General features: G+C 49.9%; 1 protein-coding gene across 1 annotated transcript; it reads left to right on the forward strand.

The window, feature by feature from the left end:
* The first annotated feature begins 18,739 nt into the window (after positions 1-18,739).
* Positions 18,740-60,648, forward strand: USP10 (ubiquitin specific peptidase 10). The gene is made up of 14 exons (XM_049622390.1): positions 18,740-18,760; positions 21,351-21,419; positions 28,714-28,774; positions 33,097-34,137; positions 43,763-43,854; positions 44,385-44,494; positions 44,908-44,963; positions 45,199-45,302; positions 47,907-48,006; positions 48,795-48,972; positions 52,025-52,190; positions 55,201-55,345; positions 56,468-56,533; positions 59,615-60,648. Exons 1-14 carry the CDS (start codon positions 18,740-18,742, stop codon positions 59,800-59,802), a joined length of 2,397 nt encoding a protein of 798 aa, XP_049478347.1. The 3' UTR covers positions 59,803-60,648.
* The last annotated feature ends 300 nt before the right edge of the window (positions 60,649-60,948 follow it).

Genomic DNA, 60,948 nt, shown 5'->3' on the forward strand with positions numbered 1-60,948 from the left:
ATGCTTTTCTTCAGTCCTTTTTTTTTTTTTAATGTTTTTATTCTTGAGAAGGAGCGTGCGCGTGCGAGTGGGGAGGGGCAGAGAAAGGACAGAGGATCCCAAGGTGGCTCCGTGCTGACAGCAGCGAGTCTGACACTCACCGACTGTGAGGTCATGACCGGAGCTGAAGTTGGACACTCAACCGACTGAGCTGCCCAGGTGCCCCTCTTCAGTCTTTTTTATAGGAGATTTTAGAAATTTGGAATCATTTTATATGATAGTATTTTTTTCTTTCGTGTTAACATTTACTTATATTTGAGAGAGAGAGAGACAGAGTGTGGGCAAAGGAGGGGCAGAGACAGGGAGTCACAGAATCAGAAGCAGGCTCCAGGCTCCAGGCTCCAGGCTCCAGGCTCCAGGCTCCGAGCTGTCAGCACAGAGCCCGACGCGGGGCACAAACTCACGAACCCCGAGATAATGACCCGAGCAGAAGTCGGATGCCTAACTGAGCCACCCAGGCGCCCCTATAGGATAGTATTTCTTAGGTTGGGACCCTTGGTCCTAGTCTTCTGTCAGAATCACCTGATGGCCATCCAGACCTACTTGCTGGGGCTCCTTGTGGGCAGGCCCCTAAATCTGGGTTTAGGACAGCTCCCCCCAGGGTATCGCAGCAGCTCGGCTCAGGTTTCAGAGCCTCCACATGGCTTTGTTTCCAGTTTGTTTCACGTAACCCATCGAGCACGTTGCCATGAATAGGATTAGCTAAATCATATTTTGGATAAAATAATTTATCCAGTCTAGGTTGAGTGTGAACAACAACCAAAATACATGTATGTACCACTGTGAGAGGTGCTAAGATCTAATTTTAGCACTGAGTAGAATGGATTGTGGGGACAGAATCAGCACGAGACGCCTGAAAATTTTGCCACTTTGAAGATCTGTCCCATTGGGTCTTCAGAATGAGATTCCTGATTCGTTCCTTTTCAGCATTTATCCAGCTCTTGCTGTGTGCCAGGACCTGGATGGGGTGTGTTAGTTGCAAAACACAGTTACGGAGAAGTAATCTGAGTACAAATACACTCTCCAAAGCCATAGAGGCACACCGCTGCTGACCCCTGTGCTCTGCATTGTGGATGGGATGTAGGGGACGGGGTGGAAGCGGCCCAGACTCCACCACGGCTCATTTCAGCCGTGACCATCTGATGTCCCAGTGAATTGGGATGAACTTTCTCATTTGTTCTCAGGTCTGGTCGTAGTCAAATTTTGTCTGAGGCTGTGTGTACAGCATTAAGCCAGTCTGCCATCAGAAATTCTTGCCATCCTTTTTGCTGCCGGTCATGGATTTGTCCGTTGAGGAAATTCTTGCCTCCATTTTTCCACAGACGTGCGAGCATAATTACTGCTCCTTCCCTCTCCTTATCGAACTCCTGCCTTTTACGTGCCACGGCTATGTGGTATGAGTTGAGGGTCAGGAACGTACATTTACTTTTCTGGGACTAGAGGTAAGTGAGAAGGAGATAAGAGGTAGGAGATAGCTTTTATATTTATATACACACACACATATATATATGTATATATATGTGTATATATGTATATGTATACATATATGTATATATATGTGTGTGTGTGTGTGTGTGTATATATATATATATATATATATATATATATATATAATTCGCAGTAGTCTCTGCAGTAGTTTTGGCTGGAAGCTTAGCTGACTCCACACCGTGACACTGTAGCAATATCGTAGCATTGACTAGTTTTGGAAACAATTACCACAGCTGAGTTTGGAGTTTGCCTCTTAGCCTCTGGCACAAGTTGAACAGATGGACTTCTTTTCTTTTTAAGGTGGACAGAAAGTAAAGTACACTATCATTTTGTTTCTTGGACGTTGATTTCTTTTTGGGTGGGAACATAGGGTTGAGTTAGCTTCGTCAGTCCTTCAGTTTCCTATGAAAAAGGAAAGGGCTGCCTTGCATGCAGTGTGCCTGGTGAGCTTTGAGGCCCCCGTGGACTTTGGTTCTGTAGATGCCCTGTCTTTCCCCCGAGGGTCATTCAGCTGTTCGTGGAGGCCTGTAGCCTTCCGGGCCCCGTGTGGGCCCCGTGCCCAGACGGGGCCCTGCCTGGCAGAGGAGAACAGCACAGGTCGGTTGTCTAACTCGAACTCTCTCAGGTGCTCTGAAGTAAGAGTAAGGATCCCGGGAGTGACCTGGTGGCACAGGAAGGCCTTTTTGAGGTCTGGTTCTCCTCCAGCACCTCCACTGCCAGTACGGGGTCTTGCCTTTGTGGTGTGTGCAGTGGGTAAGTTACTTGACAGAGGGGCCACTTGGAGGAAATGACCGGTACGTTCAGTACATTCAAGACTGCGTATGGGTTTGTTGTGGGGTCTCTCGTTCTGGGCATGAAGATTAGCACTGCAGCGTGCAGAACGGCGAGGGACAAATTCGTCCTTGGTGGAAATACCTTTTAGTGCCAGTCCTGAATAGAAGGATGGGCTGCTCATGAAGTGTTCTGATCGGTTGTAATTTTTGCATTAAAAATGAGTGGGCGGGGTGCCTGGCTGGCTCCATCAGTGAACATGTGACTCTTGGTCTTGGGGTGTGAGTTCAAGCCCCTCGTTGGGTGTAGACTTTGCTTAAAAAAAAAAAAATATGCACAGGCGACCTGAGCTTCTTTTAAGGGACTTCATGGCTTTCTTTATCTCTGTTGTGTAGTTCCTTGAATCCAGGCGACTGATCTGTATATCAGATCATAAGGTATTTTGTTTAATTCTCTGGGTTGTTTCTCAGTAAATGTAGTCCTGAGATAGATCAAAAGGCAGTTACTGATGCAAATACAGTGTTTTTGGCACAGCTTTCCCATGCCCTGTTCGTAGGCCGTGGCAGTGATCCTCTGATCCCGTCAGAGCCAGTGCCGTTAACTCTCCCAATTCGAGAGCCACAGAGCCAACAGCTTCCCAGGTGGAGAGCCTAACTGTATGTCAGAGCTGAGCATAAGTTTCATGAGGGCAGAGATTTGTTTGTTTTGTTCATTGATACATCTCCAGGGCTTAGAACATGATCAGTGCTCAGTGAGTATATATTGATATACAAATTAATGAGAGATGTAGCCCAGTCCATATGTTGAGGAAGTTCACAGTTGCATGTAAGATAGAGGCTAATCAGCTGTTACAATCAAGAGTGTGTAACTCAGCAGGTTTTTCGGGAAAATAGTTGGTAAAGCTGAGACTCTGGAACGGTGTTCTATGATGTGAGAAGTCATCCAGGCCAGAGAAGGCCCCGGATGCGAGAGGCCCAGCATGCACAGCAGCGTGCACGGAGAGAACTGCCGTGCTGGGCTGTGGGGAGCCTTGGCCCGTGAGTCTGGGAAGGTAGATGAGTGCCAGGCGCTGAGCTCTTACGTGCTCTGCTGGGGCTTTTTGTCCTGAACGGTTGTGATAGGCTGCTCCTGGGGACCAAAATCAGATTCCCATTTTGGAGAAAGTGCCGTGGTGGCCACATGTGGTTTGGAGGCTGAGCCTGGAGGCAGGAAGGGGCAGTTGGGTGCTCCCATGACCAGCTGAGCAGCACAAAAGGCCCTGGGGGCCGAATAAGGCTTTGGGTGACCAGTTGAAATGGGATGCAGAGGGAACCAGGCAGCTTTGTTGCAACATATGTAATAATAATAATGCACTTTCTTCTTTAATGAAATAGGATTATACTATATGTTGTTGAGTGAAGGTTTTTTTTTTCTCCCCCACTTGTGAGTATTCTCCATTATTAAACTTTTTCCTCAATGTTATTTTTAAGTACTGTGGTGTATTCACAAATTATATTTTACACATACTAAAAACAGTGATGGGCATTTTTTGGATACATTTTTTAGCTGTGTCTTGTTGTGAATTACCTTATTTCCCAGAACTAATTAAAGCATTAAAGTAAACTGAAAGATACATTTAATTCATTGGTTATTTGGGGGGTAGAGGAGAAGATATATTTTGCTAAGTAATATTAAGTAATTAGTGGGAATTTAAAACATGAAGGGCTTTTTTTTCAAAATTTTATTTTTAAGTGATCTCTACACCCAACATGGGGCTCAAACTCACGACCCTGAGATTAAGAATGTCATGCTGTAGTGACTGCGCCAGCCAGGTGCCCTGAAAATAAGAAGTTTTTTATTATATTTTTATTTTTATGAGAGAGAGAGACAGAGAACACGTGTGTGCGAGCAGGGGTAGAGGGGCAGAGGGAGAGAGAGAGAGAATCCCAAGCAGCCTTCGCACTCTGCGTGGAGCCCAGTGTGGGGCTCTATTCCATGATCACAACCTGAGCTGAAATCCGGAGTTGGACACTCTGTTGACCGAACCACCTGGGCGCCCCAAACATGAAGTTTTTTCATGTTTGGATTTTTAAACTTTGTACCAGTTTGATCAGAAGCCAGGTCTATGTGTGAACTACTTGGGAAAGATTGAGAAAGATCTTTTCATAAAGTATTTGTCAATCAGCTGATTAATGTTTGGTGAAGGCCAACTATTTTAGCTGTTGCTACAGATGTTCAGGAAGATAACTGGCGTTCTTACCCTGTGTAGGTAGTGGGTGACTAAGCCTGTAACCGAGGTGTGGGAAACTGCCAGGCACGTCCTGAGCCGTGTACTTACGTGCTCAGTGCTTGGGAGGCGCACGTGCGAGGCTCTGCAGCAGTAATTCAGAGGGTGAGGGAAGGGAGGGATGAACAGCCTTGACAGTGAAATAGGATTTTGGCAAATGGGGAGGCAGGCGGAGGGCATCCTGTGGGCAGACAGTAGGGCCTGCGTTTCTGAGCAACCTGATTTTGGCTTTTAGAGTGACCTTACTTTCTCTGAGTCCCTTGGTTGCTGCCACTGAACTTGGAACAAGCCTTTTTATGTCCTTTATTGTGCGCTTCATTCCTGTCTTAGGTAGGATGCTTTTGAGAACAAGTCAAAGAAAGGCCAGTTCTAATTGGCTTACAGCATAAACTAGAGATTTATTGGCTCATGGAACCAGAAATCCCAGAGGTAGGTCACGCTTCAAGGTTGGTTGATTAATCAATTCAGTGATATCTTTGAGGACCTGGTTTCTTTTCACTTCTGTTGTGTCAGCATTTTCCTAAGACTAGTTTTCCTCCGAATGAGAAAATAGTCACAGCGGTTGTAGGCTTCCTATGTATGTCCAGCCTATTCCACATCAACCAGAACACGAGAGTGGACGTGTGATCCAGAATTCTTGGCTGTGTCTTGGGGTTTGTGCCTTCTGGGTCACCCTTGAACCGGGTGCTGTGGGCAGGGAGGGTGGGTGGCATGCCAGGTCAGGCTCCCGTCTAGAGCTGGGAGTGGGTGTGTATCAGCCTTCTGGACTGGGTGACCACTAAGCAGCAGGGGAGGAGGACAATGGACATTTGGAGGATGGCTGCAAAGTCCGTTACAGTCCCATCCGGGAGCACCACTCCTTCCTCCTCTCCTGTTCCAGGTCTGTCACTTCCTCCGTGTGTGCATTCTTCAGGGAGTGGACTGTGTTCTCAGGGGGTCTACTCCCCCCAAATAACAGTTAGAAATCCCTGTCCTTAAGAAAGAGTGTAATGATAAAGTGACATCTGTGTATCAATTATTTTTAATGTTCACTTTCGAGAGAGAGACAGAGTACAAGCGGGGGAGGGGCAGAGAGAGAGGGAGACACAGAATCGGAAACAGGCTCCAGGCTCCGAGCTGGAAGCACAGAGCCCGATGCAGGGCTCGAACCCACGAACCGTGAGATCATGCCCTGAGCCGAAGTCAGATGCTCAACCGACTGAGCCCCCCAGGTGCCCCATAATCTTATTATTGAGGTGCGGTGTATGTTCAGAAAGGTGCTACTCCTGCCTTTGATTCATGGAGATCCTGTTCTCTGGGTCTCAGTCGTGGGATGTCGATAGGGGTCAGTTAATCAGAATACTTCTTTCTCTTCATGTAGTTGCCCTTGTTCTTGCCAGATAAAGCTTTCTGAACATTTTGATACTTTGTTGAGATTGTCCCAGAAATTTGGGATGGAAAGGTACATAATTTAAGATAATCTTCAAGGTTTCTCTTCTGGGAGGTTGGCAGAACCATGAAGTCTGCCGTTGGCGTTCGTGTAGGAGCTGGTTTTGAGAAAATAACGGGCCTTTGGCATTGAAGGCGAAACCAGAGCTTGGAAGTAGAAACCAGAGCTTGAAAGAAGGGCCGGCAGCCTGGGAAGTGGGCCTGGAGCTTGACCGAGCGGCCGGGAGAGGATGGGAGTCGGGGCTTCACCAGCACGGTTCGAGGCGGGGAACAGAGCTGCCTGCGGGACGGGGACAGGCGTGGATAGGCCGGGGGTGGGGAGGAGGGGGGCCGGAGCCGAGTCCGGACCTGCAGGGGGCGGGAGCCACCCGCGGAAAGAGTGTGTGTGTGAGAGAGAGCTCCCAGTGTTGACACGTCGGGTGCGTGATGGAGAGACAGACTAGCTGGAGGGTGTGAAAGGGTGCTGGATGGGAGGTCGTTTCTGAAAAAGCAGAGTGTTGGAGGTGAGTGTTAGATTTCAGTTAAGAGCAAATGGGAAATGAGCTCAGTTATAAAAGAATGGTCTTTGTGGAAAAGACGGGTCGAAAAGTTACCTGGGAATGGAATTTTTTTATCAAATTGTTTCCAGTTTACTTGCATGACAGTTTCTCTTCTGATTGACATTTAGTTTTGTGGTTTGCCGGTAAGTTGTTAGTGATCAGTAAACCCTTGAAAGCACTAAGAGTTCCCGTTTTAAAAACAGATGCTCTGCGTGTTGTTGGTCAAGCAGAGGGTCCTTTCACAAAGTGATCACTTCAGCTGGTTTCCTGGTTGCTTCTGTCTGGTTTGGGGGCATAACTGAGTGGCGAGGTAGCTGTGCTCGCCTGGCCTTCCCTCGTGCTGTCTTAGTTTCCCCGACTCCTCGGCTGCCTGGAGTGGCCGTGGGAGCGCCCTCCACGGCGGTCCAGAACCCTAACTGCACGTCACGAGGACACAAAGCGTTTAGCATGTTGAGTGAAGCCTGGGCTCCCTGCTTGCCCCCACTGAACCCTGGAGTTTTGCAGGGAAGGCCCGAGGGTCCTCAGACGATTCTAGGGGTAGCTTGGGGCTGAGAACCACTTCCGCAGGCCTTTGTCCTGCACAGCTGACCCCGCTCCCCTGCCAGGTGAGCCCCACCAGTGGTTGGTGTTCTGCACGGAAAACAGCATTGTGAGCCAGTTGGGTGAAATACTTTTCCAGGAGATTCAAGTTTCGAGCTGCACATCTTTACTATAGGGCAGACTTCACGAAGTCTCAGGTTTTGTTTTTTTCTAATAAAAGATTTTTAATCATAACAGCCAACTTACAAACGTAATTCAGGAATGGAGCGCAATCTGTTATTTTGGCTGGTAAAGGAAGCTGCTTCTGCATAGTTGCGGTCTTTGTTTTCGGCAGATCATTAGGTGAAAGTGAAGCCGAAAAAGCGAGCAGCGGACTGCTTCCTCAGTGGGCTCGGCCCGGCCTTAGCTGTCAGCACCCGGTTTTGCTTTCTCTTGTTTTCAGCAGATCGTAATTTTGCAGCTTTTACTGCTTGGACCGACTCTTCTAAGTAACTTTGGTTTTCATTAACAAGCAGAGCGACTCCTGAAGGGGAGCGTTCTAAACTTGCTCCCTGTGGGTGTGTGGGCTGCGGGGTGTAAGTTAGGCAGCTCTGGATCTTGCAAGGTATTTAGGAAACCATTGGCAGTGGGCAGCAGATTAGAAGAAAATTGTTTATGTAGTCACACTGCTTTTTTCCAAATGTGTTTTAACTTAAAGTTCTGGTTTAGTGATGCACGCTCCTTTTTGGCAGGTGGCCTTCGGTAGCTGAGCCTCTGTTGGTTTGGTTCCAGCATGTTCCATTAAGTGAAAAACCCTGTAGAACAGATGCGTGTGCAAGTTTCTGCCCGTGTAGCACTCTGTTTAATGAAACACCCAAGGTCTGATTCAGTGTTACTGGCAGCAACTGCCTGTGTGTGGCGTGGGGTTTGAGTAGGCGGTTGGGGGATCTAGGCAGTTAGAAAGGCCGTGCCGGGCTGGAACAGTCTCTGGTCTAGTGCTTGGGCAACTCCGGGAGTGGGCACCCTTATGGCGACACCAGGCAGCAGGTTACAGGTGTCATGCCCAGGATCGTAGGTGGTGCTGGGCACTACTGGTAAGAGTCTTGGGACCCAGGAACACGAAATCTTAAAGCACGTCTCAGCGTGTGGATGTTAGCAGAGTATTTAAGAATCTGCTTAATGTAAGTGAAGGATTACTACTGTGGTCCTTGGTCTTCAAGAGCTGCTTTTACTTATTTGATTCTGGTTTAGTGTTTTAAAAGTTTATTTTGAGAGAGAGAGGGAAAGAGAGAGCACGCACGAGCAAGAGGTGGGGGCAGAGAGAGAGAATCCCAAGCAGGGTAGAGCCCAGTGCAGGGCTTGAACTCACGAACTGTGAGACCATGACCCGAGCCGAAATCAGGAGTCAGACGCTCAAGCGACTGAGCCCCGCCAGGCGCTCCAAGAGTTGCTTCTGCAGTGCAGCTGCCTCATCCACCTCATTTGTAGACGGGCGTTGGTTAATTCTGCACCAATTTTAAAACATTAACCATTTTGGGGTGTAATTTCATAGAATACATGTACCGATTTTAAATTTTCAGATTGAGGTCTGACACGTCTATGCCAGGGTAACTGTTACCACAGTCCATCTGTTGTCCAAAAAGTTCCCTCATGCCCCTTTGCCATGAGTCTCTGCCCCACAGTGGGTGACTGCTGATGTGCTTTCTGTCACTCTGGGCATATCCCCTTTTGTAGGATTTTGTTTCTGTGGAATTACACGGAGTGTGCTCCTCTCTCTGGCTTCTTTCGTTCTACACAGCACTTTCAGATTCATCCGTACTGTGGGTAAGAGTCCGCCCCTTTTCAGTGCTGAGTGGTATTTCATTATGGAAGTAACACAGTTCCTCTCTTTACCTTTTTTTTTTTTTTTAACGTAAGTATTTATTTATTTTGAGAGAGAGAGTGAGCGAGCAGGGGAAGGGCAGAGAGAGGGGGAGAGAAAGAACCCCCAGCAGGCTCGCCACTCAGCTCAGGGTGGAGCCCGATGTGGGGCTCCATCCCACGACCCTGGGATCATGACCTGAGCTGAGATCAAGAGTCGGACGCTTAACCGACTGAGCCCCCCAGGCGCCCCTCTCTCTTCACCTCTTGGTGCACGGTTTTGTTCCAGTGTTTGTTAGGAACGAAGCTAGGGTATGCGCTTATGTGCAAGTCTTTGGTGGACGTAGATTTTCACTTTTGTGAGTAAAATACCTAGAAGTGGAATTGTTGGGTCACGTGGTCAGCGGTGTGTTTTGTTTTATAGAAAACGGCCAGCCTCTCCAAAGTAGCTGTGTCATTTTCTGTCTCCACCAGCAACCGTGAGGATCCCCCTTCTTCCGGAGCCTCACCAGCACTTGGTATTCTCAGTTGTGTTAACTTTCTTGTGTATCAGTTTAAAAGGAAAGAATTTTTTATGCACAAGAACATGAGTCGTATTTATGACAGAGAAGTGGGTCTGACTGCAAATAGGTGGTTCTTAGTAAAATATGTTTTAAAAAAAAAAGTTTAAGCCAAAAATAGAGGGGGACAGTAAAGACTAGGAGAGTGCCCTCTCCACACTGGACACAGGTGACTTTCTTGGTAGGCAAGGATAGTAGGGGGGTGGTAGGGAATGAAAATGGAGTTTTAAAAGGTTGACCTGCCCCGATACTTTCTAATCACACTCATGGTTTTTTCTACTCCCCTTTTTCCCTTCTAGATTTAAAATGTGAAAGTCGGTTTTTCTTTAGTTTGGGAGACCATGTGGTAATTGTGAATGATTTTCCTCTAGGCCAAAACAAGTATGCTCTTAATAAGTTTTCTGTAAAGCTTAATTCAGATTGTCTTGATTATGTTTAACTATATATTTAAAAATGAAAGGTTATATCTTGGTTATATTTAAAGATTATGTTTATTTAGCTTTTAAAGTTTATTTATTTTGAAAGAGAGAGGGCGAGTGAGCTGGTGAGGGGCAGAGATAGAGGGGGAGAGAGAATCCCAAGCAGGCTCCTTGCTGACAGTGCAGGGCCCAACGTGGGACTTGATCCCACGAACTGTGAGATCATGACCTGAGCTGAAACCAAGAGTCTGCTCAACTGACTAAACCACCTAGGTATCCCTCAAGATTACATTTAAAGTGTGTGTGTGTGTGTGTGTGTGTGTGTGTGTGTGTGTATTTCTTTTGTATGTGTGTGGGGGGATCCCAAGCAGGCTCTGTGCTGTCAGTGCAGAGCCTGACATGGGGCTTGAACCCAGAAACCTTGAGATCATGACCTGAGCTGAAATCGAAAGTTGGATGCTCAACCGCCTGAGTCACCCAGACGCCGCCCCCCTAAAGATTATATTTAAACGTGAAAATTGTGCTTCTGGCTGGAACATCTCTTGTGATCTTAAGAACCGAAGAATAAAAACCAGTCAGAGCAAACGGGGTGATTTGGTGGCACTGACATGTGGGAAGTTTCCTGTTGTTGTGGAGGTTGGAGAGGCTGTCATTCCTTATCCCAAGAACTTAAATTGGGGTGGGAGAGTGGGGATCTCTTCTTCCTCCTCTTGAAATGATTTGTTCAGCAAAGCTTTTTTGAGCACCTACTGTATGCCAGGTACTGCATTGACTGCCGGCAATACGAAGATGAGTTTAACTTGGCTCCTGTTCATTAAAAAAAAACCTTTATGGGGGCATAATTTATGTGCAGGGAATGTCACCCATTTAAAGTATACATGATGAGTCTCAACAAATGTGCCCACTTAACGTAATCACGTCAACAGTTAAGGTACTTTTCTGCCCTTGCAGTGGCTCCCCAGACCTCCCCTCCCTGCAGCCTGTCCGCACTCACCCTTGGCCCCAGCAGAGGGAGCACTGCTGTTCTGGTGTCTTGTTTGTTGGTGTTTTGCTTGTTTTCCCTTTTCTTCTCTGTTCTCTCTTTTTTGTTCTCTGTTCTCTCTTCCTCCCTGCCTTGTGTCTCCCCACCAACCCTGTTCCTTCCTCCCTAGATTAGCAGCTAGGTGATGGTAATGAGAATGAAAATGGTGGAATCTTGAACTTTTCTACTGGAGCTAAATTCACCCCCTAATAATCTATCAGCTTTTTTTCCATGTGATAAAAATTCTAGGTAGAAGTTACTGTATAATGAGGGCTCTTTTATCTTGCTGTTTAGTATTAGTTTAGAGCAAAGTAAGTTAAAATTTAACTGCCATTGTGTAAAGCACCTAATGCAGATGTAGGACTGGGAAGTTGGTACGAAATAGATTTCTGTTAGATGAATCATATTTTCTAATTTTGGAAATAGATTTGGTGGGAACAAGTTTTAGCTCAGAATCTCCATGAAAGCTCTGAAGGAATACGCGGCCAGCCCGTCACAGATCCTGCTTTGGAAGGTGCACGGTGATCTTCTGATGGACTTTAGTAGTCACGTGAAACACACAAACCATGTGAAACTGACACGATATTGCAGCATTTGGATGCTAGAATCCTAGGAAGAGGGCACCGCCCATGGGAGTGGCTTTGTAACAGTTTGTCCTTTTGTCCCCTTCTCGGGATCCCTCGGCCCCAAGAAGGTAAAGCAGGGTTCTGCTGCAGCCCAGTGCTTTGGGCAGCAAGGCCTTCTCTGCCTCCCTCTTTGTCTGCTTTTGCCCTCCGTAGCTCTCAGTGCAGCTTGCAGTTCACTTGTGCTGTGACAGAACTGTAAATGTGGTGCTGTCCTGAACCCTGTGTCTGTCTTACTCAGTTTATTCTGATCTGACACAGCTCTGTGTAGGTAGTTGGTCCTCAGTGCATATGGTTAAGTCAACGAAATTCCCGTTGTGCCTCGACGGCCCGAACAGTGTCCTCTCTGCTCACCACTTTGTAGAGTTGAAAGTGTGCTGTGACTGTTCAGTAGCTGTCACTGAGCCTCCGTCACCTAGCAGGCCTGATCAGTATAGTTTAGTGAAGAAATTAGAGTCTTTTAGGCAGGCACTGACGTTCTTTTTTACTTTGTTCAGATCTAATTCACATCCCATAGAATTCACCCATTTCAATACGAGTACATTTCAGTGGTTTTTGGTGTGTGCCTGGAGTTGTGCAACCATCAACACAGTCCATGTCAGAGCATTTCACCACTCCAGAAAGAAACCCCGGATCCATTAGCAGCGACTTCTCATTTCCCGTTCCCCTGAACCCTTGGCAATCACAGTCTGCTTTCTGTCTCTAGAGATTGGCCTCTTCTAGACATTTCACAGGAGTGGAATCATACAGCACGTGGCCCTTCGTGCCTGACTTTTACTCAGCATGGTTTTCAGGGTTCATCCATGTGGTCGCAATGATTAGCCTGGGGACATTTCCACACCCCTGCTGCTTTGTCCTTGTTCGATCCAGGGGATGCCTTTGGAGCTGGCAGAACGCTACCAGTTGCCCAGTCCGGCACCCCCTCACGTCCACTAGAGAGGAAATTCAGACTTCGTCACTCTCGAAACGAACGAGTTTGTTAGTCCTTCGTCTTTCCTCCTCTCTCCCAAATTCAGCCTTGCTGGGTTGGATGCTGAGGGAGGAGAAGACGTCGTGTCTCTCAGCCTCTAGGTAGCTGTGCCTGGTTCTGTCCTCTCACCCGGCGAGGCTTGGCTTGATGCCCGTCGGCTGGCGGTGGTTCTGGGAGCTGGCTCGCCGGTGTCTCACTGCCTTGGGAAACCGAGTACCGTGCACACGCGGCAGGGTGCTCATCGATCGCTGCCTCGTAGCTTTATTTTTTCTCTCAGAGCCTGATCTTCTATTTCCGCGCGTCCTTCTGAAGGCAGAACGTTGCTTTGGTGGCACCCTCTGTTTGTATTCGTGCTTTTAGAGATGAGATTTTGAAAGTGGGACTGAAGGCGCAGCACGCGGTGCTCCAGCGCCCCCTAGCGCCGCGCTGGGGTGGGAGTCCCCGTGCCTCCGGTGTGTGGCTTCCCGCGGTCTGTGCAGGACGCGGACGCGGTGCAGGTGACGGCCAGCGTCTTTCCTTCTCACCTTCCTGGGGTGACATCGCGTCTTTGTTTTTTCCTTTAGTGTGAACGTGGTGTTTCCAGGTTTGCCTAGCCCCTTCTTCAGCGTTCACAGAGCCAGGCCCTCCCTGCAAGGGCCAGATCGGGTCTCCAGAAGGTGAAACCCAGAGCAGCCGTGCCCAGGGGCTGTGCTTCAGCCAGGGGGCGGGTCTCCGTCCTGTGTTGTGGGTTTGCCCTGTTTTCCGGAAGCACTTCCTACGTCTTTGTTGTTGTTGTTGTTGTTGTTGTTGTTGTTATCATGTGCTTTCTAGAAAGGATCAGAAAATAATCAAACATGTGAACAGTGGGAGTTCTGAAAGCCTGAGCTGGAATTAGTTGGAAATGAGGAGAAGTCAGCTGCGTCCCCGGTGGTGGGCGAGAGCCTCTGCACCTTACGGGCTTGCTTCCTGGAGAAGGGGCTTGGGGAGCCCAGAAGCCCTGGGGCATGCCCCTGACCGCGGGCCTTTCCCCTGGGCATCACGGCAGCTGGGAAGGGAGCCTTCGATGGTTGCTTTCCTGTTCCTCCTCGTGACTCCATTATTCATCCACCTCGGGTGGGGGTTGCTGAAAACCTAGAGGGAGTTTCCAGCTTTGCTTTACAGTGTCTGCTACAGCTGTTGAGAGAGTAAAATTATTAACGGCAGTATAAACATTTCTGTAGTGCAGGTGGGCCAACAGAGGGCCTTCAGGCACCTTCTTTTGTTCTGTCCTCACTGAACCCATTGACTGAGCATCTGTCTGTGCTGGGCACTTGCTCCTACTGTTTCTTCTTCATGCAGAGACTCAGTTGTCCTGTTGTATCTTTTTCTGCTCTTTCTTACGGGACACAACTAATTCATGCGGTCGGTGGCTTTTTCTTCCCCACTAAATTATAAATCCTATGAAATCAGGCAGAGTCATATTTCTTTTTTATCATTTTTTTTAATCTGTATTTTTGAGAGAGAGAGAAAGAGACAGAGAGAGACAGAGTGTGAGCCGGGGAGGGATAGAGGGAGAGGGAGACACAGAATCCGAAGCAGGCTCCAGGCTCCGAGCTGTCAGCACAGAGCCCGACGTGGGGCTCGAACTCACGGACCGCGAGATCGTGACCTCAGCCGAAGTCGGATGCTCAACTGCCTAAACCACCCAGGAGCTCCATATTTACCTTTTTTTTTTTTTTAACCCAGACTCCTACAATATTTTTTCCCTAAAAAGACTTTAGAATGTATTTATTAATACTTCTCCAGAGGAAGGAGAATGTTTCATACTCACATAAAGAGAGGGGTTAAAGGTTGGTCTCACGAATGAGTGTTTTCAGCTTTGACTTTTAAATTAAATCCCTTTATTTGGGAATAATTTCTTTTTTTTTTTTTTTTTTATTTTTTTTTTTTCAACGTTTTTTATTTATTTTTGGGACAGAGAGAGACAGAGCATGAACGGGGGAGGGGCAGAGAGAGAGGGAGACACAGAATCGGAAACAGGCTCCAGGCTCCGAGCCGTCAGCCCAGAGCCTGACGCGGGGCTCGAACTCACAGACCGCGAGATCGTGACCTGGCTGAAGTCGGACGCTTAACCGACTGCGCCACCCAGGCGCCCCGAGAATAATTTCAAATTTACAGAAGTTGCAAAAATAAGAACAGTACAAAGAACCCCCATTTTACTCCTTTACCCAGATCGACCCTTTGGGGGCTCCTGCGTGGCTCATCACTTGAGCATTAACCCTTGATTTCGACTCAGGTCATGATCCCAGGGTCATGGGATTGAGCCCTATGCGGAGCCTGCTTAAGATTCTGTCTCTCTCTGCCCTTCCCCCGCCCACCCCCCACCGCCGTCTCTGTCTTTCTCTCTCTCTCACTTAAAAAAAAAATAGAAGCTTTAACCCCCTTTGCATAGTCATTTATGCGTGTGCCTGAGTTCTCTCTCCACAGACATATTCCCAAACTCACTCTCTTAACATGTGCGTGTGCAGATACCCATTTTGTCATCCACCCTCTGAGGTTTGAGAGATTACACACGCCATGATCGTTTACCTTGCATATGCTTGAAGGTATTTCCTAAGAATGGGCATATTCTCTTACATAACCACAGCTGGACAGTTCCCGCGTTCATAAATTCACATTGAGACAATACTTTTTATAACCTGCCGTCCGTATTCTAATTTTGTCAGTTGACCTAAGAATCTCCTTTAGAGCGTCTCCCGTCCGGGCCAGGATCCAGTCTGGGGCCGGGTGTTGCCTTTAGTTGGCGGGTGTCTGGAGCTTCTGTAATCTGGAGCTTTTCTACAGCCTTCATCACACTGAATTTTTGAAGAACACAGTCCCGCCCCTCTATTTTGGTCACGTTCTTCATTTTGCCAAACACCTGAAATATTTTGTGATGGAAAATTAAGAAGGCTTTTGGAGAAGGAGGTGGTAGAACCTGAACACTTAATGGCAGTTTGGTTCTCCTCCTCAGTGTCCCAACACTGTTGCTTGAGCCCTTAGGTATAATTTTAGTTCAATAATTTTGTCAGTAAAATGCAGGGCCGTGTGATTTATGTCCACTCACCGGGGTTTGAATAAATACTTGGCCTTTGCTTTTGTAGTTTTTTATCAGGACATTAAAAAATTACCTTTCTTGCTCCTAATAAATTTATTGAAGCTAAATTTTATTTTATAAGCAACACTCTTATTTGCCTTTTTGGAACAATGTGGATAATAAAATGCTTATTCGTGGTAATGCTTCCTGTAGTCAGTTTTGGATGATACAGTTGATTTTGTTAAACCCTGAAATGATGTCACAGCCTCAGAGTTTATGTGGGGTATTTTCTTACATCATTCCAAATGATTGTTTGCGTGGTTCCCAAAGAGGGTTCCCAAAGAGGCGGTAGTTAGTTATTTTGCCTAGAAAGGAGTTGTCCTTTTTCTTGCATGCACCGTGAAGGTGGGAAATTGCCTTTATTAAGCCTTCCCTTGCCTGACACCTCAGGGGCTTGACCTTGGCCGCCCTGTGAGAATGAATCCCCCAACTCTCAGGCCTTCCTACATCTGCGGTTACTTCCTTATATTTGGATTTCTGGTTAAATATAAGCAGTGTGTGTACAGACACATAGGAAGAAGACTCAGGCGGTTTATCTGCCGTGAACATATGGGGAATACTCATTCTGTAGGAAATGGAAATCCTAACCAGACTCCTCGGGGTGGTGAGCACCTTGTAGAAACGCTCACTCTTCTTGGTGCCAGCCTCTTAGCAATCCCTCTGTCATCTCAGCCGCAGAATTGAAACGACTGTTTCTTGTATTAGTGGGGTGTAACTGCTCGTGTTCGGAAACTCACGCGTTTGAAAGATTGAAGATCGGTCTGGTCTGATTGTGGCAAGAGGAGTGAGTGGACCGAGTTGTTTTCGGCTACACGTGTGCCAGTGTTGAGGGAATCACGTTGGAGTTGACCACAGCTCCCGCTAGCCGTCTGTTGAGTGGTAAGTGATACTTTGGCGGTGTGTAGTTGATAGTTAGCAGTTGCTTAGGATGGCTTTTTTGGATTAAGCGTTTTCATCAAGTCCTAATCTGTTGTCATTGAGATCTTGAAAGGAGCACAGGTGCAAATTAGGTGCCGGCTTGTAACTGTTGTGCAGAATGAGTGTCTTTGAATAGCTGTGCAGTGATTTCGGTTGTTTATGTTGACTTTTTGCAAGTAATTTTTTAACGTTTATTTATTTTTGAGACAGAGAGAGACAGAGCATGAACGGGGGAGGGTCAGAGAGAGAGGGAGACACAGAATCCGAAACAGGATCCAGGCTCCGAGCGGTCAGCTCAGAGCCCGACACGGGGCTCGAACTCATAGACCGCGAGATCGTGACCTGAGCTGAAGTCGGACGCTTAACCGACTGAGCCACCCAGGCGCCCCGCAAGTAATTTTTTAAATAAATTAGGTATTTCTATGGTTCAGAACTAAGAATTCTTGCAAGAGACATGCTAGGAATCTGGTGCCACTGTACTGCCTCCAGCTTTTCTTCCTTTTTGTACCCAAAGAGCGTTTTCTTCATTTAACGGTATCCTGGAGACTCCTCCCCACCTGCACATCAAGCTTTTCCTCATTTTTCCCATTAGTCTTTTGATGAGATTGAAGGCACATATCCTTGGAGAAACTATGGGCATGAAATGGTCATAAAAACGCATTTAAAATCTGTAGGAAAGTTTTTCAGATCATACTTTAAAAGTAAAGAAAGCAGTAAAAATGGTAAAATTGAAAATGACAGAAGAGAAAAGCTTTCCTTGGCATCTTTCTGAGCGCATTGCCTAGGTTGGTGGTGAGGCTTCTTCCAGCCACCGGCTGTGGGGATGTGGTACCTACAGGTGCCACCAGGAATTACTTGCCTGCCCCCCCCACCCCTTTTATTGACACGATATTTTGAAATTATCTGGAGATTTAGTTCTCCTACTCCACTACCCGCATCTCTCTTGTGAACACTTTACATTGTATGTGAACGACAATAAGAATGGGTGCTTAGGAAGTGTGACTCAAAGGTTTTTCTTTTTTAAGATTATTTATTGTGAGAGAGAGCGCCCGAGAGGCAGGGTGGGCAGAGAGAGGAATCCCAAGCAAGTTCTGCACTGTCAGCGCAAAGCCCGATGCTGATGCGGGGCTTGATCCCACACACCATGAGATCGTGACTGAGCCAGGCAGGTGCCCCTGTACCGACTGACTCATTTTTAAAAGTAATTCTCTTCATTTTTGTCCTCACATGTCCTGTGAATATTTGTTGTCCATTCCTTGTATGGGGACTGAAGTCATTAGTGTTGTTTTTTTAAATCTTTTTAAATGTTTTTGAGAGAGAGAGAGAGAGAGAGCGAGAGAGAGAGAGAGAGAGAGCGCGCATGTGCAAGCACAAGCTGGGGAGGGGCAGAGAGAGAGGGAGACACAGAATCCGAAGCAGGCTTCAGGCTCCAGGCTCCCAGCACAGAGCCCGACACGGGGCTTGAACTCACGAATCGCAAGATCATGACCCGAGCTGAAGTCAGACGCTCGACCCACTGAGCCACCCAGGTGCCCCTGAAGTCATTAGTGTTTTAGTGGGTTGTGTGTTTCCTTGGCAATTAGGAGGGTTACTGTTTTTCCAACAGGCTTCCGCTGCGAATATTTCATCACTCCCAAAAGTTCACTTGTGCTTCTTTGTAATCAGTCCTTCCCCAGTCCTTGACACAGCCACTGAGCTGTTTTCTCTCCTTACAGTTTTGCCCTAGAATGTTACACGAGTGTAATCATACCACATGTGGCTTTTTAAGTCAGACTTCTTTCACTTAGCATGATGCTTTTGAGGGCCATTGAGTAGTGTTTCATTTTATAGACGTATCACGTTCGCCTCTTGATGGACATTTGGGTTGTTTCCAGTTTAAAAAAAATTTTTTTTTTTAATGTTGATTTATTATTGAGAGACAGAGAGACACAGAGCGTGAGCAGGGGAGGGGTAGAGAGAGGGGGAGACACAGAATCTGAAGCAGGCTCCAGGCTCCGAGCTGTCAGCCCAGAACCCGATGCGGGGCTCTAACTCACAAACTGCGAGATCATGACCTGAGTCGGTCACTCAACCAACTGAGCCACCCAGGTGCCCCTGGGTTGTTTCCAGTTTTGAATAGGGCTGCTATAAACATCAGCCTACAGGGGTTTTTTTTTGGTTTTTGGTTTTTGGTTTTTTTTTTTGTGGACATAGGTTTGCATTTCTCTTGGGTGACTGAGGAGGCATGGGATTGCTGGGTCTGATGGTAAGTCATTTTGTAAGAAACTGCCTGGCTCTTTTCCAGAGTGGCTGTGCCATTCTGCATTTGTGTCGGCCATGTAGAAAGTCCCAGTCATTCCAAATCCTTGTCAGCATTTGGTATTGTTGGAAATATTTTCTCTTAGTTTGGCTTGTCTTTTCGATTCCCTCCTGAGCACATTTTGAGGTTTATTTATATCTAGACTTTACGATCTCTGTCTGTAGTGGGAATACCAGCCAGCGCTGTCATTTCATTACACCCTGCTTCCCCTCCCCACCGTTTCTCCCGCTTCCTTTTCACTGAAAGATACCTTTCCCTTCCATTGCGTGGTATTACACCAGACTGAAATTAAGACAGGCTTTTCCTCAGTGTGGGAAATGATAAGAAGGTCTAAGTTCAGAATGAAAGTATCGCAGGTGATTATTTTTAAATTGTTTCGAGACTGCTTATTTTCACCATTAGCATCAACACACAATTTCTTTGTGGATTTTTGCAAGTATATGGAAGTATTGTGTGAAGCTGTTCTTGTTTTTTTTTATATATATTTACAGTTTTGGTAGCTATTGCCAGAGAGCCCTCCAGAAATATTTTCCTGAAAAGTATTGGTGCATTCTTACTAACAGGCTGTGAGAGTTAATTGGCATTTATCTACATTTACAATAAGACTGGGCATTATCCACATCTATAATACGTAGTTACTGGTTACTTTTGATTACATGCTTGTAAATTTCCCTGTAGGTTATTGAGCTCCATTAGAGCAGAGGAGCCCTAACTCTGCTTACCATTTTCTTTTTTTTTCCTTTATTTTAGAGAGTGTGAGAGCACAAGCAGCGGGGAGGGGCGGGGGGAGTGTGGGGGGAGAGAGAGAGACAGAGAGAGAGACAGAGAGAGAGAATCTCAAGCAGGGCTCCATACTCAGTGTGGAGCCCGGGTAGGGCTCAATCCCACCACCCTGGGATCGTGATCCAAGGCGAAGTCAAGAGTTGGACGCTCAACTGAGCCACCCGGGTGCCCCTCTGCTTACCATTTTTATCCCCAGCAACCGATCGTCGCGCTTGGCAGTTAGTAGGCTCTAAATAATTGTTGATTGTATGAATGAATAATTCAGTGAGTGTTCTCTGTTGTAGAAATCTAGTCGTTCTGATTCTTTTCAGTGACTTATTTTTAGAAGCTTCGGGGAGAATATGAACCGCTAGGTACTTGCCAAACTTGCTTCCATGCAGGTAAACCAGTTGTTTTTTCAGAAAGTCACGTTCCGAATTCTGTGAAGCAGCAGTTCACAAATAGGCTTGTATCTGTTCAATAATATGTTTATCCGGGGGCACCTGGGTGGCTTAGTTGGCGAAGTGTCTCCCTCTTGCTTTCGGCTCAGGTCATGATCTCATTCATGGTTTTGTGAGTTTGGACCCTGGTCGCGCTCTGTGCTGGTAGCTTGGAGCCTGCTTGGGATTCTCTCCCCCTCTGTCCCTGCCCCTCCCCCACTCTCACCGTCTCTGTTTCTCAGGATAAATGAATAAATTTACAATAATAAAAAAATATAAAAAATTAAAAAATACTTTGGGGCACCTGGGTGGCTCATTCAGTTAAGCATCCAACTTCAGCTCAGGTCATGATCTCACAGTTTGTAAGGAGTTCGAGGCCCGTGTTGGGCTCTATGCTGACAGCCCAGAGCCTCCAGCCTGCTCTGGACTCTGTGTCTCCCTCTGTCTTTGCCCCTCCCCCACTTGTGAGCGCGCATGCGCGCGCACGCGCGCTCTCTCTCTCTCTCTCTCTCTCTCTCTCACAGAAACAATAAATGAATAAACTTTAAAAAACATGTTTATCGGGGGCGCCTGGGTGGCGCGGTCGGTTAAGCGTCCGACTTCAGCCAGGTCACGATCTCGAGGTCCGTGAGTTCGAGCCCCGCGTCAGGCTCTGGGCTGATGGCTCGGAGCCTGGAGCCTGTTTCCGATTCTGTGTCTCCCTCTCTCTCTGCCCCTCCCCCGTTCATGCTCTGTCTCTCTCTGTCCCAAAAATAAATAAAAAACGTTGGAAAAAAAAAATTTTAAAAAACAAAAACAAAAAAACATGTTTATCTGTGCATCATATTTAAATGCAACTTCAGGATAAAAAAATCACATATATGTCTTAAATATCATTCATCAGGATCATTAGCATTTTTCTTGTTTTGGATTTCCCTGTCTTGCCTTTTGAACCACGTTTTCTGCTTTTCATTAGTATGTGCGGCGGAGAGGGCTGAAATGGAGATAGTGACATGAGTCGACAGACAGGTAAACGGAACACCTGGAAGGGTTCGTGATCCCGAAGGTTTTCCTTCAGGATAAGTGTGGTGCGCACACAGTTGACCTGTTTCAGAATAGGCTTTATCAATTTCAGAGTGTTCTTTGACAGTTTGCGGAAACGGCTGAGCATTTTCTTGTTTGTGATGGAAAATCACACCTCGGAATCTTTTTTGCCGACCCTTGATCTGTTTAATTGAGAAAGGGTCTTGGGTGTTCTGGCCTACGTATTTCATAGGATTGGTATAGTCTGTAGCATCTTGCCTGAAAATATAAATTGTATATTTTATGTGATCGGTGGCTTTTTTTTTTTCCAGTATATTTTTGGAGACTTTAGCCCTGATGAATTCAATCAGTTCTTTGTGACTCCTCGCTCTTCAGTTGAGGTAAGACAAAACAGTGTTTTGTTTGAATATGTGTATAGATATAACTCATGGTTACATTTTAGTTTTGAGTTTTTAATTTATGCTTGTTGATAAGGAAATCCAATGTACAGAAAAGCGCAGAGACTAATACAAGAAATGCCCAAACCCACCGAGCAGATTTGACTACTGTTAACATTTTGCTGTATTTATTAAACAGCAAAAAGTCACAGATATCGTCGTGGCCTCCCTTGTACCCGTTCCCACCTCCTGCCTTCCCTCCCCAGAAGTAACAACTCTGCCGGATTGCTATTGTGTTCGGACTGTCGTCTTCACCTTTCACTACATATGTGGTTGTCAACAGATTGTAGCACCATATTGTCTCCTGTGGTTTAAATGGTAAACCGAGTCATACTGCGGATGGCTCTTGAACGGCAAGGGGATTGGGAGTGCCGACCCCAGCGCAGTTGCAAATCCGCGATAACTTTTGATTCCTCGCAACTTAACTACCCGTAGCCTGTGGTTGACCGGAAGCCTTACCGATGACAATGGTAACAGTTGATTACCATATTTTGGGTTTTATAAGTATTATATACTGTATCCTTAGAACAAAGTAAGCTAGAGAAAAGGAAAGGTTAAAATAATAAGGGAGAGAAAATACATTTACAGTACTGTTCTGCATTTTTGGAAAAAAATCCGCCTGACGTGGGCCTGCACGGTTCACACCCGTGTTGTCCAAGGGTCAGCTGTAGATTCATCCTTTTGTAGTTTGTTTCTTTTAAGGTAACATTCTTTACGTTCATTCTTTGATGAACGTACATTCATGTTCTACATTCATGTTCTTTGGTTTCAGTTTCTCGATACCGTCAGGAGAACGTACCACAGCTCGTTTGCCTGGTCTCCTGTTGAGGACCGTTTAGATCTTTGGTTCTTACGTACTACAGAAACGTTGCAGTAAACATGTTTTACTGTGTGTCCTCATGCTCTGTGGGTTTCTCCAAGATCTTTTCCTAGGAGTGGGATTGCTGGGGCCACCAGGAGTAAGTGTCTAGTTTTAGTGGCTGCTCTGCTCATCCGCTTTCTGAGGGTTTAACCGTCTGCCTCGCCCCCAGCTGCGCGTGAGCGCTGTCACCATCTCAGTTAAAGAAAAGCTTCTCGCTTATTCTCACTACAGGTGTGCTCAAAATTTTTGTGAGTCTGCTGGGCTGGTTATGAATGGGTTCTCACTGTTTTAATTTACAATGTTCCCAAGTTGCAAAGTTGAGAACCGCTTCATTACTTTCGTATGCCCAGCCCTTCTGTGAATGACCTGTCTCCCTTGTCCGCATTTTTTATTAAGTGGCTTGTCTTTTTCTTATTGCTTACAGGACTCATAGTCTTGGGTTTTGCATATTACAAGTATCTTTTCCTGGCACGAGGGCTTTAAATAATTTGCGTGTGTGTGTGTCTTTATTTTATTTTGAGAGACAGAGTGTGAGTGGGGGGAAGGGCAGAGAGAGGGGGCAACACAGAATCTGAAGCAGGCTCTGAGCTGTCAGCACAGAGCCAGACACGGGGCTCGAACTCACAGACTGAAATCATGACCTGAGCTGAAGCCGGTCATGTAACTGAGTGAGCCATCCAGGTGCCCCTAGCACGGGGGCTTTTTAAAAACTTCATGTGAGATGCACTTTTTTCTTTTCTTTTTCTTTTTCTTTTTCTTTTTCTTTTTCTTTTTCTTTTTCTTTTTCTTTTTCTTTTTTCTTTTTCTTTTTTCTTTCTTTTCTTTCTTTCTTTCTTTCTCTTTCTTTTTCTTTCTTTCTCTTTCTTTCTTTCTTTCTTTCTTTCTTTCTTTCTTTCTGGGTATGGGAAGTAAGTTTTTAACTTTCATGCCAAACATCTTGTTTTTTTTTCCTTCCGGTTTATAAATGTCTTTAAGAAATTCTTCCCTGCCCTGACGTAGCAAAGACACTGTTTTTTTTTCTGGAAGTTTTAAGGTTTTTGTGTTCACTGTAGTATGCAATGCTGCTGAAATGGACTTCGCTGTGTATGTGAGGTGGGGCTTGACCTCGTCCTCTGCCTTGGCCGCAGGGAGCTGTCCCAGCACTGGGCCCTTAGTTGTAGTGCCCTTTGCTCTGGCCCTCGTGCTTCGTCTCTGCAACAGTACTGCTCGTTTTAACTGCTGCGGCTCTGTAGTCTGTCTTCTGGGAGGGCCCTCACCCTCTTGTGCTCACCCCAAGCGTTTTGGTTCTGCTTCATCCTTAACTGTTCCTTAAGAGTCTGTGATCAGCATGCCAAGTTCCGTGAAAAATCCCATTGAGATTTCAGTTAGAATCGTGTTAATTATGGGCTCATTTGTAGGAGAATTCACAATTTTATGAGAGTTTTCCTAAACACGATTTTGGTATATTTCACCATTCAGGTCTTTTACATGTAATTAATGATTTCTGTTTTAGTTTAATAAAACTTATCTGGAATATTTTTTCATATTCGTGTTTTAAAGATGAAAACTGTTGAAATTGTATCGAAAAGAACAAAGGGAGGTCCGAGTAAGGATAAGGACAAGGACGTTGAGGAGACCTCGCCAGCCGCTTGAGTGTTTTGTGTGGAGTTCTTTTTACTTGGCAAGATGGAGCAGAGGATACTGACCCGTAGGATTGGAGCCACACGGCCCGCGTGGCATGTGGCCTTGGCCAGTCCTGCCCGTTTCACCTTGGCTTCTTGAACTCTAGACTGGGGCTGGAGAGGAAGGATTAAATGACGGCGTGTTGAAAGCGTTACTTCAGCGGCACAGACTAGAGAGCGATTTATTGGTTTCTCCTCTTTGACTTCGGGAAAAAGGAAGAAATCACCGAAAGCAAAGCTTGGTCAGGTCACAGTTTAGAAGGTGAATAAATCCCTTCAGTGCCCACCTCCATCTGTTTTGTGTTCATTGATGGTAAGGGCGTTTTAAGGAATCTAAGGATAGGAGCCAGGAAACCGTGAACGCTGCGTTATAGATTGTATTTCCTAAGGCAGTAAAATGCATCTGTGCATGTTAGATTTTGTAGAATGAGGCTTGGAGTTGAGTGTGTCCTGACAGAAAAAATAACAATTAGGAAAAACATGATCGTCCCGTATTCCCCAAGCGTTAGTGTAATTGAGGTTCTACTCTGTGTACTAGTGGTTCGAGTTTTAAGTCATTTCTGTCTTTGAATCACAGCAGAATACAGAGGCACCTGCCAGGGACAGGACAGCCTGTGCTCTTGGCAATTAAGGTTTCAAAAGATGAGAAAGCCCCACTTGTGTATTTTACAAAAGCTTTTCGCAAGTGTGTGCATTTGTGTGGGTTTCTGAGAGCCTGTTTGCAGGTAAGTGTCAGAGTAAAAACGTGGGTTTTCCTGTGATGTGAAGGTAGAGAATGTACCATATTTCAGAGTCTGGAGAGCTGCGCTCCTTGGTCACTCTGCTACTCAGGTAGGCCTGGTGGCTCTGGCAGTTTCCTCCCACTCATCGTGCTTCCTTATAGGAAAACGGGGGTGTTTGTTTACCTCTCAGAATGTTGGGCAGTCGGTAGTTACTGTGGAAGACCTTCGCACATAAGGATTTGATGGTAAAGTCATGTCAGACTTTTTACTGTAGAAATAATGGCTGTGTCTTAACAGAATGAGTTTATAGCCAGAAATCTTCGTAAGTCTGGCTCATTTCTGGGTCTTCTGTGTTTTCCCTTTTGAATATGCGTTGCGTTTGGGGGCAGGTATGACAGATGTCGTCTGCCAGAATCACATATGGTCCAGTGACCCGCAAAGGGGAAACACAGGCTAATTAATGCGATCGGGCCAGGCTCTCTCTCTCAGTGTCGTAATTGCTGTAATTCAGGAGTCTGGAGCGTGCGAGTAGCATAATCACGTGGGGCACAGACTGTTTCATGGCGTGCCGTGTGGTTGCACAGGTGGGTGTGTGGGTGCTGTTGTCTCCTGGCGCTGTGGCCTCGTGGCTCGGGCCTTTTGCCTCGCGCTGAAAACGGCGGTGGCTCCTGCCCGCACCGTGCCTGCCGTGTGGCCGTCGTGGGAACTCGCACCAGCCCTGTTCATCATGTACTTCTTTGGCTGTTAGGAAATTGAGAAGCATTTTTTTCCTCTCCCTGGGGCCAAGAACTGAAAAAACAAAGCTTGAGAAACATAAAGTGTTAAACTGTAGGAACATTCTGCTTTTCTCCTGTTCTCTCAGCTGAGTGTTGGACTCCGTTTTACTTTCCCTGTTTGAAAGCTTGTCCCTGGCCAGACAGGATGGTCGGTAGTTTAACAGAATCCGAAGAAACCCTCTCAGCTGGTTCCTGTGTGTGATCTTAAATATTAGTAGAAATTTAAAGGTAACATACCACGTCTTTTTTTATAAAGCTGTGCTCTAGTTTGTAAGCCAGCGTGATTTAAAAATGAATTTCTCCAGCTGGAAGAAATACAGTCAATTTACTGAATAAGCATGTTTTGAACCCCAGTCGTCATCATGTCAGTAGTGTTCACAAATAAGGGGTGAGTGCTCCTTGTTCTTGGGACTTCCGGAACTTCAGTACTGGGGGCAACGCGCACACATGCTTAATGCAGTTACGGGAAAAACAAGACCAGAGCGGGACGGGCCACGCTGCAGACGCTGAGGGTGTGTGTGTGTCTGTGCGTGGGTGCGTGCGTGGGTGTGTGGGTGTGGGTCTGGCTATGGAGAGTTAAGACTGTTCCTCTCCCGGGTTTGGTGTCCTTGCGGGGCTTCAAAGGAGAGACTTGAGGTTCACGAGGGGCTTTTAGACGGCGGAACAAATGGGGGCAGTGCCAAAAGGTTTTGAAACGTGAGTTCAGGAAATGTAATCGACACAAAATTGTGTAAGCTTAATAAGGTGCGCGCCACATCCGATACGTTTATGTTGCAAGATTGCTGTCGTGGAGTTACTGTATCTCGTCACAGACTTACCGTTTCCTTTAGTTGTGACAACAGTTAAGCTCTGGTCTCTCAGGCTTGAGGTTCACAGCCAGGTGTGCTGCCTGTAATCCGTGTAGTGTGACACGTGTCCAGGGCTTACCTGCGAGTCGCAGGTACTTGCCCCTCAGCAGCGTCTCTCCCGCTCCCCCAGTCCACAGCCTTGGGAACTACCCACCATTCCACTCTTTGGGTTTTGGACTTGAGCTGTTTTCGTTTTTGAGATTCCAGAGGTAAGGGATATCACACAGTGTTTGTTGAACACATTACCTTCTGCATCAAAGGGCCCAAGCAGTGACTTCAAAAGACGGTGGCGCTATTCTCAGCCCAAGTTGATCTCACTTTGCACCCGATGTCACGAGATGTCAGCGTCTTGCGTCGCTCACCGTGCATTCGTGTGTGAGAGCTTTATGGTTTTGCTTCAGTTTGCAAGTTTGTGTGCTCGTAAATAGCTGCACGGTGAAAGAGGGAACTTTGAACAACTCTTACAATTCCATTCCGCTGTCTATAATAAATCCACATTTACCACAGACTAAGGGGCATCTTATGAGTGGTGGAGGTTTGTTGAATTAAAGGTGCCACGTGCTTACAGAGTAAAAAAAACACACACACACACTTTGGTGCCAGAACTCATTGCAGCATCACTAATTCCCACCTTTGCACTCTTACCAGATTAGTAACTCAGAGTGTTTTAAACACCAACAGGTTGTCAGTGTTGCCCTGGAGTCTGCTGGGGTGGGAGGTCTGTTTTCAGGACCTGCCTCTACCCCTTACCACAGTTTGTGTAAATACAGCGTGATTAAAAAACTAAGCACTTTCGGTGCCTTACAGTTGTATAGATTTCTGTCACCAGGGGGCACTGCTGTCACTGATGGAGAAAGAGAAGGCCCTCTGCATCCGGGAGCTTGATAAACTTCCCTTGTGGCTGCAGAGGAACGGGAAGCGACTGGTCCTCACGTGCGCCCTTTTCGCTCCGTGTGTCTGTGCCAGAGGTCAACGCTGCAGCAGCCCGTGCGAGGTGCGAGTCCCAGGGTAGCCCCTGGCCGCACCCGGAAGGGGTTCTCCTGGTGTGTCAGCGGATGGGAACCGTGCGCCCCCTAGTGGGAATGCGTGGTGGAAACATGCATAGCTCTCCCGTCCTGAAAGTGTTCAGTTCCTTTTGTTTTTTTTGTTTTGTTTTTTAAAATTTTTTTTAACCTTTATTGATTTTTGAGAGAGAGAGAGAGAGAGAGAGAGAGAGAGGGAGACACAGAATCCGAAGCAGGCTCCAGGCTCTGAGCTGTCAGCACAGAGCCTGACGCGGGGCTCGAACCCACGTACCACGAGATCATGACCTGAGCCGAAGTCGGCCGCTTAACTGACTGAGCCACCCAGGCGCCCCTGTTCAGTTCCTTTTGAACTGCTCTTTGTTTCCTTAGGTTCTCTGGGGGGAGAGAACTTGGTTACTTGGAGTGATAAGTGTTTGTCTCCGTGATTATTGAGTCGACTTGCTGAGAGTTCATTGGGGAAATCAGCCGAGGAAGCCACTCACGCAGCAGTTCTCAGACAGTGGCGGGTGTGACAGTCCCCGGGGCCCGTCCAGGAAGCCCGGGCGCTGCGGGGGGACATGCTTGGAGAAGGGCTGTTCTAGGGTGTCGTTGCTTTGTTCTTCTGTTCTTTCTTCAGGTCCACTTGCCTTAGCCCTTCCGTCCTAAGCATTCTTATCCCGAATGTGTCCGTTTGAAACATTTCCAAGTCTTAAATGCTATGGAATAGCTAGGAAGAAGAAAAATTTGGGATATTCATAGCACTACCTTCCTGCTTTTTACAAAGAGGTCAGACACTCGCTGCTTTGCTTTCTCTCCCCTAAACAAAGAATGTTTTTTCAAGCCTTTAATTCAGTTATTTAAGGCACTGTGTCCAAAAGGAGCCGTGATTGTCAGACTTGTCTGTGGGCTCTCAGCACTCTGCCCGCGGGCCTGGTCCTGGCCTCCACTGGCCGTGCTGACGCGTGTGAGGTGAACCTGAAACGCCGACGGGCAGTACGGGTCATCTTTGCCGGGGGCCCGGGACAAGTGGCCGCGGTACCTGTGGGACGCCTGACGTCCTGTGAGACGGGGGTGTTTGTCGTAGCATAGTATCGTGGTTGATTCACGTGTCCGTTGGAGTCCGTTTTTATTATTTTGCCTCATTTTTGGATCTTAATGGCAATATTTAAAAGCATTCCTCTGGTATTTTTTTCTTAAATGAAGGTGATTTAATTTTACTGTCAGTGTATGTTATTGTGGTAAACAAATGTCACGAGAAGTTGAGTGGATACAGAGTTTTAACGAAGTGTTGCCTTAACGAAGAAGCATGTGTTGGGTGTTAACATGTTGTTGAATTAAAATTTGTTTTCCACTTCCCTGTGCAGCTTCCTCCCTACAACGGAACAGTTCTGTGTGGCACACAAGCTCCCGATGAACTACCCGATGGTAAGCTGGTCTCTCCTCTACCCCCCGGACATGCATGCTGGCCCTGTGTGCTGGGGGGACCGGGGGGGGGGGGGGGGGGGGGGGGGGGGGACGGGCAGGAGGCCTGGAAGCCACGTTTCCTGCTCGTTCCTACTTTTCCAGTAAACATTGCCTTACTGCTCAGTGTTTTTGCTGTAAGCTATAGCATATTTGATCACTGCACCGTTTTGCCTGAGGAGTTAAGTGTCTTCTGGGCTTCAGAGTATCAGATGTTCCAGGTTTAGCGAAGGAGTTGCTTGTTCGAGTCTGTTTTTCTCTTCACCGTTCTCAGCTGCACACGTAGGTTTTTCACGGCCAGTGCTTTCTGAGAAACTTCTCCGCGGGCTTCCTCCTGGTTGGGGAGGCTGCCGGCCCACAGCTGCCGCCTCGCCGAGAGCGGGCGCAGAGCCGATTCCCGGAGACGGTGTCCGCTGAGATGCAGCGATTTTGTGTTGTCGAAGGCTGCGGGTGGTTCGGTTACCGCGGGCTGCCGTCACCGCGCGGGTCGGGTCCGTGTGGACCGCGTTCAGTCTGGATCATTAAGGTCCCTCGCTGGCCTCGGAGAAGCGAACGCCGACCCTTTCCTTGGAGAGCCAGGGATCCGGTTCCCTGCTTCGTTAGCATGGGCTCTTAATTATAATCTAGACGTGCGCCTTGAAGAGACTGTCTGGACTTTGCACAGTAAAATCAGAGAGAGACTGTGTCTCACGTTAGCAGCTGAGAAGCCGGCGTCTCGGAGATGGCGAGGGGAAGGGCGGTTCCGGTGGCGGCTCAGGACAGGACTGAGTGAAGTGAGCTGGAGGGAGCCGGCCCCCCTGCCTGCCGCCCAGCCTCCAGGGCGGCTGCTGCCCGAGTCCTCTGGATTCAGTCTGTCTCCGTGTATTCTGCACGTCGTAAGCGTGCTGCAGGTGTCTCCTCAGTGCTTTAAAATGTCTCGTTCTTTTCCCTGTCACGTTACTCCTTTTATTCTTGTCCAGTTAACGGCCTCACCACCCGCCCAAGGGGCGCAGGCTGGAGACGGGAGGCCCTGCCAGCTCTTCCCAGCGTCCAGCTCTCTCCTTCCCTTTCTCGCGCCATACCCGCCTTCCAGGCTGTCTTCTGTTCAGTTACTGCTTCTTGTCCCCTGTTCTCCGTTGTCTCAAGTCCACCTTTTAATCTGCTGGAAACACAGCTGGGACCTTGCCACCTGCTCGTGCTGTTAGAGACCGGCCAGCTTAAAGGCCCCTTTTTCCCTGAGGCCTTTTCTGTTCTCTCGCGTTTCCATGACGTCTGCTTCTCTTCCAGTGCTTGTCCCACTGTCCGGTGATGAGTCCGCCCCCCTTTCCGGGCTGAGTGCAGCCGTGGCGGCAGGGATCGTGGTCGTCCACGTCTGTGTGCTCAGCAGCTGCACGGTGTCGTATCTGGCATGTTGTGAACCCCCAGTGTGGCTCTGGATGAATGATTTAGGAGACGTCCTCCGCCTCCCACCGTAGGCAGCTGCAGCGGGCTCTGTGCGGGGGCTCATCACGGGTGCCTTTCCTGCCTCTCCTTTCCTTCAGTCACTTCCCACAGCTGGAAATAGTGTGCGCCCCCCTCCCCCCGCTCCCGGCCAGCTGTCCCGCCTCTTCCGCGGACGCCTCCGTGGCTTCTTGTGGAAATTGGCGCTCTTTCGTGTATCTGGAAGCATTCTTTCTGTAAACCGTTGGGCCTTGTCTTGCCCTCCCTCCGTACTGTCAGCTTCGGTCCGAGGTGTCTGTCTGCAGGCAAATGTAACTCCCTGGGGCAGGGTCTCTGCCTTACTCATCACTCAGCCCTCTGTGATAACGGTCAGCACTTTGCACGTGGCTGGCCGCTCTGCTAATTGGAGAAATGAGCTGAGCCAGCCACTTAAGTTCTTAGACAGTGGCGGGCACGACAACCCGTAGGGGCCCCTGAGCATTGCAGACCGCGGGGCGCGTTCAGGAACCCAGGGCGCTGCGGGGAGCACGCTTGGCAAAACGCTGCTAGGATGTCATTGTTTTACTTGAGCTGCTTTCCTTCCCCAACCACCCACTGCCTGCATAGCCTGAGCGCTGAGCGGTCCCCGGTCACCCGCTGCTTCGACCGTGTTGTGTGAAGCCTGGCTTCGCGGGCTTCCACCGGTCCGTCAGCCCGCCCCGACTGGGCTTCTCCTGACTCCTCTGCCATGTGGGGCAGTGCGCACGCGTGTCCGTGGTGTGTGTTCTGGCGAAGAGGAGGAGCCGTTCCGGGTAGGACTCTGCCTTCCAGTGATGCAGTCAGACCCTAGACAGGATCATGTTTTCATAGTGGCCGTAGCGTAGTGAAATGATTCCATTAATGTCATATCATGTTCTAGAATGTTCTGTGATACGATAAGATTAAGGAAATGTCATATCATGTTCTAGAATATTCTGTGATATGGTAAGATTAAGGAAATATATCGTGTTCTAGAATATTCTGGGACCCGATAAGATCAAGGATTGAGATGTGGAAGGCACTGTGTGTGTTGGAGTTAAACTCTTGCACAGACTGCCTGACACAGCGCATACTAATTTACAATCAGATTTCACAGTACGTCCCAGTGTCCCCAGGGTAGCCTCCCTGTGTGGCGTGCTCTTCATTGCCTCAAATACATCCGTGTCAGTGCATGCAGCGGCATTGCACCCTCGCAGCACCGCAGAGTAGGGGATGCCTGGAAGCAGAATGGACGGCCTACTTCTAGGTATGATGGTGGAGAAGTTCGCTTGTCTTTAGTGATTCTTTTCAAAATAAGGAAACAAAAAATCAGTGTTCAAGGACCAAAGGATTCAAGTGGTCATGGTGGTGGCTTTATATGGAAATGTGCTGTTAGGTGTAACCATCACTAGTATTCCTTTTTCAGGAACTTTCTGGTGTTGGGAAGGTGTTCGCCCCTCCCGCCCCCCAGGTGTGATCACTAAACGGATGAAGACTTAGACTGTTGACACCCCTGCCCTCCAGTAACTTGCACGTAATTGCCGCCTCCTGGGGGCTGCTTTTTAAAAGACTTCCGAGGTGAAACATAGGTTATTTCTAGTAGAGCACAGTTCTTCTGGTAGGGTGGGTTTTTCTGAAATACATGTTTTGAGAAGTTGGCTCCTTAGGCTAGACTCAGAGAAATCCTCAGTTAGGCATTAAAGATGAGTTAGAAGGCATGTGGCCTTTCCTTAACTTCAAAATTTGGAACTGTTGCGTCAGATAGAAGATGACACTGATGCTTGATGTCTCTTGAAAGCTGCAGTTGATTCTAAAACTTAACGTAACTTCAGAAATGTAAACTATGAAAAAAATGTACCTTTCGGAATGGTGGCACGTGTAGATTGTCGTCCGTTGGCAGGAAGCAGTGAAAGGTCCCAAAGAAGTTTCTAAAAGTGTGCGGTCCTAACTGTCTTTGGGTATTTTTGAAAGTATCTTCATCACCCGTGGAGTTCATCCATTATGAATTCATTCAGTGCACATTTACATGCATTCATGCAAAGCCATTTTCAGACTTCAGTTAAGGTTGTCAGTGGAGGAGATCAGGAGACGGGTGATTTTTTTGTTATTTTATTTTTTTAATGTTTATTCATTTTTTGAGAGAGAGAGACAGAGCATGAGCAGGGAAGGGGCAGAGAGAGAGGGAGACACAGAATCCGAAGCAGGCTCCAGGCTCTGGGCTGTCAGCACGGAGCCCAGTGTGGGGCTCGAACTCACAAACTGCGAGGTCATGACCTGAGCCGAAGTCACATGCTTAACCGACTGAGCCACCCAGGCGCGCCGAGGAGACGGGTAGTTGTAAGGAGCACCTCTGAAGTGCGCTTTTATGTAGAGGATTAATTCTGGTGTAGTTTATATTTTCTGAATTATTAAATTACACCAGTTAGGGAAGTCATAAATACAGCAGTGACTTCCAGTCCCTAAGTTAGTTGTCATGATTTTTTTTTTTAATTAAGTTGTCCAAAATACATATACCCCAGAAAGCAAGCCAATAAAGTCATATTTCACTGAGGGGTGTTTTTAGACAGGCAAAATATTACTTGCTTTCTATTATAATCTCATTTAAATTTCTGCCTTCTGGAAGTCTCCCGTGGCTACCCTGAAAGTGGAAAATAAATACAGGCTTCTGTTTTTCATATCTCCAAATTAAATAAAATTTCATAGTTACTTATTTTCAGCAGATTTTTTGGCACAGAAATAAAATGTCATAGCTTTGTTAATTAGAAGAAGACTTTAAGGGTTCAGTTTCAAAAAGAAAATAATTTTTGAGACGTCTATAAGCCGTGTTCTCAACTAATGGGATATTCGCTGATCCTTGTCTTTCTGAACAGGACAAGAATATCAGAGAATTGAGTTTGGTGTTAACGAAGTAATTGAACCTAACGACACTTTGCCGAGAACTCCCAACTACAGTATTTCGAGCACATTGAATCCTCAGGCCCCTGAATTTATCCTCAGTTGCACAACTTCCAAAAAGATCCCTGATGACATAGATAAAGAAGCCGCCTACAGCTCCGTGGACTGCCAGTACCCAGGCTCTGCCCTTGCTCTGGACGGCAGCTCTAGCGTGGAGGTGGAAGTGCTAGAAAACGACGGTGTCGCGGGTGGTCTCGGACAGAGGGAGCGTAAAAAGAAGAAAAAACGTCCACCGGGATATTACAGTTACTTGAAAGATGGCGGTGAGGGGAGCATTCCCACGGACGCCCTGGTCAACGGCCACGCCAACCCGGCGGTCCCGAACAGCGTCGGCCCGGAGGATGTGGAGTTAGCGGGCGCGGCGCCCCCACTGGGGACACCCAGGACTTGCGGCAGCCCTCAGGGTTCCACGGACTTCGTCAGCGACGCTGTGTCCGGCGGGCCTTTCCCCGGAGCCCTCGACGGCGATGCGAGGACTGCAGGGCAGCCCGGGAGCTGCCACGGGGCTGACTTGGAACAGTCCTGCCTCCCCGCAGAGGCCGGCGGGGACGGCCTGTCGAGGACAGCGGTGGCTCAGCCTTCCCCGGGGACTCACACTACTGAAAACCTTGCCGTCGCTAATGGACAAATACTTGAATCCTCTGGCGAGGGCTCAGCTGCCAATGGGGTCGAGTTGCACACCGTGGAAAGCCCGGACTCGGACGCTGCTAAAGCCGAGAGCGCTGCCCCTGCCGCCGATGCCCCGGCCTCTGCGGCGGGCGCCGCTCCCGCCAGCCAGCCTAAGTCGTGGGCCAGTCTTTTTCATGATTCCAAGCCCTCTTCCTCCTCGCCCGTGGCTTCCGTGGAAACTAAGTATTCCCCTCCCGCCACGTCCCCCCTGGTCTCTGAAAAGCAGGTCGAAGTCAAAGAAGGGCTTGTTCCAGTTTCAGAGGATCCCGTAGCCATAAAGATTGCAGGTATAGTTCAAGAGACACAGGTGGAGAGTGGAGATGGGAGCAGGGCTCCTTCGCTCCGGGTGAGGACCTCTGAGGCTGTCTGGGCTGACGCTTGCCCGCAGCAGCAGGCCCTGACCTGTGTGTTACTAGGAATTTCTCGAGAGTGGCCATGCCTCAATCGTTACCTGTCTAGACGTAAAAGGATATCTAGGCACAGGGCCGGGGGGGAGGGGGGGTGCTCATACCTTTGTGTTAAGTCAACAGTCCATGTCTATTACCAGTCCTTTTCGGCTGACGGGTTACATTTCCACTTTCTTGCCTTTTGATCCAGTAATTCTCCATCGTGTGAGTGAATGGACGTGTACGTGTGTCACGGCTCCTGCACACTTTGCTGTGGAATCCTTGATGTGGACTGAGCTTTGCACTGTTTCCGTTCTGTTCTTTCTTAGGATGTTAGAAAGCATTTGGGGTTTTTTCTTTTTTTAAATTTTTTTAATGTTTATTACTTATTTTTGAGAGAGGGAGAGAGACAGAGCGCGAGGGGGGTGAGGGGCAGACAGAGAGAGAGACAGACATAGAATCCAAAGCAGGCTCCAGGCTCTGAGCTGTCAGCACAGAGCCTGACACGGGGGTTGAACCCACGAACGAACTGTGAGATCACGACCTGAGCCAAAGTCGGCTGTTCAACTGACTGAGCCGCCCAGGCACCCTGGCGGGGGTGGTTTTCTTTTGTCGTCTGTTTTGGATTGAGGACGTGGATTTTAGTTCGTTGTAGCACGTGAGGGTCAGCTCTTGACAGGAAAAGAAAAACTGCAGCAATTTGGGACAAAGTTGATGATTTTTTTTTTTGAGGGTTCAGGCTCAAAGGGCGAATTTACTAAGAATCAGAAATGCAGGGGCTGTCTATGTTTGTACATAGCTAAGAAGCCAACGTATTTCTTCAGGTTTCTCTGTCCTGAGAAGTTCAGTCGCCAGCTCTTCAGGTTCTCGTCCCGCTAGCGGAGTTAAAAAAGCTGTCTCGGGGCGCCTGGGTGGCTCAGTCAGTTGAGCATCGGGCTTCGGCCCAGGTCATGATCTCGCAGTTTGTGAGTTTGAGCCCCACGTCGGGTTCTCTGCTGACAGCTTGGAGCCTGGAGCCTGCTTCGGATTCTGGTCTCCCTCTGTCTGCTTCTCTCCCACTTGCGCTCTGTCTCTCTCTGTCTCTCAAAAATGAATAAACTTAAAAAAAAAAAGATACTTTATTCTTTTGAGACTTTTTATTGAGTCTTAGACTTAGAAATTGCTGCTTAGAAATATAGAAAGTAGTTTTGAGTATTGCTTCCTGTAGCAGCGACACTAAACTCCTGGGACCACACACAGCTTAGGCAAAGTGGTATTGTTTGCAATCTCTTCCTCTTTGTTATAGGCTCCTGTGTAGACGTTTACTTTGTAAGACGGTGAAATGAATTCAGTTTGTTACGAGTAAGATCACTGCCACAGACTTCGCTCGAATGGGCAGGTTTTTAAGCGTAGGCCCACTTATTTTAAGCAGCATTTAACTGAGAGAGACTCTGGTTCTGTTAAAAGATCTGTTGATGATGGTTATCCCAGAATTAGCATTAGCATCTAACTGGTTCTACTAAGAGAGTAATTTTTATGTTGATTATTGTATTTATTAACTTTTGGTCAACAGGGAGAGGGAAATAGTTCAGATATGAAGTTTTTTCTGTTTTGAATTCTTAGAATAATCAGTATCCACATTTGATTTTTTTTTTTTTTTTTTTAAATCCCAAGTTCATTTAGTTTGGATGTCCACATTTCTGGATCCTCTGCCCTGTCATTAAGTCTGTGGTTAATAAATGCCAACTAATTTTTGTGTAACCACCAATGAGATACAAATTAGGAAGATAAACCAACTGTAAACAGTAAGAACACCACATAAGGCATTTTGACCCGAAATACAGCCAGCTCTCGACTACTTGTACGTGTTGATCTGTTATGTTAGCGGGTTCTGCTCTCACCTTCTTGGTGTAGGTTGTCCACGTTTTGTTGCATTGGTGGGAACTCAAGTAGAAACTCTTATTCCAGGAGTTGGAAGGGAAGAGCACTTGGGCTGACCCCCAGAGTGCTTTCCTCCAGCCTGCAGGGAGCAGGGGCCTGCATGGGCTTGGGGGGGAGTTCTGTGGCAGTGCCTGCTTGTTGCAATCTGAGAGGGGATATTTGCCACTTTTCAGTAGTAACAGCTGAACCAGGAGGTGAGGAAAAGAAACTTGAAAATCTTAGCTTGTATTTGAAAGTGGTTACCGAGCCATAGACCTGTCCACGTTTAAGAGTAAGTGTGGGGGACACACAGGTAGTACAGGGATTCCCTGTGTGTTGTGACGAATGTTTAACTTTTCTGGGCTTTTGCTAAGAAACATTTATCATATCCGATGCTTTCGAGTCACAAATAGAGCTGTTTTGTATTTTATGGTCGGCTTTTAAAATCGTGCATCGGTGTATCTTGTCTCAAAGGAGTGTAAATAATGGTGGGCCAGGAGAGGGACGAGGCTGAAACCCAAATAAAATGAATTAAAATTCCAGGGGGAAAGAGCGAAGTAAACTGAAGTCCTTGACAGCTCTAAAAATACACCTGTCTGGTGAAGAAATTGAAGTCCCTAATGCTACCGTTTATTATGAGTTTCAGTCAAAACCTATTAATGTATGGAATCGCACAGTGGTTTTATACCTAAAATTTGTTCCTGGAGACAGCAGCAGAATCATTCCAAGCTGGATCTGCTCAGAAAAATGAATTCCTGTGTCCGTATTTATTTCGAATATGTAAACGAGTACATACCTTGTGATCGATCATTTTGGTGGCTTATAAACCATATTTATTTATACTTTTCTTAGGGGAATGATTTCTTAAATATTTTGTATTTCCTCTTCAGCTTTTCCAGAGCAGCGGAGGTAGTGATACTGTAGCATAATGTAGCATAAAAGGTACCAGCACCGGTTTGGCGGAGTCATGCTTGTGGACGGAGCGCCCGGTCCCTTTCTGATTCACTGTGTTTATGGTCCTGCTGGTATTTGGGCCGCGTCTCTCTCTTACAGAGCTAAATCGAGACCCCCCTCCACTTACTTACAGAGCGTGCGTTGGTCTGTGCAGCCAACGGATAGTGGTACGTTTTGGTCACTTTGCTGTCCTGCTCCTGATTTGGTAACCCGAGAGAGCTTGTGTCCTTCCAAAGTGATGCGATGAGGGAAAGGGAAACACTTACAGGATGCTCTGGACAGTTTAGGAAGGTGACAGAAAAAGCAGGTCAGCATCAGAATGTTGATTACAGGCCAGTTTCTGGGCCGTAAGAATCCAGGAAAGTTCTCTGCCCTGCATTTTCACAGATTTTAAAAGGTACCGTGACCTCTAAATCCTAATTTTAGGAAAACAAAATTTGATGCCTAAAATACATACAAAAATAATCCTGCTTTCTATTGACTTAAAAGTTTACAGCGCAAGTGTTGCCTCCGGGTTTGTAAATCATTTCATTGGAATGATCTGTGGCAGTTTACGTGAGCCGCTGTGTAGGTCTTCAAATACAAGAAAGGCTGTTAACCACTCAGTTTTTCCGTGTGTCAGCAGATTTCATAAGAAAAGTTAATTTTAATTCGGCCATTTAGTGTTTAAGCCGGTACAGAAGCGAAGGCACTTCGGACCTTGTGTGTGGTATGGACCATTCTGGCATCCTGCGCCATTCGAGTCAGCGTGGCGTGGGGCGGTCCCCCAGCCCGGTGGATTGAGGAGGCCAGCTTCCTGCAGCCGCTGTCTGGGTGGATCTGAGTAGTAAATTACGCTGACAATAATGAACTGGAAGGAAGGCCTCCCGGGGAGGGTTGTCGTTCCAGTTAACTTGTGATTATTTGCCTTAAAAGGTAAAATAGAGAACCAACAGTGACGACTTGGATTCACAGGTCCCACTGCGAGTTTCAGCCTCAGGAAGTACCCTGCCTTTTGTCCTTTGGCTCCGCCCTTCCTGGTTTTAATTCTTTTGACCTCAGAAATTGTTAAGTGCTTATTGGACTTCAGGATAGGAAAACAATAGTGAATGGAATTGGTGATGTTATGAAAGAAACTGAACTAAATGGAGCCGAGAGGTAGGCCAAAGCCAGATTCCTACTGGCTTGTCTGCAAGGCGAGAAGAACTGACTTGAGTTACAAGTGGCAGGACATTCAGTAATAGTGACAGATGACCCTTGAGAGGAGTTGGGAGCTTTGCACGTGTGTGTCGCCGGGAGGGAGAGGAGGAGCGCATCACAGGTGTCTGTCTGTGTTCCGCCCGGTTGTGGTCTCTGCAGCTGTTGAGGGGGGTGGGCCCAGTGGCAGGTGCTGCAGAACCAAACCTTTACATCGTCTGGATGTGTGTTTCTTAAGAGAAGTTCCAGATGAGAAGAGATTTCATCTTTTTCTTTTTTTAAGTGTATTCCTTTTGAGAGAGAAAGAGAGTGAGCGGGGGAGGGGCAGAGAGAGGACGAGAGAAAGAGAATCCCAAGCAGGCCCTGCACTGTGGGCTCAGAGCCTGACGCGGGGCTCGAACCCACAAAACGTGAAATCACAACCTGAGCCGAGACCAAGAGTTGGACATTTAGCCCACCTAGCCGCCCAGGCGCCCCGAGGAGATACTTAATTTTAATTTTTTTACGAACTTTCATTTCTTTTTAAATGGAACTTGATGTATATTCACAAAATGTCCAAAACTTAATTTTCAGTAATTTAACTTCTTGGAGTACTGAAACTTGTTGGTTTGCTCAAAGTTTTCCATAAATTAATTTCCTTTTTCCGTGTCTTCCTGCCCACATCAGTTGTTTCTTTTCTTTTTAAAAAAAAAACATGTTTTTTAATGTTTGTTAATTTTTGAGAGAGAGAGAGAGAGAGAGACCGAGCACGAGCAGGGGAGGGGCAGAGAGAGAAGGAGACCCAGAATCGGGAGCAGGCTCCAGGCTCCAGGCTCCAAGCTGTCAGCACAAAGCCCCACGTGGGGCTCGAACCCACGAACAGTGAGAACGTGACCCGAGCCGAAGTCGGACGCTTAACCCACTAGCCACCCAGGGGCCCCACCGTTCTTTATATTCTAATAAGGATTGTCAGCGCCTGCCACCCTGCTAGGTGTCTCCGTAGACCTGTTGTGCCCTCGTGTCTGCGCCTCTCATGGCCTTGCACGGTGCAGCCTGTCGACTCTGCCACAAGGGAGGCTGGAGTCTCCTGTCCCAGGCTGCAAAGGGAATGGAGCGGCAGAGTCAGGGTTTGAACTCTGGTTGTCTGCTGGTTGTCTTCCTGGACTGGTGCCTTGAGTCTCCTTTGCAGGGGCGCCTGGAGGCTTTCTGAACAGTGTGATAGGGTGACCCTCAAACTCCACCAGGTCGTTTCTAACAAACTTGAGTGGAACCAACAACTTTAGTCTCCAGTTCACCCCCACATTACCCTTAATAGTTACTTTCTGTGTGCCACCTACTCTCTAGGTCAGTGAGTGATGATTGGCCTTGTCCCGAGCGTTGTCTGAAGAAGAAGATACGAAAGGAACAGATGTCCGCTCTTATTAGCAGAAAGACAGCAATCATCTGCAGAGAGGTGTGGGGCCTGAGGCCAGTAGGAGATGTGCTGGAACCAGTGGGGATGGCGAGATCAGGCTGGGACCCAGGAGGCCAGGAAGCTCTGGTACCCACACGGGAAGGACTCAGCAGAGCAGTTAGCGGCGTGACGGGGTTGTCTGATGCTAGGTGGGGGTGACGGCGCCTCCTGCCACGGAGATATGCAGTGTGCCTTCAGGGAAGACTGCTTCCAGTCAGCCCGCCTTCGAGAGTGGTGTTTAGGCTCACTGGAAGATGCTAACGACAGAATGGCAACTTTATTTTAGCTTGGGTAAGACTTGCCACTGTAGAGAACGTTGTAGGATAGCAGTGTCATGATTAAGGAAAGTCTGGAATGTTTGGAATGGTTTCTTCTCTGTATGTTCTACCATAAAGACCTTAATCTACAAATGTTTGAATATTGTACCAGAGGCTCTTGTAAAGAATGTTGAAGACTCGAAGCTAGTTCAGTACATCCTCTAGTAAATGTACTGAGTGTCTTTTTGTTCCAGATGACGTGCTTTGAGTTTTTGCCCTGTTCATTTTGTGGCTACATGGCTGTTTGGAATGTTCTGTTACTTGCAGTCATTGAGCCAACCACTAGGTGATGCTGAGAGACTTGAATTTGAGATTGTAGATGCCGAACAGTGAAACTGCTTTTTTTTTTTCCTCCCTTAAAAAATAAGTGAACTGAGAGCAATGGCCCGAAGCTGGCGTTGGTTCCAACGGGAAGGGTCGATGTAGAAACTAAAGGTTTCTGTCCACCCAGTACCTGCTGCTTCCCAGATCAGTGTTGGAAAGAAGTCAGCTGATAGTCAACTTTAAATTGGGTATATTCTCTGACTCCACAGGGCTGGAGTGTTTCAGCCTGCAGGGATGCAGATTATTCTGCGCACGTGGCTCGGTTACAAACATAAGCAGGGGAGGAGCAGAGAGTGAGGGAGGCACAGAATCCGAAGCGGGCTCCAGGCTCCGAGCTGTCAGCACAGAGCCCGACGTGGGGCTCGAACTCCCGAACCTCAAGATCATGACCTGAGCCGAAGTTGGACGCTTCACTGACTGAGCCACCCAGGCGCCCCACACCTGTTTCCTTCTGAGCGTGGAGTTGTTTTTTTTTTTTTATATATTTAAGAAGATATTAATTCAAAGTACTTTTGACCGTCTGCAAACATGTTTTTGAGTCTGTTAAGGCAGTTAACATGGGAGGGAAATTTCAGATCTTCTGGTCCTTTTCTTTCCATTTTCCTTCCTTGTCTTGCTAAACAAGAATTACTGTCACTAAGCCACCTCCCTCTTCTGTCTTTGCCCCTCCCCCCACCCTAGAAGCCGCTCCTTCCTTGGAATCCTCAAAAGAAATTGAGGTTGCTGTTTCCTTTCTTTCCCCAGCATAGCATAGCGGTGAGTCGGTCCTTCCCTGGCTCCCTCCCTCCACAGTCCTGTGAGCCCCTCAGCACCCCAGTCCTGTCTCCTCAGGCAGGCTTCGGGCCGCTCCGCTCTGGCTCTCCTTCCCGGGGGCCTAGAGCCTGCTTCCGCCTCCACTATTAATTCAAACCCCCGCGTCCTTCTAGGTTCTTCTTGGGCTGCCTCTTACCTGTGGGTGGTGCTTAGGGCTCCGCTCCTGACACATCACTCCTGCTGAGGATGTCTGGTGCCAGCTGCAAGCTGTGGGCGTGGGTGTGTGTGTGTGTGTGTGTGTGTGTGTGTGTAGATGTGGTACTTGCTGCTCTGTGGGTGTGAGTGCACTGCCGACTGGTGTAATCTGGGTACCTCGTTTCCACACCTCTGAAACTGAGCTTGGGACCTCATCACCATATGCAACAACAAGAAGCCTGCTCTGGGTGGGAGGCACCATCGCCCCGGCCGGAGACCTTGCCGTGCCAGCTGCCATTTGCCGTCCTCGGCCCCCTGCCGCCTGACGGGTTGTCCAGTCTGTGGATCTGGCCGAGCATCCCGTCCGCCGACCCGCCGTCGGTTCAGCCTGCCCCGTTGTCCCCTTTTCGCTGGTCTGCAAGCTCTCCTGCAGCAGGGCCACCTCTCAGCCACCTCTGTGCTTCCAGGACCCGGTGCCCGGGCAGGGCTCAGCGAACGGCAGCGGGTCATTTAGCCGAGGTCCTGGTGGTAAGAAGGCGGTTGATTCCGAGTCTTCTGGTTTGGCAGAAACAGCATTATTGTTCGTAGATGTAAAACTGCTATGGCAGAGATTCACAGGGGTCGTGCCTCTGCTAGAGTGTTCGTCTGGGACGGATGCCCATTTGGAAATGCACAGATTTTTTAATGGAGTAATTATGTTAAATAATTGCCGTTCTGGGGCACACGTTGACAAGTATGGACCGTCGTGATAATACGCCACAAACACACGCACAGCTCCTCCTCTATTTAAGGAGGAGATCTTAAGCCTATGGGGAGAGTGAGCCCTGAAACCTTTGTGTGAAAGGGTCGTGGCGTGGAGCCCGGTACTTGCCGAGGGGCAGTGCGGACGCGGGTGACGCTTCAGCTCAGGCCACAGCCGTGCCGGCTCCCTAACCCTCTGGGCCTCTGTTCTCTCGCCTGTGACGTGAGCAGGATAGCGGTGGCCCCCTGACAGGGGTGTGAGCACAGTAACGAACGGTACAGCTGAGCCCCGCAGCACAGTGTCTTGTCACACGCCCTGTCCCGTCTCTGCCGGGAGGCGTCACCTGTCGCGAGTGGCTCAGCTCTGTACCTGGCGCGGTCCTCACGGACGCCCAGCGCTGCGCCCGTGGTAGGAGAGAGAGCGGAGAGCTGTGCCAGCCCAGACTAGTTGAACAGGTCCCAGCAGGTCTTCTGGAGCCTGTGACGCTTTACTTTTTGTAAATGGAAAAATCATTCACTGTGCTTCGTCAGTTAGAGGGAAGAGGGCATTTACTGTCCCAGGAGGGAAGGGATAGGTGTGTGCGGACGTTAGAGCTGTGCAAATTAATTTCCTCATTTAAAGCTCAAGTCTGAGACCTGCCAGTCCAGCTGCGGTGTAGAATTAAAAAGCTTGCTTTTGTTGGATGCCTTGGATGGGCGCTGACATCACACGTACGCTCACTCCCTTTTTCTTTTCTGGGACACGATTTAAAAGGAAGCGGTGTGGCTACAGATCGTGGCTTTCAGGCACCGGCTGTGCCGCGTCGCTCCCGAGTGACACAGGCAGGCCGGCGGGGGTTTAGAGACTCCGTCTCCTTCCTGGTGAAAGGGGGATGGTGCCGCTCCTCTGGATCGCTGAGGATTCAGTGCCGCCCCTTAGCACTTGCACGTCATCGAGCGCTTGCCTGGGTAAAAGGTGTCCTTGACTTGTGGCTTCACTGGTACAAGTGGGACATGGGGAGACTTTGTCTTGTTGTAAAACTTTACTGAAAAAAATTACTTAAAGCGTTTAATTGCACCACTCGAGCGTTCTGTGAAGATGGCAGTCCCGTCTGTCTGCCGACCGTAGAGAAGAGTGACGTCGGGGTGAACCTGCCGAGAGGTGTGTTTCCGCCTGGAGCCAGGGCGTTCGAGCACACGCCTTGTGTGAGGAGTAGAAGCGCGCTACGTGAGACCGCTGTCTCAGAGAGGAGTGTCGCCCCTCCCTGGACGGTGATGGGTCGCCCACCGTTGGGGTGCGTGGGGTGCCCTGGCGGTTGCTGGGGCTTCCCCCGGATGAGGCTCCCGTCTGCACTCGAACTCCTCCGTAGCTGGCGTTCGAGGGACCGTGCTGTTGGCGGGGCCTGCCTCGCTGTCAGCGTGCGGGGAAGAGCCTGCGTGTCTCAGGTCTGTTCGCTCTAACCCATGTAGTTCAGCCGTTTCTGTTTCTTGTTAAAATAGTTCTCTGCTCCCGGTTGGATCCCCACGGAAAGATAAACAAACCTAGTGTTAGGGGGGAGAGTATTTTTAAAAATTTTAAATCGTTGGTTACTGCACACCATATTGGGCCCCGTGAAGCTTCAACACAGTGTGCCTTTTCCTTGGATATGTGCTTTCTCGAGGGGGTTTTTAACGCTTCTCCAGAGTGTAGGAATTTAGTTCGCTGTTATTTACTGGATGTCGTTAACTTCTTAAATATGCTTCTTCACTCTTTCAGAGTTACTGGAGAATGTGACCCTAATACATAAACCAGTGTCATTGCAACCCCGGGGGCTGATCAATAAAGGAAACTGGTGCTACATTAATGCTGTATCCTTCTCACATGCTGTCTCCAAGGCCCGCGGACCGCAGCGTTCTCTTCCTCCGGTGCATTTGACTTAGTTCAGCTGCCATGGGGCTTCTGCCTTAAACTTTGAATCCGAAAACTTGGTTCCTTACTTAGTCTGCCTACCTTGCTTAAAAGATAGGAGTTCTTCCTGCCCCCCAAAAAGATGATTTGTTGACCGGCGAGTGACAGAATGAGGCCAATTTTATTTTCATTAGCATGGCCTCGAGTAATAGGGTAGCGTGTCCACTGACAGCTGGAAACATTGTTGTAATTGCTACATCTTGGTCGAATCAAGTTTTTGTATGTAAACTGCTGACTGCGGAGTAAGGCCTTACATGGAAATCGCAAGGCAGTTGTCCTTTCGGTTATTTGGTCGATTCCTTGAAAGTTTACATACGTAAGTCTTTCAGTGTCCTTGGCTTAGTTTTACATGCTTTGTGTTTAACGTGCCTTTCAGAAGTTTGGAGTGTCTGTTTCATTTCCTTTACGCTTCCTTACTGCCACTCCTTAGACGCTGCAGGCACTGGTCGCCTGCCCTCCAATGTATCACCTGATGAAGTTCATCCCTCTGTATTCGAAAGTGCAAAGGCCTTGTACGTCGACACCCATGATAGATAGCTTGTAAGTAAGGGGCCTCCAGATGTGTTCAGGGGCTGGGTCGTCTCGCCTCTGATAATTCAAATTCAAAGAGTTTGCAACGTTCTTACTTTCTTGCAGACGAGTCCTTTAACGTTTTTATTTTTTAAAATTCACTGCTTGTGTTTTTATGTGGAAGCTAACCAGAAATGGAATCGGAGCACTGCCTGTGTTCCTCAGATTTGTTTATGTCAGTTTAGTGCTTGCCAGTGTGCGCCCCTGAAGATCTTGCGGAAGCTTACATAGAAAAGGTGGAAGAACTCAGTCACCGCTCTGGCATCGGTTACCAAAAACTTGCCACCTTCATACTAACTGATATTCTGAGTAGCCATCGAGACTCTCTAGTGAAAGGATGTCTTTTACAAAAATGTACTAAACTTTTTCTCCCCTGTGTTTAGTGTTCGGCTAATGAATGAGTTTACTAATATGCCAGTACCTCCAAAACCCAGACAAGGTGAGTAGCGGCGAGGCCTCCTGATGCCATTGTGTACGGACGGCTGGGGAGGCAGGTGGCTAAATTTCATGCGTTCAGTCTTGTCGGAAAGAAAACGTTTTTAAAATAGCCGGCACTACACCTGTGCTGTTCTCAGCGTCGGGGGCGGGGCGGGGGCGGGGCGCCCCGGTGATGTTGCCTTTCATCGTGTTAAGACTGTTTTAGTGACGAGAATCTGTGTCCTGTTCCGTTGCAGCTCTTGGGGATAAAATCGTGAGGGATATCCGCCCTGGAGCTGCTTTTGAACCTACGTACATTTACAGACTCCTGACGGTGATCAAGTCGAGCCTGTCTGAAAAGGTTTGGCCCTGCTCGCGCGTAGCTCCCGTCCCTGCTTGTTCAGTGCTCACCCTGCACTTGCATTGCTGCCATTTGGTGGGTGTTTGGTAGATGTAGGCTTGGTGTGGAGTCAGTTGCTTGAATGAAATCTGAAAATACGACGATCGTCCTCGTAACCAGAGGCAGGGCGTGCATCACTTACTGGGCACCGGGCACCCTTGTAAGTTCTTTCCGTACCTTAGCCGACCTCGCCCCCTGCGGCCTTCTCGTTGTTACATTTGAGAAAAGGGCGATCCTTTTCCGAGGCCACATAGCTCGTAAACGCAGCGCCTGGCATCACGGCCAGCTCCTTGACCGCCGCACGGCCTTTTGCGTGGAGCGTGGTCCTGGGGCCCGGAACCGTGGCGGCATTCGGGAGAGCTGCGTCTCCGTCACACTCACACGGCTCCTTGACTCTCTCAGCTGCATCTTTTGTCACACACTTTGCTACTAAAGGCGAGGGACCAGGGGCCAAGGGGGTCTCGCGTAGGGCGCCGACAGCTGTCAAGAGTGAATTGCATACCCTTTTTGCGAAGTTAACTGGAGCCTTTCTTTCCTCCCTGACAGTCTGTGATGAGTCCATACGAGCAATTGAAATGATACTTATGGGAATTATTTAGAGAGAAAAACCATCCCCCCAAAAATTCCATTAAAGCTAAGTAAAGTGTGCTGAAGCGCCATTGTTTTGCGGAGGGTGAGTGGCCCGGTCCGCGTTCAGTTGGAGATTCACGTTTCCAGGGTGGCGGGAATGTGCGGAATGTTGGGAATGCAGAAGCGATTACGCTGCACCCTCTGCCCGCAGACAGCTCACCGTCAGGTAGGGGAATTAGATATTTCATCTAAGGAAACAGCAAAGAAGTGCTAAGACAGATGCAAATGCAGATGCTTGAGAAGCCGAGGAGGGCCACCCGGTTCAGGTGGCGGCCCAGGAAAAGCAGTGAAGTTCAGGGGGCGTCCCGTGGCCGAGCCCCACTGACATCCGGCTCCGAGGTTACGTTCGTGGACGGAAGTGTCTTTTGAAGTTAGGTGCATCCAGGCTGTGTTGGGTCCCCCATGCCACCCTCAGGCTTGGTGGTCCGACGGAAGGGCTGTGAGTCACAGCCGTTATCGGAAGGACTCAGAAGCCGTTATCCTCACCATCGGGTTGGGACAGCACGAGGACACAAGGCAAGACGAGACGTCCGGTGTGCGGGAAACCTGGAGACTCGCGTCCTGGTGCATCAAAGAACGCGCTTCGTTCCTCGGCGTCAGAGTGCGACAGCACGTGGAAAGATCCGTCTGCTACGGAAGCGCATTGGAGACTCCGTGCCCGGGGTCCCCAAGGGGCCCGTCACATAGGCGTCCTCTGCCCGGCGCAGACCAGAATTCCACACCTGCCCAAGGAAAGCGGGTGTTCAGCGTAAACCACGCTGTACGATTCAGGCACGTTCCCTTGTCGGTTCTTGGAGCGGGGGGACCCTCCCCAAATCCCACTTCCCAGATGCCAACCAGGGAGCGACCCGACCCGGCAAGCGGCCCTTCCCGAGAACGTCAGGCCTGCCGCGTTGACCCTCGTGCCTCTGAGCCGCGCCGGTTTCCGCCCTTTGCCGCACACACAGAGCGTGCTCCACGCCCAACGGCTGCCGTCCGTTTGGAGTCCTGTTTGGAGCGGGTACGCCAGAGGCTGAAAGAAGAAGGGTGCGGAAATCCTCGGTCCCTGCGGTCCTTCTCCAAAGAAGGAAATACGAACTCATCCTGAGACCATAAAACAGATATTTGGCTGTCGCGTGACTCGTCTGGAGATGAATTTGCTGACGTGTATGTGTAAAAAAAACCGTCAGCGGAGCCTTTGAATCAGGAGAGATTTTCACGTGTGATTTGGGTCCTTTCCCCTGTAGCTGCCCATCGTTGCGAACGGGAGGACCACCCGGGCTCCCCTTCCCAGCCACAGTGTGACCTTTGGCCCCTGGGGTTGTGAGACTAGGGGGCCCTCGTGTCTAGTTGTCCGTCCCTTTCGTGTCCACAGAAGAGCAACTTCTCAATAAGTGTTTTGTTCTAAGGGTAACGTGTATTTATTGTAGAAAATTTCAAAAAGCTGGAAAAAACGTAACAGATGGAAGTTCCTCCTCATCCTACACTTAGACATAAAGGTTGACTTTGCACCCCCACCCCCACCCGTGCCCTCCTCATTCCACCTGTTTCAGCCCACGAAGAAGTCACGCGAAGGGCGCCTGGGGGGGCTCCGTCCGTTAAGCGTCCGGCTTCGGCTCGGGTCACGATCTCACGGTTCGTGGGTTCGAGCCCCGCGTCGGGCTCTGTGCCGACAGCTTGGAGCCTGGGGTCTGCTTCCGATTCTGTGTCTGTCTGTCTGTCTGTCTCTCTCTCTCTCTCTGCCCCTCCCCCACTCGCGCTCTGTCTCAAAATAAAAACATAGAAAGAAATTAAAAAAAAAAAAAAAAGAAAAGAAGTCACACGATTTCTGGAAACACTTTACATTAAGTCTTGTTAAAAATTGGAGACCTGGTCTGAATATGCAGGCGAAGTATTCCCTGCAGGCCTTGCGTGGTGATCAGTTAAAATTAACGTGTTCCTATCTGGCCTTTTCAGGGTCGACAAGAAGACGCGGAGGAATATTTAGGTTTCATTCTAAACGGACTTCATGAGGAAATGCTGAACCTGAAGAAACTTCTGTCACCCAATAACCAAAGTAGGTCGTGGTCTGTTTGTGGTCTGTTTGCCACAAAATTGCGCGAGAACATTTCCCCAAGAATTAATTCTGGACAGATGTCGCGTGTTCGTACACGAAGCCGCTTCTTGCCCAGATCGTTGGCCCTTTGAGTCACTTTCTCACCAGGGCGACTCTGGTTATCTCTACACTGCTTACTTTTTATACCACCGAGAATGCTCCCTTTGGGTAAATCAGAGTACATCCAGCACCTCTGCTTTTGTTCCTTCAACTTTTAATTACGAAAACGATCAAACATACGGAAAAGCTGGGAGAATGGTTTGGTGAATACCTGTGCAGCCGCTGGATTCTGCACCCGTTAACGTCCTGCCGTGCTTTCTCTCTCTGTGTCCCCACGCACGGTGTGTGCGCGCATTTCCTGAGTGACACAAATTAAGTGGGAAGTAACAGTTTAGGTCGCCCCTAAAATGGCCAAAGCACGCATGTCCGGAGACTGAGAGCGCTGTCCCGTGTGACCAAAGCCCCTTAGCACGTGAGGAAGACGGGCCGCGCTCCCACCGTGCTGCCTGGCTTCCGGTCTGCCTTCACGGCTGTCCGGCTGTCCCAGGAGCGCCGTCCTTGGTGGTTTATGCCAGCAGCATTCAGGTGGGCGTCCGTCCCTGTCGCCTTTGTTCTTTGTGCAGAGCGCGCCTTGGTTTCGCCTTTAAAGCTCACTCCGTGCAGGCGGCTTACGGAGAACCTTTTTTTAAGGAAGCTGTTTCGCTGTCGCTGTTGCCATGAGTGGCCCAAGCGGACTGTCTCCTTTTCAGAACTCACTGTTTCCAACGGACCCAGGAGCCCGTCGGTGCACGAAGACGAGCGGGACGAGCCGGGCGAAGGCAGTGAGGACGAGTGGGAGCAAGTGGGCCCCAGGAGCAAGACTTCAGTCACGCGCCAGGCGGAGTTTGTTCAGACCCCGATCACTGGCATTTTTGGCGGACACATCAGGTTTATGCTCTTCCGGAATATACCGTAGTGTGGGCCTCTCTCGGGGTTTTACCATCTTGCCGGAGGGGGAGGGCGTGAGACGTGTCTGAGGAATTCTGGGCTCGACGCTTTGCCTCGATGCCCCTGTGCCTGCTCTGTCCCCCGCCGTCCCTGCGCCTCTCCTGCCTGGTGCTTTCACTGCTCTCGCCCGGCACCAAGGCCCTTCGGCCCCAGGCACCGCCGCCGTCCCCCAGGCCCTGCTGCCCTCCTGACTCCTCCCTCCGTCAGCACTCCAGCCGCTCCCAGCTAGGTAGAAAGAGAAAGACTTGTTAAGTTGGCAGGCAGGTTCTGTTAAGAGAAGAAATTCTGTGTCTGGCTGGAGGAATTTTAGGCTCTGGAACCGAGTGAGCTAGGAAGGTGAGGGAGTGTGGAGGGAGATACTTTCACATAAAGGGGGACGCGGGGCCTCCTGGAGGGCCTGGGTTCCCTCCTCTGGCCCAGTTCCCGTAAACCAGACGCTCGTTGCTCTTTAATGACCTCCTTCTAGAAGAGTTCTGTCTGAGTGCATTAGAGACAGACATTCGTTGCTGCTTCGATGTGGAACTCAGAAGCACTGGGGCTGGCTCCAGGGAGGCCCCAGCGTCCAGAGTCCCGAAGGACCCCCCCAGAGCAGGGTTTCCTCGCGGACGGCCTGGCGTTGGAACCTACGAGGGGGGTTTCGTAGTGAGACGCAGCCTTTGCTTGTCCCGAATGCCGTGTATCCAGAAGAAGTGACACCCTTTCCGAGGCAGAGGCAGGCAGAGTCGGTTTGGGCTCGCCCTGCCCTACGGCTTAGGTCGAGCCCCCTTCAGCGAGGCAGATACAACCCCCGCACGTCCACTGGCTCCTTCACGGCCCCGGGCAGTGCTGCTGTGCCGCGCCGGATCCAGAAGCCAGTCGTGCCGCCTTGTCCCCTTGAACGAGTCCTTTCTGGGCTCCCCACTGTGCGCTAGAGCCGCCGGGCCCCTTTCCGTTGTGACGTCTCCACGTCAGCCTTGTGGTCAGGTGTGCCCTGGGGACTGCCGCCCCTGTGACTTGCTGTTGCGGATACGATTCCTTGGGCTGGGCTGTTTCGGGAAGGGAAGCCGGGATCCAGGTCAGGCACGGCACTGAGAGAAGGCCGTCTTGTGCCCTTGGCTCTGCGTGAGACCGGCAGCCCGATGTCCGTGCTCTGGGGCCAGCCCAGTGGGCGTGACAGCACCGTGTGTGTGCGCGTAGGTGGAGCGTGCAAGGCTCCTGAGGCCGGCGTACCCCAAGATCTCACGTTTGTTCGAGAATAGCCAGTGTCCGATTTGGAGGAGTTTCTAGCTCGGCGTGCACAGCCCTGCCGGGCAGGACCTTTGGCCTTGGCCTTGGCAGGCTTTTTCGTGCTCTGGGGCCATCAAATTTTTTTTTTTTTTCCAACGTTTTTTATTTATTTTTGGGACAGAGAGAGACAGAGCATGAACGGGGGAGGGGCAGAGAGAGAGGGAGACACAGAATCGGAAACAGGCTCCAGGCTCCGAGCCATCAGCCCAGAGCCTGACGCGGGGCTCGAACTCACAGACCGCGAGATCGTGATAGGCAGGCTTTTTAAATGTTGAAACGGCTTGTTGATACTTTGGAGAACTAACAAAGGTTGGAATGATCTCTTAAAATTTAGGAACTTCTGTGTGTGTGGTAGCCATCGTGAAGTGTGGTTTTCTTTGCAAATCCACCTTCCTTGGGTGGGTATTCACTCCCCCTGGAGAAACCGTCACCTTTCTTCACCCTTTTCCCTCCGCCCGTTCGGAGCCTTGAATAAAATCGAGGCCGTTGGAGTCCGGAGGACTGCTTCTTGATTCCACTGCCAGTTTTAACGACCGCCCTCCCCCGTTGCTCTTGGAACCAGGGGAACGGCCGTGGCTCTCGAGTCCGTGCCCTCGGAGGGAGCGCGAAGACGCTTCCTGGTCCGTGTGGCAGGGGAGCGCGTGTGGACGTGAAGCCCAAGGCGGAGGAGCGTTTAGTTCGCTCTCGGGGGCACCTGCCCTGCAAAGTCTGAATCCCCGCGCACCCGTCTGATTCCTTTCGTAAACTGGGTCACTCAGGCTGCAGAAGCAGAATTCTCGTTGCGCGCCTGGAATGTTTCCCTGCCGGGGCTAAATGGGAGATGGGCTGAGCACACAAGGTTTACTCAGAGAAACTCAGAGAAAAATGAAATGAAAAACCAGCTAAGAAAACAAGGTTGAACCGGCACCCTTCTTCTTGAGGGTGGTAGGTAGCCTCGTTTCCTGGAATGTTAGCTTAGTTTTTGTTAGACACACCCTGCTTCTCTTTTGTAAGTCCTTTTTATAGGGGAAAAATGCCATTACAAATATTGTTTGCCTTGGGGTTTCCTCTGTTTTACTAGAACGGCTCTGATACTTTGCGAAGATGAGAAGTGTCAGCGTTTTGAGGCCATGGCAGGATAAGGGCAGTTACTAACTGGTGCATTAAATAAAGTGTGGCGTGGAGGGGAAGGAATTCGGAAGATGAAGTAGGTTTTCTTCCAGTGTGCTTGCGCTGGGAACGCGATCCGCTGAACTGGTGGGCTTTTGCTTAGAAATACTCAGGAGGTGGTATTCAGCCTGGTTATTGTTATTTTTCTTTTCCCGCCAATAGTTGGTGTCGTTATTTTATTTTATTTTATTTTATTTTATTTTATTTTATTTATTTTTCCCTCCTGATTATTTTTTCCCACCAATAGTTGGTGTCATTATTTTATTTTATTTTATTTATTTTTCCCGCCTGATTATTTTTTCCCAGCAATAGTTGGTGTCATTATTTTTTTTTCCAGCCTAATTTTTTTTTCCACCAATAGTTGGTGTCATTATTTTATTTTATTTATTTATTTTTCCCGCCTGCTTATTTTTAAATTCGGTACATCTGTGGCTCTTTTCCCTGTCCGGCCTTCTGAGAGTGGTCCTGAGAAATCTCGTTCCCCGCGTTAATCCCTCTTCTGCTGCTGGATGATCTTGAGGGAAGGCGGGAAGGAGCGCTGTCTCACAGTTGTCTGGTCGTGTCTTCCAACCCGCAGGTCTGTGGTCTACCAGCAGAGTTCCAGAGAATCCGCCACTTTGCAGCCCTTCTTCACGTTGCAGCTGGACATCCAGTCTGACAAGATACGTACGGTCCAGGACGCATTGGAGAGCCTGGTGGCGAGAGAATCTGTCCAAGGTTATACCACAAAGACCAAACAAGAGGTACAGCCATAGCTGGTCTTGAACGTGTGTGCCGAGGCGCTCCGGTCTGGTGGAAAGAGCGCGCGGCGCAAGCGGGTCCGCGCTCTGCCTCTTAGGCCCCTTGCTTCACTGTTCGCACTGAAAGTTTCCACGTGCTTAGAATGGGACGGCTGAAACAGCTGGTCCTCTCACAACTTCACGTAGCCCAGGGTGACGGTCGTCGGGAGCGTCTGTCCTGAGCTGTGTAACTTTGCTAGTGCGATCGCGGTACGATAAAGTCAGCACCACGTCGAACAGAGGCCGAGCAGCTTCTGACGTCACAAAGCATGATTTCATGAGCTTAGGTAGGCCAGAAAAGAGGTTCCAAACACATCTATTTAGCGTTTGGTTGTAGATCTTCCAGGAGATCAAGAACAATTAGAAAGTAGCTGTTTTCGTGCGTGTTAGTCTTTAATCGGATGTGGAAAGGAGGAAAGTCTTTGAGTCTTCAGTGTTCGGGAGTCAGAGAGGCAGATGGCTTCGTGTGGGGTACCTGTCAGCCGAGTCAGGAGAGAGCTGGAGTGTTTGCTCCCGGACGGCTTCCTGGTGCCCGGGGTCCAGATGTGCCAGCGGCAGCTGTTTCCACTCCGGGGTTGAGGAGGGTGTCGTCTCCGCTGCCGAGATCGTGCTGGTGATCTCGGGGTTGGTGAATTCAGAGAAACGTGACAGATGGACGCAGGCTGGTTACGGGCGGCACCTGTCTGGACAGCTCGTAGTGTCCCTGGGGAGCGTGACTCGACAAGGCTGTGGTGGCTGAAGGCGCACGGGGAGCAGAGCAGAGGAGCGCCTGGGCGCCTGCGGTTCCCCTGGGGCCTCCCGCCTGGACCGGTCAAGCCTCCTCTTGGGAGATGGGCACGTAGTTTGGCCTGATCTTCCACCGTGTTTTCTGACTTGCTTCCCACGGGCGATTTTGTTTAAAAAAGAAAAGCGGTAGGAGCGAGAGACAGAATCTCGGCGCTTGGCTTAAGTGAATCAGCCGAGTCTGGCGGTGGAACTTAATGAGAGAGAAAGTGGGTATTTGTTTTCAGGAGGTCGGTTGGTGTGGCTGAGCCGTGCACTTGGCTCGTTGTGTGGCAGCCGCGGCTCCAGAGGTGGAGTCGCCGTCCTGCCCACCCCCACCCCCACCCCCACCCCCACCCCCACCCCCCAGCGCCTCTCTCGCTCGCTCTCCCGTGGCCACCTGCAGGGGTTGGTGGCCACTCATCCGGCAGACCTCGCCCCCGCCCCCTCACGCGTCTTTTCCTCTCTTGTTCCTGCTGCGGTGACGCGTGCACGTCGGGAGGGTGCAGATGAGATCGAGGTAGAGGGTGTGAGGAGAAAGAAGGTGGTTTATTCCAGATGGCTGGGGGGAGCGGGGAGAAGGACGCAGGAAAAAAGAGGCCCTTTGGCAGAGCCTCGAAGAGGAAGAAGCAACACGCTGCGTGTCCCGGCTCGGTGATGGCGGTGGCATGTTACCGAGAAGAGCGAAAACTCTCCGAAAAGCAGACGTTTGAGAAAGGGGATCTTGGACGGTTCGTATGGGGCGGGGATATCCGGAAGGAGCAAGTATCACATTTTCTGGAATGTGTTTTCTTTGAACGGACTTCTTAAAATACCGAGTTTGACGTTACTGTGTTTTAAGGTCACGAGATTTATTTTGCTGTGGGACCACTTGACGAAGGCCCGTGGGAAAATAGGACTATAGAAAATACTTGCTGTGCGGAACGGGTCTGGTTTTGTTGCGTGAAGAAAAGTGTGTCAAGTTTGTGTGGAAACCCAAAACACACGGAAGAATTTCCGATTAGCCGATTAGCCACTTAGTGAACTGCCCGAAAGTCTGAGGTCAGAGTCCTAGGTCCCTGGCTCGGAGAGCGTCCCAGAGATGCATTCGCCCAGCCCTCGATTCACGCGCGGGGACGCTGGAGTCCTCTTGCCACAATCTCGGTCTCTTGCCGTTGGGCCGTAGCCACGCTTTCCGATCGCTCGCACATCCTCGTCGGGTACGGAGACACCGGGCTCCAGACCCGTGATGAGCATCCAGAGGCGGGTCGGGTGGTTCCCCGCCTGGGATCTGAGCCTGAGTGGGAAGCCGGGCGCCCATTAGGACACCTCTACCCAGATGCACATACGGTCTTCTGAACGTTGCCATACACTTCGCTTCCGCTGTTCTCTTTCCGACGGTCACCCGAACGGGCATTTCTACCAAAAGGATTCTTCCTCTAAATACAGGGAGCATCCAAGAGTTTATAATTATAAAGAACAGCAAATAAGGGTAATAGGCATTGTTGGCAAGGATGCATTTTTAATGAAGCGCAGCATTCATCGGACCTGTGGAAGCAGATGAGGGACGTGTAAGTTGATAAAACAAACCTGCGAAGCTAATGGTTACAATAGATAGCTTTTGGGTTACGTAGAACACCTAATTCGAGAAACACTTTGGCTTCGGTTTGAGTTACTAAAAAGCACGCTAATACGTACGTAATGCGAGGTGCCACTGCCGAGTTAGCTGTTAATTTTTGTGCCAATTTGCCATTAATGTCACAGAACAGGTTTTTGTTTTGTTTCTTTTGAGAGCGAGAGGACGAGCGAGCGAGGGGCAGAGAGAATCTCATGAGGGACAGAGGCGGAGAGAGCGAAGCGGGGCTCACCCGATGCGGGCTCGATCTCACAAACCGTGAGAGCGTGACCCGACCAGAAGTCTGATGCTTAACCGACCCCAGAGCAGGGCTTCCTACCGCGGAGTTCACTCTTGGGCCCACGGAGCCGTGGCGTCCCGTGCCGCCGTGTCTGCAGGCACGTGTGCGCTTTCCCGCGGGGAGTGTGGGTGCGGGTGGCTCTCGCAAGACCTCTTGGAGGGAGGTTAGATCCTCAGACGCTGCCCTGACCCGGCCGAGCGGGGAACGGGGCCGCGGAGCCGCGGGCCGTCGGCTCCCGGAGGGGGTTCTTGGGGGACGGACGTGGTGTCTGCCGCGTGGAGTGAGGGACGCGCGTCCTGCTCTGCTCTGTGCCCTAGGTGGAGATAAGTCGAAGAGTGACTCTGGAGAAGCTCCCTCCCGTGCTCGTGCTGCACCTGAAGCGGTTTGTTTACGAGAAGACCGGCGGGTGCCAGAAGCTCGTCAAGAGTGTCGAGTACCCTGTGGACCTGGAGATCAGCAAAGGTAACGGCCGCGGACGGAGACCGCGTGCGTGGTGCCGGCTCCCCCGGGAGGCCGGGCGCTTGGCGCCCAGCGTTTCTGCGAGATGCCGGAGTCAGGAGGTTCTCTCTCGTGACGGTTTGGTTTTAGATTTCTCGATTTGTAACGGATTTTGATGCTCAAATTGGCACCAGGGTAGCTCTTGAAAGATAAAGGCAAAAAGTGAATAAAGCGTATGATCCTACTAGATTGTAAAACCGGAGGAGATTTTGTCCCTTAAGATGAGCATCGTCTTTCTGGAAATATCTTATGGGTCAGTGGTCCAAAACGGTTTTCTTCATAAACATTAAGAATCGCACGTACCGGCCTGTTAAATGGACTTTTTTAGTGAAGTGAAGGGACGTTTCCCATAGGCCCCTGGGCGTTCCTCCGACCTCCGGTTGCAATGACACGTGGCAGGTTTGTGGCACCCTGTCCGCCCCGAGTCTCCGTCAGGTAACCGGGCCCCCTCAGCTTCGACGCGTTTTGATGAAAGCAGGCTCGTGTTGTCTTGCTTGTTACGCGTGTCTTCGTGTCAGCTGCCACCTGAAGTGCTTTCCAGAAAGAGAAACGAGATAAGCGAGGACCAGAGGCCCTGGCTTGGGTCAAGGGTGGGGGTGGGAGAAGCTGGCGGCTCCCGGCTCCCGGAAGGGTCCGTCTGCGGGGAGCTGTTCCCGCAGGGGGACAGTGCCTCTTTGGAGGGACCGTCTTACTCTTACATAATGGAACTTTGGCGGCCTCCCTCGCCTGTAAGACGTTCCAACTCTTAGTTTCCCCGGGCCATTTTGTTTCTAAGTGGGCGGCTTTCTTTTCCGTTTTTTAGCATGTCTCCTTTTACGGGGTTTCTGGCATGAGCTTACCAGGCTCAGTGTATTTCTCCTGTTTCTTAACGGACCGGCTGCCGGGTCCGGGCGCTCCCGCGTCGCACAGCCGGTTTCCCTCCTGGGCAGAGCTTGCGCCCAGGGAGGCCTGGAGTTTGTTTTGTTTTCCTGGTCTGCCAGGGGGCGCATGTGAGCGGGGCTGTCGGCACCTCTTCGTCTCTGTCACCCTGAGCCTTTCTATAAGTGCTTTTTTATAGATTGCAGCTGTTGATATTTTGTTTTTCAGAACTGCTTTCTCCAGGGGTTAAAAATAAGAATTTTAAATGCCACAGAACCTATAGGCTATTTGCAGGTAAGTAAATCTGTACGTTATTTACTTATTAAAGCACTGATAAAGAGGTTTAATACCCAGGCCCGATTTAGCCACAATACCACTTCGCATAGAGAAGAGTATCTCTGCTGGTAACCCCTGGAGTCTATAAGGGGACTCTGTTTTCTTTTGAAAATGTGCGTTTGACCTGACATTGGTGCTTGGATTTGACAGAATATCCTTTTGGCTCTAAGCTGAATCCATCTCGAGACCTTGTTTAACATCAGTTCTGTCCGTGAGTCAGAGGATCGGGTCGGAGGCCGCCTGCCGGGCTAGCGGTTTGCAGACGGGACCTTTCCTGCTGCGGTTGTGGCCCCTGCGCGGGGACGGTGGCGCCCGGGGGGCTGGGTCCCCGAGACCCCTGTTCTCTGGGCCCAGAGCTTCCTGCGGCACCAGTTTGTCTAATACTGTCTGTCCGTCCTTCCGCTCCTCCTTCCTCTTTTGTAGCCAGAGTCTTCTGGGCCTTTGAGGCTCTGTACTCCTGCTGGTTGCTGTTTGCAACAGCCGCGTGTGCTTTCTGGCCGTTTTTACCAGCATTTCCTAGCTTCTTCGTTACCCTTCCTTTGTGTTGGCCTTGCTCAGTCTGCCTGTAGTTTAAACTAAGTTCCCATTTACTGACACGTGTTTAGTGAACCTTTCTACTCGGTGCCTTTTTCGTGGTATCTCATTTATTCCTCACAGCTGTCCTGCGAGGCAGGTGGTAGTGTCCCCATTTTACAAGACAAGAAACCCAAATTCTTATTTGGGACACACGCCCCGCTCTGGCCCGCAGTGGCGTGGCCGGTCTTCACCCTCCTACCCTCCTCCGTCCGTCCGTCCTGCCTGTTTAGAAAGTTGGTTGGACCCCGATGAGCGGGTCAGGTCCCCGTGCGACACCAGGAGGGCTTGGGCCCGGTCACCTTGCTCTTCCTGCCAGGCTGTGCCTTTGACTTTCTCTTCTCCCCCACGTCAGCCGATCACAGCCCCTCCCCAGGCAGGGGGGCCCTGTGCTCCTGCGGTGTCCCCAGCCCTTTCCAGCCCTGCCTTGTCATGGAAACTGTGCCACCTGCCTCTGGGACCAGAGAGGCCCTAGGGGCCGGCCCGAGTCTGGAGCTGGGCCCCGAGGCCCCAGGGGGAGATGAAGGTCAGCCGTGCCGTCTCCCTGCTGCCCTCCCCGCCTGGGGCCGCTGCAGGGGGAGGCCGCCGACCTGGGACAAGGACAGGAATCCCTGTCTCTCCTGCTCGGGGAGCCCCGGTGTGGTCCCGCTCTGCCTGCCGGCTGTGGCCCAGCATCTGCCCGGGGCTCCCCTGCGTTCCCAAATCCTCTCACGGCTTCTCACTTCAGAAATAAGGGCACTAGATTGGATCAGTTGGACTTTCCCGGTCTGCCAGGAATGGAAGGAAGCACTTTGCACAAATGGTTCTGACTGCGGGACCCGGAGAGCACGTTCGAGAAGTGCTGGCCGGTCCCATTCAGTCAGGGGGACTCGCCTGGAGCCCTGACGTGCCGTGTCAGCCCCCGGGTGCTGCTGAGGGAACCACAACGCGTGTGGGGTGCTTTCTCTTGAAGTGTCAGAACGGGAGGGGCCTGCAGGAAACACAAACCCACAGCTCCTTAAATCCCACTGACTTGGTCACTCGATCAAAACTCTTGCCCAGGACGTGTCTTGGAGGTGAAAATCCAGGACGAACGCCCTAAAGTGGGTTTGGGGTCTGGGGGACGGGCCATGTCAAGCCTCTTCCACGTCCTCGGTGGCCTTTTGATGGGTGCGACCTGCCGTGTGTGCCGATCCCACCGTTGGTGTCCTTCTGGGGCCTCCTGCAGTCTTCTGTCCCCAGGGCACCAGTCGTGTTTTGTCACGTGGCTGGCAAGGGCGTCCCCTGCGCCTCCAGCACGGAGGCTCCTTTGCCGGGGGACTGTTCTCTCACCAGCCACGACCTCGGCCACAGGTCCGGACAGGGTCGTCCCTCCCCTGGAGTGACCGCTGCCGCCAGGGCCCAGCCACCTTGCCACCAGCCGAATCTTGTTCCTCTGCACCGGTGGTGGCACAAGCTCGCCCGGCCGCCTTGCCAGCCCCCTGTCCTCGGAGGCGTCTCCCTCCCCAGGGCTCCTGCCTGTGGCCGGGCCCTCCTCCCCCTCGTGGAGGGAAGATGGGTGGGGGGGGAGCGGGCGGGCCTTGGTGTCTTCAGGGGACTTCACTGCGTCTTCCAGTGGTTGGTTGTCTTTGTTTTAGGCCTTTGACCAAAGGCTTCTTGATTGGATTACAGAATTTTTTCAAGTGAAAAGCTTCGTTTAACCATAAAAGAAGAAAGCGTAAAGCCCTTTTGGTGGGGACGCCACCCGTTCCGCCCACATGACAGTCCTGCTTTCTGTCCCTCTTGGGGCCGGCGCGGTCACTCGTTGTGATGACAGTCACAGAAAACCTAGAACTGTCCGTTTTCCACCTAACACCGGCATATTCCTACATCGCCGTGCTGTCTCAGCCTGTTCCTCTTCCTGTGCACGGCTCTTGACGTTTCCTTGCTTTTTCCCTCTTACCAAGTCTTTGTCGGAGGTTCAGATGATGTCTTTAGAACCGTCTAGAAGGGGATGGGCTGGATCGAGAGCATGAGCGTTTGGGGGTCCGGGTGGCATTTCTGGAGGTCGGTCAGTGCTAGCGGTTCCGTGGGGGCTGGGAGGGGGCGGGGTCTTTGGCGCTACGTCCGCGTGCGCGTGCTCGCTTCAGCGGTGGGCCGTCCTCGCGCGGAGGGCTGGCGTGTGGGACAGCGACTCCTCCGCGAGGCCTTGAACGTCCCGAGTGTGTCGTTAAGGCGTCCGTGTGTGACTTACTTTCTCGCGGGTCGCTGAGGGTTTTGGATTACATGACGTTGCTTTGTGTGGTGGCATCTCTGCCCCACGCGTGCCTCGGAAAGGTGTGTCCCGCGAGGCGGCTCCGTGGGGCAGGGGGGAGAGGGCGGGGGTCAGGCGGGCGTGGGGGGCGTGGCGCGCGTGGGGGCGTGGCACGCATGGGGGCGTGGCGCCGTGGGGGGCGTGGCGGGCTGCCCCGCCCCGCCTGTCTCACGGGCGCCCGGCCTCTCTTGCAGTGGTCTACCATCACGGCAGCAGCGCGACGGGCGGCCACTACACCACGGACGTCTTCCAGATCGGTCTGAATGGCTGGCTGCGCATCGATGACCAGACGGTCAAGGTGGTGAACCAGTACCAGGTGGTGAAGCCCACTGCCGAACGCACAGCCTACCTCCTGTATTACCGCCGCGTGGACCTGCTGTAGCCGCCTGCGCGCCGTGTGCCCGCCGCCCGCTTGCAGACGCCGACTCCCTCTGACTTCCTTCCCGTCTTTAGTGGCTCTCTAGGGGGAGCCTCTTCGTCCCTGGCAGAACGGGCTAGAACGGAGAGCAGACGCCTCGGGGCTTGTGCGCAACAGTTCACGTTGACGCCTGCCTTCCAGATCCGAATCATTTGGTTGAAACGCACTGTCACTCGATTTGAGAAAATACACAGAACCCGTGTTTCTGAAATAATGCCGATTCCTGAGTGAGAAGGGGGAACTTGCATTCGATTCGCAGTCTAATTGCTTAGTAGAATAAATCCTGCACCAGCGACACTTGTAAATTTGTGAAAATGAATTTTATCTTTCCTTAAGGAGTAAATTTTTTAATCCGTCACACTTTCCTTCCCCACCCTCTAGTTTTTGATAAACGATAAAAACGAGCCAGTTATCAGAGGAGACATAGTTCTTACTTCTAAAAGAAACATAAATACGAAAAATAAGTTGCTGGTTCCTCACCGGAAAGATACGTGTTAGTAATCGTGCGATGAAAAGCTGCTTCCGTATGCATTGCAGATCAGATACCCGGAGTTAAGACGTTAGCCCACGTAGGTGGGTGGTTGTAAACTTTATTGCCATTAAAAGATTTCACGTTGCATTCATGCTTCTGTGTACACATAATGAAAAATGGGCAAAATCATGACGACGGATCTTTCCTTCAGTCGCTCTGTTTAATTCTGCCGTCTGCTCTTCTGTGATGCTGCGTCTCTAATTGTACACAGTTTAGTGATCTCTAGGACTACAGAAGTTGTCCCCCACCAATAAAAATCACAAAGTTGGTTTAAAGCTGTGCACGGTGTTTCTTTGACTGCTCTCGCCACTTCCGGTCGCCGGCGCTCCCGTGGGCCCGCGGGCTCCCCCAGAATCACGGCGGGCCCTCCAGCCAGCCGAACCAAGGCTCGGGTCGTGCCCGCTTAGTGTCGCCAACGCCACTAACTAGCGATTTGGGGGGATGGAGTTTTTGAATCTTCCGATAGCAGAAAAGGGAGGTGACTTTTCTCCGTTCCTCGTTCCTGTCCCCAGCGCAGTCAGCATCCCCAGAGCAGTGGGCTTACGTCACGCACGGCTGAACACCGTGCTGCTGGGGCA

The sequence above is a fragment of the Panthera uncia genome, assembly GCF_023721935.1.
Source record: "Panthera uncia isolate 11264 chromosome E2 unlocalized genomic scaffold, Puncia_PCG_1.0 HiC_scaffold_20, whole genome shotgun sequence".
Lineage (NCBI taxonomy): Eukaryota > Metazoa > Chordata > Mammalia > Carnivora > Felidae > Panthera > Panthera uncia.

Excerpts from the sequence above, each read along its gene's own strand:
- USP10 (XM_049622390.1), top strand. The coding sequence starts at position 18,740 with ATGGGATTGCTGGGTCTGATG. Across the intron at positions 45,303-47,906 it reads AGTCGAGCCTGTCTGAAAAG|GGTCGACAAGAAGACGCGGA; the intron begins GTTTGGCCCTGC and ends TGGCCTTTTCAG. Across the intron at positions 48,973-52,024 it reads ATTTTTGGCGGACACATCAG|GTCTGTGGTCTACCAGCAGA; the intron begins GTTTATGCTCTT and ends TCCAACCCGCAG.